The 61,755-nt window shown below is 42.4% G+C and overlaps 2 protein-coding genes, 1 long non-coding RNA gene and 1 pseudogene across 7 annotated transcripts; 2 read left to right on the top strand and 2 right to left on the bottom strand.

Moving 5' to 3' along the window:
• Nucleotides 1-1,271: 1,271 nt before the first annotated feature.
• Nucleotides 1,272-22,999, top strand: ik (IK cytokine). Its single transcript, XM_023281004.3, has 20 exons — nucleotides 1,272-1,470; nucleotides 2,530-2,596; nucleotides 2,725-2,817; nucleotides 2,889-2,948; nucleotides 3,161-3,328; nucleotides 7,974-8,088; nucleotides 8,336-8,406; nucleotides 8,964-9,010; nucleotides 9,308-9,471; nucleotides 14,842-14,950; nucleotides 15,621-15,660; nucleotides 15,746-15,905; nucleotides 16,230-16,248; nucleotides 16,737-16,821; nucleotides 17,079-17,165; nucleotides 19,822-19,879; nucleotides 20,023-20,111; nucleotides 21,493-21,601; nucleotides 22,161-22,195; nucleotides 22,425-22,999. The coding sequence occupies exons 1-20, from the start codon at nucleotides 1,461-1,463 to the stop codon at nucleotides 22,450-22,452; spliced, it is 1,614 nt and encodes a 537-aa protein (XP_023136772.1). The 5' UTR covers nucleotides 1,272-1,460; the 3' UTR covers nucleotides 22,453-22,999.
• Nucleotides 12,459-13,401, top strand: LOC129350515 (uncharacterized). Its single transcript, XR_008603953.1, has 3 exons — nucleotides 12,459-12,477; nucleotides 12,725-12,795; nucleotides 13,353-13,401. It is a non-coding gene; the product is annotated as an uncharacterized LOC129350515 (long non-coding RNA).
• Nucleotides 23,000-25,859: 2,860 nt separating the features above from the next.
• On the bottom strand, nucleotides 25,860-43,015 carry LOC111575715 (dachshund homolog 2-like). Of its 5 annotated transcripts, none has more exons than XM_035953180.2 (12): nucleotides 42,403-43,015; nucleotides 39,008-39,117; nucleotides 31,273-31,395; nucleotides 30,471-30,605; nucleotides 30,252-30,388; nucleotides 29,520-29,664; nucleotides 28,882-28,935; nucleotides 28,243-28,397; nucleotides 28,012-28,168; nucleotides 27,771-27,881; nucleotides 27,058-27,114; nucleotides 25,860-26,797 (listed from the first exon to the last, which is right to left on the bottom strand). In XM_035953180.2, exons 1-12 carry the CDS (start codon nucleotides 42,855-42,857, stop codon nucleotides 26,760-26,762), a joined length of 1,677 nt encoding a protein of 558 aa, XP_035809073.2. In that variant the 5' UTR covers nucleotides 42,858-43,015; the 3' UTR covers nucleotides 25,860-26,759. The 5 variants fall into 5 exon arrangements, with proteins under 5 accessions (XP_035809073.2, XP_035809075.2, XP_035809074.2 ...); XM_035953182.2 differs by having other exon boundaries at nucleotides 28,021-28,168; XM_035953181.2 differs by having other exon boundaries at nucleotides 28,882-28,932.
• Nucleotides 43,016-48,729: 5,714 nt separating this feature from the next.
• Nucleotides 48,730-54,185, bottom strand: LOC111575724 (GTPase IMAP family member 9-like; annotated as a pseudogene).
• Nucleotides 54,186-61,755: the final 7,570 nt, after the last annotated feature.

Here is a 61,755-nt window from a genome sequence, read left to right as displayed (position 1 = left end):
GAACAAAGCAGCAGAACCTCCGGCTGGTCCTGGAGAACCTTCAGCAGGGACTCTGTGGACCTGCAGGGGGCAGCAGAGGAACAAACACCAGATTATCGACCCATCAGGTGTTTTATTTCACCTGTTTTCCACTAAAACTCTACTATGAAGAAGTTCTTCAGGACAGGCTGGTTTCTGTGACTTTTATTAGCTTCACACAGAATATTTACTCACTTTGGTTTTTCTGCCACGTGACAGGAAACACATTTTATCTGACAGTAAACATAGATTGTTCAGAAGAAACACTAAGATCTGGTTCAGTATGGTGGAATTAAACTATCAGCTGTCCAGAAGAAGGAAAGAATAACAGAAACAGGACCATTCATGAGTTATTTATACATGATTTTATCAGAATTATATATTAAAGCTGCTGTACCCAAATAGAACCCAGAGATCTGCATGTAAATAGTACAAAATGAGACACAAAATGACAAAAACAACACAAAATATTACAATCAGTCAAAATGTTACAGAAATGAGACAAAATATTACAAAAATGATGCACAAAATGTCAAAAATGAGACAAACGACAAGTCACAAAAAAAGACAAACAGACAAAGTATTACAAAAATGAGACAGAAAATGACAAAAGTGAGAAAACGGCAAAAACATACGACAAACGACAAAAGTTAGACAACAAAAACAAAAGACAAAATATTACAAAAACGAGACACAAAATGACAAATCTGACAAAATATTACAAAAATAAGACAAAATATTATAAAAATCAGGCAAAATATTACAAAAATTAGACACAGAATGACAAAAGCCAGAAACAAAATGACAAAATATTGACAAACAACACGAAACAAAACAAAAACTGACAAAAAAGTTACAAAGCAACAAAAAAATGGACAAACGACACAAGAAATTACACAAACGAGACAAAAAAATGACAAGAATGTGAAACAAAACGACAAAAACAACACACAAAACACCATTTGTAACATCCACCAGATACTAAATAATGGTTTTAAACGGTTTTAAATGGTTTTAAATGGTTTTAAACGGTTGGTCTGTCAGAAAACACAACATTCTGGATGAAACTACAGAGATTTAATCCTTAAAGTAGAGATGAGGTCTGATTAAAGGATGTAAATGTCCAGAAAACAGTGAACTAATATAAGAAAGGAGTGAATCTGATGAGGTGTTGAGGTGAGTAGGAAGAAGAAACAGAAACAAGAGAGGAGGAGATGCTGCGCTGCTCCTCCTGCAGGAGGCGGTGTGGGAGTCCTGAGCTACAGCTGCAGAAGAACAAGAAGCAGCTCAACCGAACAGAAATACAAGGGGAAGCTAACCAGCAGCTAACTATCGGTTAACTAGCGACTAACCAGATATAAATATAAAGTCCAGCTCTGAGCTTCTCCTCCCGACGGAGCAGAGCAGCTTCAGGCCGAGCAGAGAGCCGAACTCCCACAGAGATGCCTGAAAGTAAGTCCGTTAGCTTCATTAGCATGCTAACAGTCCGTTAGCTTCATTAGCATGCTAACAGTCCGTGTAGCTAACAGATCGCGTTGATCCTGACGGTAATAAACACATTATTATACGAGGAAAGATTAATAGTTACCAGTAAATAAGCCCCAGTAGTGTTTTATCAACCCGTGTAAAGGTTGAAGGGCTTCTCATGGCGAGACCAGTTAGCTTAGTCTAGCTTAGCTCAGCTCTCCTCCACCAGACTCCGTTCTGTTGTCGCCAGTTTAAAACTCGTTTTTCTCATCGACGGAGACACGAAGCTGATAGAAAATAATTTATACAAGATTAATATCAGATCAGAGTTTCTGTTCGCATCGGCTGGACTCAATTATCGGAGAAAACGAGATTTAGACTAATTTTACTGTAAACAGCAGGATGAGTTGAATTACAGTAGAGCTGCAGACATTAACCGATATTATTATTATTATTATTATTTATCAACTCTTCTGAGTCATGTTTAAATTCATTCAGTCTAAATTTCAACTTCTTTTCCGGTTTCTCTCCTCTGTGACTGAAGATCACCACTTTCCTACATTTAGAGAGCAAACAGCTGATCGATCCATCCAGAAATAACAATAGTAATAATAATAATGATCCACAGTGGAAATAACTGAGCAGCTGGAAGTCAGTGAACATTAAATAAACAGCTGGTTGTTTGAGTGAGAAGCTGTGAAATAAGCTGTTTCTGTTTCTATCTGCGATCAGTAAAGTTTGATCTGATGTCCTCCAGCCTGCAGCTCCTCAGGAATAAACCTGCTGTCAGTAAATATTATAAATAAAACCTGCTGTCAGTAAATATCAGAATAAAACCTGCTGTCAGTAAATGTTATCATTAACTATGAATCCAGCTGTTTTTCTGGTTCCATCCAGATGTTTCATGTCAAACGTTCCCATCAGAGGAGCTGAAAACAGAATTTCCTCATAAAGAAACTTATAACACGATGAACCTGATGAAGAACTTCAGGTTGTCGTAGCAGCGCCCCCTGCTGGCCGTCTGACCTCCTGTTTGTCTTCCAGCTGAGAGCTACTCCAACCCTTTGGCCCCTGAGGGCCACGAGGTGGACGACCACAGAGCTGCTGCCCAGTGAGTCCTGATCACATTTAACTTGATCAATAACTGTTTTCTGCTCATCAATACCTGATTCCTGCTGATCAATACCTGATTTCTGCTGATCAATAACTGATATTTATCACTCTGCTGTTGTATCTCAGGTCCAAACTGACCAATGATGACTTCAGGAAGCTGCTGATGACGCCGCGGGCAGCGCCGTCTTCGGCTCCGCCCTCCAAGTCCCGACATCATGAGTGAGTAACAGGAAGTGAAACCATCTGTCTGCTATCTGAGCCAATCATAACCCAGATCTCTGATCTCCCAGAATGCCGAGGGACTACAATGAGGATGAGGACCCTGCAGCTAGGAGGAGGAAGAAGAAGAGGTGAGTCTAAAATGTTTTTTAAATGTGTTATAGCACTTTTTATATGTAAAGTGCATTATAAATTAAAGGTATTATTATTATTTTTTATTAGCTATTGTTCACCTGGTGTCACATCAACGCTGTCGCTATGACAACACAGATGCCATGAGGAGCATCAGCTGGTTACCATGGTTACCCTCACCTCTCCGTTGTTTACTGTGGTTGTGTTCCAGCTACTATGCTAAGCTACGTCAGCAGGAGATGGAGAGAGAGCGAGAGCTGGCCGAGAAATACCGAGACCGAGCCAGAGAGCGTCGGGACGGAGTCAACAAGGACTACGAGGAGACGGAGCTGATCAGCACCACGGCCAACTACCGGGCAGTAGGCCCCACCGCCGAGGCGTGAGTCTGCTAACTAGCTGCTAACTAGCTGCTAATACTGAGCATTAGGCCCCACCGCCGAGGCGTGAGTCTGCTAACTAGCTGCTAACTAGCTGCTAATACTGAGCAGTAGGCCCTACCACCGAGGCGTGAGTCTGCTAACCAGCTGCTAACTAGCTGCTAATACCGGGCAGTAGGCCCTACCGCCAAGGTGTGAGTCTGCTAACTAGCTGCTAATACCGGGCAGTAGGCCCCACCGCCGAGACATGAGTTTGCTAACTAGCTGCTAATACCGGGCAGTAGGCCCTACTGCCGAGGTGTGAATCTGCTAACTAGCTGCTAATACCGGGCAGTAGGCCCTACCGCCGAGGCGAGTCTGCTAACTAGGTGCTAATACTGGGCAGTAGGCCCCACCGCCGAGGTGTGAGTCTGCTAACTAGCTGCTAATACCGGGCAGTAGGCCCTACCGCCAAGGTGTGAGTCTGCTAACTAGCTGCTAATACCGGGCAGTAGGCCCCACCGCCGAGACATGAGTTTGCTAACTAGCTGCTAATACCGGGCAGTAGGCCCTACTGCCGAGGTGTGAATCTGCTAACTAGCTGCTAATACCGGGCAGTAGGCCCTACTGCCGAGGTGTGAATCTGCTAACTAGCTGCTAATACCGGGCAGTAGGCCCTACCGCCGAGGCGTGAGTCTGCTAACTAGCTGCTAATACCGGGCAGTAGACCCTACCACCGAGGTGTGAGTCTGCTAACTAGCTGCTAATACCGGGCAGTAGGCCCTACCGCCGAGGCGAGTCTGCTAACTAGGTGCTAATACTGGGCAGTAGGCCCCACCGCCGAGGTGTGAGTCTGCTAACTAGCTGCTAATAGCGGGCAGTAGGCCCCACCGCCGAGGCGTGAGTGCTGCTAATGCTAACTGCTAATATTTATTCTTTATTTTACCAGGTAGATCAGTTGAGAACAGTTACTCATTTCCAGTGATGACCTGGCCAGAGGCCCCAGTAGGAAGAAAGATGACAAATAAACAACACATATACAAAAAATGACGCATAAGTGTTTAAACAGAGATTAAAAACAGCCTAAATTAATGCTAGCAGTTTGATGAAACATTCAGCTTGTCAGCAGTCAGCTAGGGTCTGCTGCAGCTTCTGATTAAACATGGAAGGAGATGGAAGAGACAACAGTTTCAGAGGTTTTTAGGGGGAATTCCATTCGATTCCTGCAGCAAAGTGAAAGGAATTCTGGCCAAAGACAGTGAGAACCTTGGAGATAGAGAGTGTTATGATCTCTGGAGCTCAGGTGGTGGTTATGGAGGGTGTAGGAGGTTGGATAGGTACTGAGGTCTTCACTGATAAGGTCTGGTAGATGAGGAGAAGCCAGTGCTGGAGTCGCCTGGAGTAAAGGGAGGACCAACCCACCAGTTAGTAAAGGGAGGACCAACCCACCAGTTAGTAAAGGGAGGACCAACCCACCAGTTAGTAAAGGTCACAATGAAGGGTGGAGAAAGGCTGAGTGATGGAGGACATCAAGCCTGTTGAGGGCCAATTAGGGCCCATTTTATAGATGACATCACCGTAGTCGAACAGGGGAAGGATGGTCGTGTAAAGGAGGCTTTATTACAGTAAAGGATCCCCAGTCTGGTTTAGATTTTAGCCTGTAGATTGTTGATGTGAGGAATGGATGAGAGTGAAGAGTCCAGCCAGAGGCCAGGATACTTGTAGGAATTAACAAGCTCCACATCTGAGCCATCTGCTCAGGAGATCTTTGAGGAGCTGGAGACCCTGTTTGTCCGGATGAATAGCAGACATTTTGTTTTCCTGGAATTGAGGCGAAGCACCTGAAAAGATTCCTGGATTCAAGCAAGGCTGAGTTGAAGGGTAGATGCAGCAGAGTGAAGTGATGGAGCAGTGGAGTAAATAATGGTGTCATCAGCGTAGAGGTGGATCTGGAGGCACCAATAGCTTTGGCCACATCATTTATGTAGATGGAAAACAAAGTTTGGCCCAAGATGGAGCCTTGAGGTACACCCTTAGCGATGATCAAAGGTCCTGGTATAAAGTTCTCTGACTATACTCACTGTGTATGAGATAGCTGGCAAACCAGTTAATACAGCTTGAGGACAGGCTGATGCTAGAGAGCCCTTGCAGAAGGATTGTGTGGTCTACTGAAGCAAAGGCCTTGGCCAGGTCTATGAAGGTGGCTATGCAGGCCTGCTTGTTGTCCATAGCGGTAAAGATGTCATCAAGGACCTTTAGGATGACAGTGATGCACCCATGGCCAGTTCTGGAACCTGAATGCAAATCTGACAGGATATATTTTGAGTAAATGAAATGGTTTAACTGTTTGTGAACTAGCCTCTTCATGACTTTGTCCAGACAAGGCAAGATGGAGACTGGCCTGTAAGAGTTGGGGTCAGAGCCAGAGCCGCCTTTGAAGAGAGGAATGATTATGGCTGATTTCCAGTCAGAAGGAAGAACTGACAAACAAATGGACAAGTTAAACAAGTGTGTAATAGGAGCAGCAATAGTGTGAACAGCTACTTTTAAAAATAAGGGGTGTATCCCGTCAGCACCGGCAAATTTGTTAGAATCCAGCTTGGAAAATTCCTCCAGTACTTGAGATCCAGATTGGTTGCAGAGATGCTGGAAGGAGGAGGCTTGTATGAATGAGCAGTGTCGAAGGCCGGAGCAGTGAAGATCTGCGATGAGTTCACGAAATGTTGGTTGAAGAGTGAAGCCATAAGGGACTTATCAGTGACAATTGTGTCACCAAAAGACAGGAAGTAGGGGATAAGTATGTTTGTTTTCCATGGACTTGACTGTTTTCCAAAACTTCTTCTGGCCGGAGCTACAACTTTAGAATTTTGACCTGAAGTGGTTGATTTTGGCTGTCCTGATCGCCGGCGTGGTTTTATTCCTGCATTGTCTAAAGGCAAGCCAATCGACAGGAGTCTGGGAGGACCTGGCTCTCCACTATAAGGCATTTTTCTGATGGATCAATGAGCCAGGTCAGGGGGAACCAAGGGCTGTGAAGATTCTTGGTCCTGAATCTTCTCATGGGGGTGTGTTTATCAATGATAATTTTGAAGGAATCTTTAAAATAAGACCAGGCATCATCAATAGACAGGAATTAAGTTAGTTCTGTCCCAGTTCACAGCTGCCACATCATGTAGAAACATCAAGCTTCTTCAGTGAGTGTGCTTTCATGATCAAAGGTGGGCGTTGGACTGAGAGGCTATGGAGAATGCATGCTATAACCTAGTGATCACTCAGGTCTGGACAGAAGACTCCAGATTGGTATTTGGATGGCGTGTTGGTCAGGATAAGGTCAATCAATATGGCAGCTGAGGGAGATTTTAAATTAAATCTGGTAGGCCCAGTTATAATTTAATTTAGGTTTAGTGCATCAAATTGCTGTGAAACTAAATCTGGTGGGTTGGACATATCCCAGTTTAAATCACCCATAAGGACAAATTCAGAGGAGATGTGAGAAGCCAGAGATTCACTGAGAGATGTTAGTGCACAAGCTGGGCCAGAGGGTGGTCTACAGCAAGCTGCACCCGAGAGAAATTTTTTTTGATAGCTTTAAAACTAACAATTCAAACTGGTTGGGAACTGACTTAGACAGGGATACAGAGCATTGCAGGTAGTCTTTAACAAAGACAGCCACACCCCCACCCTTAGTGCTTCTAACCTGGCCAGAAACATTATAGCCAGGTATTAAGATTTCAGAGTTAGTAACACTTTTCTTGAGCCACGATTCTGAGACAGCAAAGACATCTGGGTTAGCAGTAGGTACCCAGGATTTTACCAGATCAAGTTTAGGTAGCAAGCTACTGATATTGACATGTGAAAAGCCCAATGATTTGCGTTCACAGGAATCAGTAAATGTCAAATTAGAGGCAATAGGAAGAGCATTACCGTTAGCAGGCCCTGGGTTTGGATGAACATTGCCAAGTATAAACAACATGAGGATTATAAACATTCATCAGAAAACAGTCAAAATATTGTAGTTGTTTGTCATTCACAGAGGGCTTTATCAAAATTAAAGAGAAAGAATCAGTGATCTGCTGCAGTAGCATGTAAGAGAACAACGGAATAAGACACAATACACAACAGTCAGTGTAATCCAGAAAGATCAGATGTCCCTGGGTGGTTAACCTGAAGGTTAATGTACTGCCATAGCAAATACAAGGCATGAGTATTGTGTCATGAAAGGGGGAAGGTCTTGAGATAGTAACATACCCAGGATTCAAGACAGACAAAATGAAAAGCAAGGTAACAAGAAGAAGCACCATCTTTACCAGAGGTCCAGACTGTAGCAGGTGGAGGATCAGGCCAGGATAGAGCTAGCAGAGGTTCAGACTGTAGCAGGTAGAGGATCAGGCCAGGATAGAGCTAGCAGAGGTCCAGACTGTAGCAGGTAGAGGATCAAGTCAGACTAAAGCTAGCAGAGGTCCAGACTGTAGCAGGTAGAGTATCAGGCCATGATAGAGCTAGCAGGGGTTTGAGGTGTCAAGAGTTTGGGTTTTTTTTGTAGTGTTTTCCTCCGTTGTTATTCAGTTGTATCTGGTGGAATTTCACCCAGATGTTGTGAACTTGTTCTGAGGTTCTCCAGATGTTGTGAAGCTGTTCTGAGGTTCTCCTGTGCTCCTGGTTCTTCAGGGATAAATCTGCAGCAGAGAAGCGTCGGCAGCTCATCCAGGAGTCCAAGTTCTTGGGAGGTGACATGGAGCACACCCACTTGGTGAAAGGTCTGGACTTCGCTCTGCTCCAGAAGGTCAGAGGCTGAGAATAGGTTGGAGATCTACTGCTGCTTCCTGTAGACTCACCTGTTCTCCTGTTTATCTGTTCACCTGTCTTTCTGTCTACCTGTTCACCTGTCTACCTGTTCACCTGTCTACCTGTTCACCTGTTCACCTGTCTACCTGTTCACCTGTCTACCTGTTCACCTGTCTACCTGTGCACCTGTTCATCTGTCTACCTGTTCACCTGTTCTCCTGTCTACCTGTTTACCTGTCTGACAGGTGAGAGCTGAAATCACGAGTAAGGAGAAAGAAGAAGAAGACATGATGGAGAAAGTTCAGAAGGAGGCCAAGTATGAGCAGCTTCTATTAATCAGCTGGTTGTGATGTGAAATCAGTAACCTGTCTGTCTGTCTCTGTTACCTGTCTGTCTGTTACTTGTCTGTCTGTCTGTAACCTGCCTGTCTGTCTGTAACCTGTCTGTATGTCTGTAACCTGTCTTTAACCTGTCTGTCTGTCTGTAACCTGTCTGTCTGTTACCTGTCTGTAACGTGTCTGTAACCTGCCTGTCTGTCTGTCTGTAACCTGTCTCTGTCTGTCTGTCTGTCTGTAACCTGTCTGTCTGTCTCTAACCTGTCTGTCTGTCTCTAACCTGTGTGTCTGTAACCTGTCTGTCTCTCTGTAACCTGACTGTCTGTAACCTGCCTGTCTGTCTGTGACCTGTCTGTCTGTAACCTGCCTGTCTGTAATCTGTCTGTCTGTCTGTAACCTGTCTGTCTGTTACCTGTCTGTCTGTAACCTGCCTGTCTGTTTGTCTGTCTGTCTGTAACCTGTCTGTCTGTCTGTAGCCTGTCTGTCTGTCTGTAACCTGTCTGTCTGTCTATAACCTGTCTGTCTGTCCATCTGTCAGGAAGGACGTAGAGCCGGAGGAGAAGATAGAGTTTAAGAGTCGTCTTGGTGAGTCCAGATCAGTCCTGATTACACCGGAGAGTTCTGTTGTTGTTATTATTGTTATAATTATTGTTATTATTATTGTTGGTATTAATATTATTATCCTCTCTAACATGGTTCTATATGTTTTGTCACAGAGTTCTAAATACATTTCAAGGTGAATTATGTTGAGGAAAAAATGGGAATCTTTGAAATAAAAGTTTGGAATAGAACGGGAATAATTCCAGACTAAAGGTCATAGTTTGAGGAAAACACGTAGAAACGAAATCTCTGCTTTAGAACCCAGCTCTGTTCTCCCATCAGGTCGGAACATCTACAGAACAGTGTTCAGGTCTGGGCTGCCAGAGAGGAACGAACTGTTCCTGCCTGGTAGGATGGCCTACGTGGTGGACCTGGACGATGAGTTCACCGACACCGACATCCCCACGACCCTGATCCGCAGCAAAGCAGACTGTCCCAGTATGGAGGTGAGCTGTTTCCCAGTATACCACACTGTCCCAGTATGCCACACTGTCCCAGTATACCCCACTGTCCCAGTATGCCACACTGTCCCAGTATGGAGGTGAGCTGTTTCCCAGTATAACACACTGATTTAACCTCCCTTCCTGCCTCAGCAGTCTCCTAGAGCTCCTGGAATGTTTAGAACTCTGTGCAGTGATGCTCTGCTCCCAGAGCTCCTGGAACATTTAGAACTCTGTGCAGTGATGCTCTGGAGGTACACCCTTAGCGATGATCAAAGGTCCTGGTATAAAGTTCTCTGACTATACTCACTGTGTATGAGATAGCTGGCAAACCAGTTAATACAGCTTGAGGACAGGCTGATGCTAGAGAGCCCTTGCAGAAGGATTGTGTGGTCTACTGAAGCAAAGGCCTTGGCCAGGTCTATGAAGGTGGCTATGCAGGCCTGCTTGTTGTCCATAGCGGTAAAGATGTCATCAAGGACCTTTAGGATGACAGTGATGCACCCATGGCCAGTTCTGGAACCTGAATGCAAATCTGACAGGATATATTTTGAGTAAATGAAATGGTTTAACTGTTTGTGAACTAGCCTCTTCATGACTTTGTCCAGACAAGGCAAGATGGAGACTGGCCTGTAAGAGTTGGGGTCAGAGCCAGAGCCGCCTTTGAAGAGAGGAATGATTATGGCTGATTTCCAGTCAGAAGGAAGAACTGACAAACAAATGGACAAGTTAAACAAGTGTGTAATAGGAGCAGCAATAGTGTGAACAGCTACTTTTAAAAATAAGGGGTGTATCCCGTCAGCACCGGCAAATTTGTTAGAATCCAGCTTGGAAAATTCCTCCAGTACTTGAGATCCAGATTGGTTGCAGAGATGCTGGAAGGAGGAGGCTTGTATGAATGAGCAGTGTCGAAGGCCGGAGCAGTGAAGATCTGCGATGAGTTCACGAAATGTTGGTTGAAGAGTGAAGCCATAAGGGACTTATCAGTGACAATTGTGTCACCAAAAGACAGGAAGTAGGGGATAAGTATGTTTGTTTTCCATGGACTTGACTGTTTTCCAAAACTTCTTCTGGCCGGAGCTACAACTTTAGAATTTTGACCTGAAGTGGTTGATTTTGGCTGTCCTGATCGCCGGCGTGGTTTTATTCCTGCATTGTCTAAAGGCAAGCCAATCGACAGGAGTCTGGGAGGACCTGGCTCTCCACTATAAGGCATTTTTCTGATGGATCAATGAGCCAGGTCAGGGGGAACCAAGGGCTGTGAAGATTCTTGGTCCTGAATCTTCTCATGGGGGTGTGTTTATCAATGATAATTTTGAAGGAATCTTTAAAATAAGACCAGGCATCATCAATAGACAGGAATTAAGTTAGTTCTGTCCCAGTTCACAGCTGCCACATCATGTAGAAACATCAAGCTTCTTCAGTGAGTGTGCTTTCATGATCAAAGGTGGGCGTTGGACTGAGAGGCTATGGAGAATGCATGCTATAACCTAGTGATCACTCAGGTCTGGACAGAAGACTCCAGATTGGTATTTGGATGGCGTGTTGGTCAGGATAAGGTCAATCAATATGGCAGCTGAGGGAGATTTTAAATTAAATCTGGTAGGCCCAGTTATAATTTAATTTAGGTTTAGTGCATCAAATTGCTGTGAAACTAAATCTGGTGGGTTGGACATATCCCAGTTTAAATCACCCATAAGGACAAATTCAGAGGAGATGTGAGAAGCCAGAGATTCACTGAGAGATGTTAGTGCACAAGCTGGGCCAGAGGGTGGTCTACAGCAAGCTGCACCCGAGAGAAATTTTTTTTGATAGCTTTAAAACTAACAATTCAAACTGGTTGGGAACTGACTTAGACAGGGATACAGAGCATTGCAGGTAGTCTTTAACAAAGACAGCCACACCCCCACCCTTAGTGCTTCTAACCTGGCCAGAAACATTATAGCCAGGTATTAAGATTTCAGAGTTAGTAACACTTTTCTTGAGCCACGATTCTGAGACAGCAAAGACATCTGGGTTAGCAGTAGGTACCCAGGATTTTACCAGATCAAGTTTAGGTAGCAAGCTACTGATATTGACATGTGAAAAGCCCAATGATTTGCGTTCACAGGAATCAGTAAATGTCAAATTAGAGGCAATAGGAAGAGCATTACCGTTAGCAGGCCCTGGGTTTGGATGAACATTGCCAGGTATAAACAACATGAGGATTATAAACATTCATCAGAAAACAGTCAAAATATTGTAGTTGTTTGTCATTCACAGAGGGCTTTATCAAAATTAAAGAGAAAGAATCAGTGATCTGCTGCAGTAGCATGTAAGAGAACAACGGAATAAGACACAATACACAACAGTCAGTGTAATCCAGAAAGATCAGATGTCCCTGGGTGGTTAACCTGAAGGTTAATGTACTGCCATAGCAAATACAAGGCATGAGTATTGTGTCATGAAAGGGGGAAGGTCTTGAGATAGTAACATACCCAGGATTCAAGACAGACAAAATGAAAAGCAAGGTAACAAGAAGAAGCACCATCTTTACCAGAGGTCCAGACTGTAGCAGGTGGAGGATCAGGCCAGGATAGAGCTAGCAGAGGTTCAGACTGTAGCAGGTAGAGGATCAGGCCAGGATAGAGCTAGCAGAGGTCCAGACTGTAGCAGGTAGAGGATCAAGTCAGACTAAAGCTAGCAGAGGTCCAGACTGTAGCAGGTAGAGTATCAGGCCATGATAGAGCTAGCAGGGGTTTGAGGTGTCAAGAGTTTGGGTTTTTTTTGTAGTGTTTTCCTCCGTTGTTATTCAGTTGTATCTGGTGGAATTTCACCCAGATGTTGTGAACTTGTTCTGAGGTTCTCCAGATGTTGTGAAGCTGTTCTGAGGTTCTCCTGTGCTCCTGGTTCTTCAGGGATAAATCTGCAGCAGAGAAGCGTCGGCAGCTCATCCAGGAGTCCAAGTTCTTGGGAGGTGACATGGAGCACACCCACTTGGTGAAAGGTCTGGACTTCGCTCTGCTCCAGAAGGTCAGAGGCTGAGAATAGGTTGGAGATCTACTGCTGCTTCCTGTAGACTCACCTGTTCTCCTGTTTATCTGTTCACCTGTCTTTCTGTCTACCTGTTCACCTGTCTACCTGTTCACCTGTCTACCTGTTCACCTGTTCACCTGTCTACCTGTTCACCTGTCTACCTGTTCACCTGTCTACCTGTGCACCTGTTCATCTGTCTACCTGTTCACCTGTTCTCCTGTCTACCTGTTTACCTGTCTGACAGGTGAGAGCTGAAATCACGAGTAAGGAGAAAGAAGAAGAAGACATGATGGAGAAAGTTCAGAAGGAGGCCAAGTATGAGCAGCTTCTATTAATCAGCTGGTTGTGATGTGAAATCAGTAACCTGTCTGTCTGTCTCTGTTACCTGTCTGTCTGTTACTTGTCTGTCTGTCTGTAACCTGCCTGTCTGTCTGTAACCTGTCTGTATGTCTGTAACCTGTCTTTAACCTGTCTGTCTGTCTGTAACCTGTCTGTCTGTTACCTGTCTGTAACGTGTCTGTAACCTGCCTGTCTGTCTGTCTGTAACCTGTCTCTGTCTGTCTGTCTGTCTGTAACCTGTCTGTCTGTCTCTAACCTGTCTGTCTGTCTCTAACCTGTGTGTCTGTAACCTGTCTGTCTCTCTGTAACCTGACTGTCTGTAACCTGCCTGTCTGTCTGTGACCTGTCTGTCTGTAACCTGCCTGTCTGTAATCTGTCTGTCTGTCTGTAACCTGTCTGTCTGTTACCTGTCTGTCTGTAACCTGCCTGTCTGTTTGTCTGTCTGTCTGTAACCTGTCTGTCTGTCTGTAGCCTGTCTGTCTGTCTGTAACCTGTCTGTCTGTCTATAACCTGTCTGTCTGTCCATCTGTCAGGAAGGACGTAGAGCCGGAGGAGAAGATAGAGTTTAAGAGTCGTCTTGGTGAGTCCAGATCAGTCCTGATTACACCGGAGAGTTCTGTTGTTGTTATTATTGTTATAATTATTGTTATTATTATTGTTGGTATTAATATTATTATCCTCTCTAACATGGTTCTATATGTTTTGTCACAGAGTTCTAAATACATTTCAAGGTGAATTATGTTGAGGAAAAAATGGGAATCTTTGAAATAAAAGTTTGGAATAGAACGGGAATAATTCCAGACTAAAGGTCATAGTTTGAGGAAAACACGTAGAAACGAAATCTCTGCTTTAGAACCCAGCTCTGTTCTCCCATCAGGTCGGAACATCTACAGAACAGTGTTCAGGTCTGGGCTGCCAGAGAGGAACGAACTGTTCCTGCCTGGTAGGATGGCCTACGTGGTGGACCTGGACGATGAGTTCACCGACACCGACATCCCCACGACCCTGATCCGCAGCAAAGCAGACTGTCCCAGTATGGAGGTGAGCTGTTTCCCAGTATACCACACTGTCCCAGTATGCCACACTGTCCCAGTATACCCCACTGTCCCAGTATGCCACACTGTCCCAGTATGGAGGTGAGCTGTTTCCCAGTATAACACACTGATTTAACCTCCCTTCCTGCCTCAGCAGTCTCCTAGAGCTCCTGGAATGTTTAGAACTCTGTGCAGTGATGCTCTGCTCCCAGAGCTCCTGGAACATTTAGAACTCTGTGCAGTGATGCTCTGCTCCCAGAGCTCCTGGAACATTTAGAACTCTGTGCAGTCATGCTCTGCTCCCAGAGCTCCTGGAACATTTAGAACTCTGTGCAGTGATGCTCTGCTCCCAGAGCTCCTGGAATGTTTAGAACCCTGTGCAGTGATGCTCTGCTCCCAGAGCTCCTGGAACATTTAGAACTCTGTCAACATGTCACCTCCATCTGTGAGGAGCTGAATCTCCTAAATTGAGTCCAGACTTTGAGCGATGTTGACGCTCAGCATCCAGACACGGTGACACAGTTCAGGTGTTGATGTTTCCTGTCAGACTGTCCAGGGTGAAACAACACCAGCCACATGTTTCTTTGTGGTTCTTTTTTTGTCAGGTGCAGCTTCCAGTAGATTTACTGTAGTTCACTGAAAACAAAACAGAAAACATCGACTGATATACTGATGGAATACCTGTCTGTCTCTCTACTTGTCTGTCTGTCTGTCTGCCTGCCTGCCTGTCTGTCTGTCTACCTACCTATCTGTCTACTTGTCTGTCTGTCTACTTGTCTGTCTGTCTGTCTACCTGCCTGTCTGTCTACTTGTCTGTCTACCTGTCTGTCTACTTGTATGTCGCTCCTCCTACCTGCCTGTCTCTGTACCTGTCTGCCTGTCTGTCTCTCTACCTGTCTGTCTCTCCTCCTACCTGTCTGTCTGTCTACCTGTCTGCCTGTCTGTCTCTCTACCTGTCTGTCTCTCCTCCTACCTGTCTGTCTGCCAGGCCCAGACCACTCTGACCACCAACGACATCGTGATCTCTAAGCTGACTCAGATCTTGTCCTACCTGAGACAGGGGACGCGTCACAAGAAGATCAAGAAGAAGGACAAAGGTGTGTTTCACCTGGCAGCTGTTACGTTCTGATCTCTCCGTAGAACCACAAGTCTGTCTGGTGTTTCACTGAAGAAGCTGGAATCAGAACTTAGACTGATTTCATAAAGAATGACTTCATGAGTGGAGAAACCAGACAGTCAGTCAGACAAACAGGTGTGGAACCAGTCAGACAGGCAGACAGGTGTGGAACCAGTCAGACAGACAGGTGTGGAACCAGACAGTCAGGCAGACAGGTGTGGAACCAGTCAGACAGACAGGTGGGGAACCAGACAGTCAGACAGACAGGTGTGGAACCAGTCAGACAGACAGGTGGGGAACCAGACAGACAGACAGACAGGTGTGAAACCAGTCAGACAGACAGGTGGGGAACCAGACAGTCAAGCAGACAGGCGTGGAACCAGTCAGACAGACAGGTGTGAAACCAGTCAGACAGACGGACAGGTGTGTCACCACACTTCTCCTTTACTGCTGTACAGTTATCAGCTACGGTTACCTGTGCAGTGGTCACCTGTGCAGTGGTAACATGCAGTGGTTACCTGTGCAGGTAGGAGGGGCATCAGAACAGTTAGAAGCCTGAATAATTGAACAATAATCTTCATCCAGGTAGAATTCTGTTGGATTCATCTCAATTTTTTCTGCTGCTGTCTGTGTGTTGTTGTGTGTTTCAGGTAAGCTGGATGATAAACGGGCTCCTGAAGCTGATCTGAGGTCAGTAAACAACAACAACAACAATAACAACAAACAGCTTCACCTCAGACAGAAACCGCGCACAGTTTCTCTGTTTGTATTTCAGCATCTTTGACGACATCGGAGACTACATCCCGTCCAACGCCTCCAGACCGGCACGAGACAAACACCGGGACCGAGGGGGAGACCGAGGAGGAGACCGAGAGGACGAGGCCAAGAGCCGCAGACACAGCTACTTCGAGAAACCCCGAGGAGATGAACATCAGGTGAGACAGGTAGACAGAGGGGGAGACGGGTAGACAGAGGGAGAGACAGGTAGACAGAGGAGGAGAGGGGGAGACGGGTAGACAGAGGGAGAGACGGGTAGACAGAGGAAGAGACGGGTAGACAGAGGGAGAGACGGGTAGACAGAGGGGGAGACAGGGGGAGATGGGTAGACAGAGGGAGAAACGGGGAGACAGAGGGGGAGACAGGGAGACAAACGGGGAGACGGGTAGAAAGGGAGACAGGTATTTTGAGGGGAAGGCAGGTAGACAGAGAGGGAGACAGGTGTGTCATCTTGCTGACTGTTCCTCTCTGTGTGTTTCCAGGTGTTGGAGGTGGATTCAGGTAAATGTCTTCATCTGTTTAGCAGAATGAATCTGATCAATAATAATTGATCAATAATATTCTGATCAATAATCATCTGATCAATAATCAACTGAACAAAAGTAACTGATCAATAATTATTGATCAGTAATTACTGATCAAGAATCATCTGATCAGTAACTGATCAAAAATAACTGATCAATAATCAACTGATCAATGATAACTGATCAATAATCATCTGATCAATAATAACTGAAATAATTACTGATCAGTAATTACTGATCAATAATCATCTGATCAATAATAACTGATCAATAACTGATAATCATCTGATCAATAATTACTGATCAGTAATAATCAATATCTGATCAATAATAACTGATCAATAATTACTGATCAGTAATTACTGATCAATAATATCTGATCAATAATAACCAATCAATAATAACCAATCAATATTAACTGATCAATAATTACTGATCAATAATAACTGCTCAATAATCTATCAGGTCCTGGGTCGGTCAGAGAGCAGATCAAGATGATCAATGAGAAGTTTGCAGGAGCAGCAGGCAGCCAATGGCAGAGCCAGGAGCCATATCCTTCATTCCTATTCGTCCCTGCCAGCAGGGGGTGGAGCATCATGTATGACGCAATGTGTACTTTTACTGCAGCACAGTGTAGTACTGCTGTGTATTCCTGTAGTGCTACTGTGTATTTTTGCAGCACAGTGTAGTGCTGCTTTGTATTATTGTAGTACTACTGTGTATTTCCTCAGCAGAATGTAGTACTAATGTGTATTATTGCAGTACTACTGTGTATTCCTGCAGTACTGGACCTTAACCAGTATAAACTGGGTCTCAGAGGAGAGATTCCAGTAAAGAGCAGCTGGGAGATTTCTTCGGAGGATCCAACTCCTACGCAGAGTGTTACCCTGCTACGTAAGATACACAACAACAGCTACACACTACACACACACACACAGTGTTACCCTGCTACGTAAGATACACAACTACAGCTACACACTGCACACACACACAGTGTTACTCTGCTACGTAAGATACACAACTACAGCTACACACTACACACACACACAGTGTTACTCTGCTACGTAAGATACACAACTACAGCTACACACTACACACACACACAGTGTTACCCTGCTACGTAAGATACACAACTACAGCTACACACTGCACACACACACAGTGTTACTCTGCTACGTAAGATACACAACTACAGCTACACACTACACACACACAGTGTTACCCTGCTACGTAAGATACACAACTACAGCTACACACTGCACACACACACAGTGTTACTCTGCTACGTAAGATACACAACTACAGCTACACACTACACAAACACACAGTGTTACCCTGCTACGTAAGATACACAATTACAGCTACACACTACACACACACACAGTGTTACCCTGCTACGTAAGAAACACAACTACAGCTACACACTACACACGCACACACACTGTTACCCTGCTACGTAAGATACACAACTACAACTACACACACACACAGTGTTACCCTGCTACATAAGAAACACAACTACGGACACACACTACACACACACACACACACACACACACACACAGTGTTACCCTGCTACGTAAGAAACACAACTACAGACACGCTACCAATAGAGTTGTCATATTCAGTGTTTTTAATCCTTGTGTGTGTGTATATGAATGTGTATTGGTTAGGGCTGTCAAAATAAACATGTTAACACATTAATCCAGCACCACAATTAATCAGATTAAAAATTTTAACACATCTTCAGCGCAGAATGACTCAAAATCCCTGAAATGTCTCTGGTGACATATTTCGGATATTTTAAATTTGATGGGTCTATTTCAGCGGCGCAGCTTTTCCAGTGTTTACACCATTAGTTTATCAGCTCAGGAAACACACAGACCAATTAGGGACGAGTTCAGCCATCCCATGTAACGCTACTCAGCCAATGAACTGGTCTCCAGCTGCTAAACATGCAGCTGAGTTCAGAAAACAGGTGAGGGACAGACGAGAGGAGGACAGACAACAAGATAAACCAGAAAAGCTCTCAGAGAGTGCAGCGCTCTGCCAAGACTGTTCATTCCTCAGTTTGTGTATTCAGAAATCATGGCAACATAGAATCATTCAATATAGATCAACCCACAGACTAACTAAACAAATATAGAATTACTCTGGGTGAGCACAAGCATGTATTGTGTATGCGTACATTATGTAGTACAGATACTGAATTGCGTGACCAAAATATGTAACGGGTCGAGTGAACTGATGCAGGTAACTGACACAGCGTTCACTTGTTGTCATGATTACGGCGACGCCGTGCCGGCCGCTATATCTCACAATGGAAAATCCTGAACCAATCCGTGGATCCAGACTATAATCCACATCACTACCATAATCTAATGAGGAGGTCCTTGTGTCATTTATGATCTTCCCTGAAAATTTCATCCAAATCCGTTAGTCTGTTTCTGAGTAATATTGCAGACGGACAGTCAGATTCACAGACAAACGTACGCCGATCGTCACATAACTCCTCCGTTCCTTGGTGGAGTAATAAACAAATCGACACAGAGGAAAGTCGTCCTGCACATGTTGACTATGGCTGGATCAACATCCAACTGTAAGCAGCTTCTCAACTATGAATATAATCCAAACTAAATATGGTTCCAGATTCACCAATAAGCTCCTCTAAATATGTTTGAGAAAAACCCTGACACCATTCAGACCACGATTCAGATACTGGCAGCTCAGTTCTCCCATTAAGCAGCAGGGATATAAAGGGACTGATAGAAGACAGGAAAACATGTAAAAGGGTTCAACTGTTTGAATGTTTTCAGATTTAGGTTTTGTTAAAGCTCTATATAAGTTGGTTCAGGTTGTTCAGTCATTATTTTTCACTTTATTTTCAGATGTGCAGTTATATTAAGTTATTTATTAATGAATGTTGTCAAAATTTTTCTGAACCATACTGAATTTATTTGATTTGACAGTCAGTTATTGATTACATGCAGACTCTAATAAAACTACCAGGTTACATCAACATATTTCACACTAATTCAAGTTAGACGTTAAGATTTTCTGGACCTTTGCTTTAATACGTTTTCTCTGACTGGACCTCTTTGAATTTTAGTTGAATACCCGTGCGCTAAAGAGCATGTTGGCCCTCTTTTTGAATACAAAAAAAACGTCAAAGACAGAGAAGTCCACCAACTTACAGTAATATGAACACTCTGCAGGAAGGAGTTTTCTTTTCACCAAAGCACAGGTGTTTAATAAACATGCTATGTGCGTATATATTCTCTTCTTTCTTGAATCTGTTTGCTCACACAAAATGAATGCAATTAATATAGATTAAAAATGAATATGTAATCGTGATTAATCGAAATTAATCCACAGCAACCATGTGATTAATCTGATAGAACTATTTAATCATTTGACAGCACTAATATTAATGTGTGTTAATGTGTATTGTGTTAATGTGCATTATTGTGTATTAATGTGTATTATTGTGTTTTAATGTGTATTAATGTGTATTATTGTGTATTAATGTGTATTACTGTGTGTGTTCCAGGATGGATGACCTGGCCGTGGACAGTGATGAGGAAGTGGACTACAGTAAGATGGATCAGGTGACTACAACTCCCAGCATGCAGCACTGATAACGTCTGAACCCTGACCTGATTAACACATTCTACCTGTCTGTCTCTCCCCGTCTGTCTGTCCTCCTGTCTGTCTCTCCCCCCGTCTGTCTGTCCTCCTGTCTGTCTCGCAGGGTAACAAGAAGGGTCCTCTGGGTCGGTGGGACTTTGATACTCAGGAGGAGTACTCTGATTACATGAACAACAAGGAGGCCCTGCCCAAGTAGGTTCACCTCATGCTACTGTGTGTTATTGTGTGTTACTGTCTTACTGTGTGTTACTGTGTGTTATTGTGTGTTACTGTCTTACTGTGTGTTACTGTGTGTTATTGTGTGTGTTGTTATTGTGTGTTACTGTGTGTATTGTTGTGTTACAGTTACCGTGTTACTGTGTTACCGTGTTATTGTGTTGTTCTGTGTGTTATTGTGTTACTGTGTGTATTGTTGTTGTGTGTTAAGGTGTGTGTCTACTAGATGTGATTTTCTCGCACCGCATCTGAAAATCACGCGGATGGTGGGCAGTCACTAGTGGACCACAACATGGTCACGTGACATCTGGACCAACAGCGGGCCGCTACATGGTCACGTGACCAAGCTTTCAGCTGGATGCTCCGGCAGATGAGTCAGATAAACACAGCGGCTCGGCTACAAACTTTCCCTTTTATTTAGAAAACACTTCAGAGAAAAGTATTTCTGAAAGCATTTGAGGCAGAAATAATCTGCAGCTGAATCTGTCCTGGTTTTAGTTCACTGATGGCTAGTTTAGAAGTTTGAGGACATTTTTACGATGCATGGAATCTCCACACGCTGCATCCAATTTGCATAAAGTAGAAGTCCAGTCTACTTTATGCAAATGAGCTACAGGTAAACACACCACAACTGGACCAGCATGCAGCATGCGGCGCATTTCCAGCTGCGATCAGGTGTGTTTACCTGGAGCGGGCCACAGCTCATTTACATAAAGTAGACTGGACTCCGGCGTGTGGAGATTCCACACATCGTGAAACTGTCCTCAAACATCTAAACTAGCCATCAGTGAAATAAAACCAGGACAGATTCAGCTGCTGCACAGACTATTTCTAGCCTCAAATGCTTTCAGAAATACTTTTCGCTGCAGTGTTTTTGTAATCATAGACAAAGTTTGCGGCCGAGCCGCCATGTTGGTCCGGCTTGAAATCCAGGACCAGACCAGCCCCCGAGTCGATGCGTTTGTCCAATCAGGGGCAGGCAAGGTGTTTAAAGAAGGTCGGCTGGTGCAGAACACAGTTCACCATGGAGGAGAAGCTTAGAACAGCTGGATCTGCACACGCATCGTAACCATTAGTGTTAAATAAAAGGGAAAGTTTGCAGCCGAGCTGCTGTGTTTATCCGACTCATCTGCTGGACTGTCAAGCTGAAAGCTCGGTCACGTGACCATGTAGCAGCCCGCTGTTGGTCCACATGTCACGTGATCACGTAGCGGCACACTGTTGGTCCAGATGTCACGTGACCACATTGTGGTCCACTAGTGACTGCCCACCATCCGTGTGATTTTCAGATGCGGTGCGTTGCCGTGCAGGAAATTCACATCTAGTGGACACACGGCTTGTGTTTTTGTGTCCTCAGAGCTGCCTTCCAGTACGGCATCAAGATGTCTGAGGGCAGAAAGACTCGACGCTTCAAAGAGACCAATGAGAAGGCAGAGCTGGACCGCCAGTGGAAAAAGATCAGCGCCGTGAGACAAACACAAACACGACTTAAACAACAGAAACATAAACACAACAGAAACACTACAGAAACAAACAACAGCAACATAAACACAACATAAACAGAAACATGACACAAACATAAATGAAACACGAACAAAAACACAACAGAAACAGAAACACAACATAAACAAAACAAACACAACAGAAACATAAACAACAAACAAACACAACAGAAACACAACAGAAACATAAACAACAGAAACAAACAAACAAAAACAACAGAAACATAAACAACATAAACATGACACAAACATAAACAACACGAACATAAACACAACAGAAACACAACATAAACATAAACACAACACGAACATAAAACAAACAGAAACATGAACACATGAACATAAACAACACAAACAGAAACACAAACACAACATAAACACAACATAAGCATAACAAACAGAAACACAACATGAACATAAACACAACATAAACACAACATAAACATAACATAAACACAACACAAATATAAACAACGTAAACAACAGAAACACAACATAAACAGAACTGTGTCGTCTGTTTCAGATCATCGAGAAGAGGAAGAAGATGGAGGCTGACGGGTGACTGTTCCTGTTATTACATCATTAGACTGACACTGAGTAAACAGTAAACAATAAGCAGTAAACAACAGGTTGAACTGTAATCTATATACAAACAAACTGTAAATTGTAAATGTTAAACTGTAAATGGAGTAAACAATAATCAACAAACAATAAATGGTAAATGCACAACACTGTCAACAACCTGTCAAACTGTAAACAAACTATAAACAGTGTTTTTATTTTTCAGGGTCGACGTGAAGAGACCGAAATACTGAAGACTTTCTGTTGTTCGTCCTTCCTTCCTTCCTTCCTCCTTCCTTCCTTCATTCCTCCCTTCCTTCCTCCTTCCTTCATTCCTCCCTTCCTTCCCTCCTTCCTTCTTCCTTCCTTCATTCCTCCCTTCCTTCATTCCTCCCTTCCTTCCCTCCTTCCTTCCTCCCTCCTTCATTCCTCCCTTCCTTCCTCCTTCCTTCCTTCCTCCTTTCCTTCCCTCCTTCCCTCCTTCCGCCCTTCCTTCCTTCCTTCCTTCCTTCCTTCCTTCCTTCCCTCCTCCCTTCCTTCCTCCCTTCCTCCCTTCCTTCCTTCCTTCCTTCCTTCCTTCCTTCCCTCCTGATCAATAATCAGTATTGATCGGTGATCAGCTTCATGTGTGAAATCAGTTAGTTTGGAAACTTTAAACTCAGAAGTAACAAGTAAAGCAGGATATTATTGATTAGCTCATTTTATTGATTATCTGTTACTGATTATCTGTTACTCATTAGCTGATGTTCTCCCGTGTTACTAATCAGTCTGAAAACTCACCAATAAAACTGTCACATCCCAGTTTGTCTCACTGGTTTTAATGATTTCACTGGATTATAAAATGAATAGAATAGAATAGAATAGAATAGAATAGAATAGAATAGAATAGAATAGAATAGAATAGAATAGAATAGAATAGAATAGAATCGATCTTTATTGTCACTGTTACAGAAAACAATGAGAATCAGTTTGGTACTCTCCACATAGCAGCATTAAAAATAAACTAAAACACACCCTAAAATCTATACAACATCAGAGCAGAGATCCAGAATGGAACGGTTTATGGTCAGAGACCTGCTCTACAGGATTATTACACCTGACAGGAGGTCACTGGTTAGGGTTAAGGGTTAGGGTCTGAAGGCAGGTGGGGACTGTAGCAGCGAGAGGTGAAAGATGGTGGTGAAAACCTCTGCCAGCTGTTTTGGGCATGACTTGAGCACTCTTCATGTGACACCGTCTGGACCAGATGCTTTCCTGGTGTTGACTCTGTTCTGGGTGGATCTGACCTGACCAGAGCAGAAGTTCAGGGAATATTTAGTAGTTTTAATGGTTTCACTGGTTCTGATGGTTCTGGTTCAGAGAATCCTCTATGTGGATTCTGTCCTGGCTGTGGAACTCTGTATCAGCTCGTTACCCTGCAGAGCTCCTGAGGATGTCGGAGAACTTCCACAAACTAGTCCTCATGTTTTCTGGACTTGGAAAAGGATTTTGTCCCTTGAGAGGTTCTAATGGTGATGGGTTCTGTTGATGGGTTCTAATGGTGATGGGTTCTATTGATGGGTTCTATCGATGGGTTCTAATGGTGATGGATTCTATTGATGGGTTCTAATAGCGATGAGTTCTGTTGATGGGTTCTAATGGTGATGGGTTCTATTGATGGGTTCTAAGGGTGATGGGTTCTGCAGGACTTTGGGATACCGAGGTCCGTGTTGTGAGCCATTTGGTCCTTGTACAACCAAAGTGTTTCCTTTCTTTCTGGTGGTTGTTGGTCTCTAGTTTCTGGTCTCTGGTCTCCGGTCTCTAGTCTCTGGTCCTGTTTGTGGACGGGGACTCAGTGTAGTGTTGGCAGTAATGAAGGTCTAGTACCGGACCATCGTAGTGAAGAGGACGCTGAGTCTGAAGGTGACACTCTCGATTTACCAGCCAGTCTTTGTCCCAACCCTCGTCTGTGGTCTTGAGTTCTGGGTGGAGACCAAAACAACCAGACAACCAGAACACCAGCAGGTTCCTCCATAGGGCAGCTGGACTCAGCCTCAGACAGGATGAGAAGCTCAGAGAGTCGCTGCTCCTTCACAGCATAGGGAGTTACTTCAGGAGGTTCAGACTTCTGGTTCTCCCTGGAGACGTCCTTTGGTGGTTTTCTAGCGTGTCTGCCAAGATTATGTATCTCATCTGGCCTGGGAACGCCTCGGGATCCTCCAGGAGCAACTCGTAGCTGAGGAGAGGAACGTCTGGAACCACCTGCTTCTTCTGCTGGTGTCTGCTGCTTGTCGTATGTTTTCACTGGTTTTACTGGTTTCCAGTTTCAGAGGAAGTTTTGATCTTGCAGCAGTGAAATGTCATCTGATCTCATTTTCTGACTTTAATTTTACAAACTGGATCAAAGTTCAGATTTTAGACACAAAATAAATCAGTCTTGTTTATTTCCAGAATTCAGCTGAATTAACCTGCAGGCGGTTGGTGTGTTTCTTTGTGTTTCTTTGTGTTTGTGTGTTTTTTGTGTTTGTGTTTGTGTTTTCTTTGTGTTTGTGTTTGTGTGTTTCTTTGTGTTTGTGTGTTTGTGTTTCTTTGTGTTTGTGTGTTACAGTAGGTTTGTACTGAGTGTTTGTTGATCTCGTTAAGGCTCCAGAAGTCGTTAAGCTCGTTAACATGCAGCAGCTTGTTAAGAGATCAAGCTCTTTGTTGGTTGTTGTTGTTGTTTACATTGTGTTTGGACAACTGGACGTCTTAATCCATAAATTACTATCTATGAGTGTCTGTTAATTACCGTGTGTGTGTGTGTGTGTGTATGTGTGTGTGTGTGTGTATGTGTGTGTGTTGACGGACAGCTGCACTAACGAGATGTTAACGAGGTCTCAGAGCTCCACCCACCAGCAGCTTCAGCTGGACGAACATCAAAGACCAGGTTCCACTGTTTCTGTATTTAGAATCTCACATTTTGGTCAAGTTTAAACTCAGTTTGTCCTTGTTAACTTTCAGGAGCAGCGTGAAGCTGAAAAATAAAAACTGAACATCCTCAGAACTGCTTCCAGCAATCCGGATCAATCCTCCAGATATCCATGTTTCACATCTGCTGGTTGTTCTTCATCGTTTATCGTTAATTTTTACCGTTACATATCACAGAAATCTTTCTAAGAAACTTGACATAATTAGCAAATGTGCAACATATGTGTGTTTTAAAAATGGTGGAAATCATTCATTTACTTAACTGGGTCGCCATGGGAACGAGGTGTGTGTGTGTGTTAACAATGTGTGTTAACAGTGTGTGTTAACAGTGTGTAAAATGGGCTAAGGCACAGCAGGTTAATGTCATGACACAATTCACAACTTCATCCATCTCACACACACACACACGCACACGTACATACATACACACAGATTCTGGCCTCCTGTCCATGTGGGGACCCTATTTATCGCTGCTCTGCTAGGACTCCACTGAAATGTCCTCACAAATCAGAAACGTTGCTTCCAGTCGCTGTGTTCCATTGGCTAGTGAGATTGAGGCAGCAGCTGATTGGCAGATGAAGTCTCAGATGATGTCATCATCAGGTAGTTGAAGGTGAGTTAACGTTTTAGGTTACCATGACGACAAAGTACTGTGTTGATGGTAGCATTTACCTGTGCTGCTGCACACACTCAGTGTGAAGGAAGGAGATGTGAATATTGATTATATGTTTTATTGATCAGTTTATTGTGTTTAAAAGTCTTACAAATCAATAACTTCTCAGAGCTGATCAAAGTCATCTGTCACAGGAGCCAATCAGAGGATGGAACTCACATGACTCAACTTTAACTCGACCTATCAGAGATCCGACTCATCCATCAATCGGCCAGTCAGGCTGCAGGAGGCAGACATGTGATCCATCGATCTGATCAGAAACTTTTCTAGAGAAAATCAATGATCAGCTCACAGACTTCTAAAGTTCTGGTTCTGAGGAGAACCGGGTTCCTGATACAGACTAACGGATCAATCATAATGATCAGGTTGTAGCTCAGTGTTTACATTTACACACAAAGTCAACAACAACAAAAATAACAACAACGTCACAGTTTGAGTAAATAAAAACAACAAATCAGAAAACTGTCATCAGAAACAGTACTGCATGTAGTAGCAAGAGCATCCTGTGTGGTATCAGTAGTAATGTTTGTAGTAACAGTACTGCTGTATGCAGTAACAGTAATAATGTTTGTAGTAATAGTAGTATTGTATGTAGTACCAGGAGTATTCTGTGTAGTATCAGTAGTACTGTATGTAGTAACAGTAGTACTGTACGTAGTAACAGTAGTAATGTTTGTAGTAACAGTAGTACTGTATGTAGTAACAGTACAACTTCAGATCAAGCTAACAAATGCTAAAGTTTTCCTGTGAAGAAACACTGAATCAATGTGTATGAAAAGAGCTCAGATGTAGCTCCGCCTTTAATTTTACAGCCCCACCCCTTCAGCAGAGCTCCACCCCTTACAGGTGTTTTGTTTTTTTGTTTATAACTTTTTGAGTCCTTTAGTGTCTCCATTAGTTTCATCTGTCCCGCAGGTGTGTCCAGGTGTGTTCTTCTGTGTCTCAGAAGAGCAGAGGAGTTTTGTTGAACACTCGGTTCTCTGCAGACAAACAGAAACTAGAAGTTTGTCTAGTTTAAGGTGGAAAACAAACAAAAAGCAGCAACATTTCCTGTTTTTCACATTTTTGTAAATAAATAAATGATGAGATAATAAAAGTGGGATGAATGTAAAATAGTTTCACACAATTTGAGCTGAATTCTGGAAAAGAACCAGCGCTGAAAGCTAAACTCTGAACCTGCAGAACGTTAGAAATGACCCACAACTAAACTGTGGAACACGGGTGTTTGTCGTTCTGTTACCGTTCTGCTGTTTGTTCTCCTGTTTGTTCTCCAGTTCACTTTCAGGAGTTGCTGCATCTAAAGGCCCACACAAGAAAACATATTAGCTGCATTAGCGTTGCCACATTAGCGTCACCGCGTTAGCCTCACTGCATTAGCATCGCTGTGTTAGCCTCACAGTGTTAATGTAAATGAGAGGAATACTTTATAAATGACAGGATTACTTTATAAATGAGGATTACTTTATAGATGAGTATTACTATATGAATTACAAGATTATTTTATAAATGTCAGAATTACTTTATAAATTAGGATTACTTTATAGATGAGGATTACTTTGTAGATGAAGATTACTTTAAAATGAAGATTACTTTATACATGAGGATTACTTTATAAATGAAGATTACATTATAAATGAGGATTACTTTATAAATGAGGATTACATTATGAATTGGGATTATTTTATAAATGAGGATTACTTTATAAATGAGGATCACTTTAGAAATGAGGAGTACTTTCTAGATGAGGATTACTTTATAAATGAGGATTGCTTTCCAAATGAGGATTACTTTATAGATGAGAATTATTTTATAAATGAGGATTACTTTATAAATGAGGATTACATTATAAATGAGGATTACTTTCTAGATGAGGATTACTTTATAAATGAGGATTGCTTTCCAAATGAGGATTACTTTATAAATGAGGATTACATTATAAATGAGGATTACTACCTGAGTCCTTCAGTCGCTCCACCTGCTGCCTCCTTCTGGACTCAAAGTCCAACATCTCCTGCAGCTTCCTCTTCGCTTTCTTCTCCTTCTTCAGCCTCCTCTGGATGGACGCTGTGACACAAAGAAGACAGACAGACACCTGTCTCACCTCCAGCCAGAACACAGACACCTGTCTACCCTTTGCAGCTCACCTGTCTCACCTCTACTCTGTAGTTTAGCTAAGGTGTCTCACCTGTCTCACCTGTCTCACCTCTGCTGTGCAGCTCGGAGCTCAGGTGTCTCTGCAGCGCCTGTCTTGCATCTCGTTCTTGGTCCAGCTCCAGCTTCAGCTCCTTCCTCTCCAGCTGGTTCTGCTGGTCCTGACAGCGAACGCTCTCCAGCGCCACCTTCAGGAGCCCCTGAGGACACACAGTTAGACCGCCATCACCTGTGGAGCCGTAATTAACGTCTCGTTATCGTCACCATCTCTCACCTGGATGTTGGTCAGCAGCGTCTCCATGGACGACAGGCCCTCAGCCAATAGGAACGGAGCAAAGGTGTTTGTGTGGCTGATTGACAGTGGCTGAGAGGTGAGAGCCAGCTTCTCATAGGTCGGTTTGAGGAGGGGGAGGGGCAACAGGCTGTCATCTGCAGGTAACAGAGTGACGACCAATCAGACGTAGACCTAGCTTCTGTTTTTCCTGAACATTTAGAAAACCTTCTGGTTGTTTTATTGATCACTTCTGTTTCCTGATTGGTTCATCTGTTCCTAAAATGTATCAAACTGAAATATAACAATGATAAAACCACAAAACTATAAAACTATAAGACTATAAAACTATGCAATCATAAAAACAGAAAACTATGATGATAAAACTACAAAACCATAAAACTATAAAACCATAGAACTATAAGACTATAAAATCCTAAAATGAAAAAAACATAAAAACATAAAACCATAAAAATATAAAACCAGAGTCACGTGTTTGAGTGTTTATAATAAAATAAAATAGAGTACAGATGCTTGAGGACACGGTGCAGTTCATGTACCATCTGCTGTGTCCTCACACACACTCTCACACACACACACACACACACACACACACACACACACACACACACACACACAAACCTTTTTCTTTTGGTGCTTCTTTACTGTTTTCTGGCGCCACTCTTTCTGCATCTGCTGACGGAGATGAAAACATCACCAGTGTGATTCACCATGTTTGTTCCTGCATAACTGACATTGTGGAGACATCGGTGTGGTTAAATGTCACACTGTGGGGACATCGGTGTGTCTAAACGTCACACTGTGGGGACATCAGTGAGTCTAAATGTGACACTGTGGGGACATCAGTGTGTCTAAACATCACACTGTAGGGACATTAGTGTGTCTAAATATGACACTGTGGGGATATCAGTGTGTTTCAGTGTGACAGTGTGGGGACATAAGTGTCTAAATGTCACACTGTGGGGACATCAGTGTGTCTACACATCACACTGTGGGGACATCAGTGTGTCCAAACATGACACTGTGGGGACATCAGTGTGTCCAAACATGACACTGTGGGGACATCAGTGTGCCTAAACGTGACACTGTGGGGACATCAGTGTGTCAAAATGTGACAGTGTGGGGACATCAGTATGTCTAAACGTGACAGTGTGGGGACTCAGCTGCCTTTGGGGGACATTCAGTCAATATAAGGTAAATAATTTCACAGGTATGACTGATACAAACTAAGCATTTGCTGTTGCGTTGCGTGATCTCACCCAGCTCTGGTGTGTGTGCTGGAGGAGGAGGTGATGATGAGAAGGATGTAGATGCTCGGGAAGGTGATTGGCTGGTTGGTTCCTGGCGGTGGAGTTCATCATCACTGGGGGAGGGGCAGGGGGAGGGGCTTCCCATCAGTGACTCCTGAGCACAAAGGAGAGAGTTAGCATAAGCTGTTAGCAGTAGCCTGTCTAGGATTATCTATAACAACATTCTCAATGCTAGCATTAGCAGGCTTAGCAATAAAACTGTCATCATTAGCACATTTACCAGTAGGCTTTCTTGCATTAGCTCCAAGAAATGCGTTAGCATTAGCTTGTTTAGCCTTAGTTCTATCAGGATTCTCAGTCTGAATATCAAAATTATTAATTTCAGAACTGTCATCATTAGCACTATTAGCAGTAGCCTGCCTGATTATCTATATTAACGTTCTCAATACCCACATTAGCATGCCTAGCATTAAAATTGTCATCATTAACACTGCTACCATTAGCACACTTAGCATTAAAACTATCATCATTAGCACATTTACCAGTAGGCTTTCTTGCATTAGCTCTGTTAGCATTCTCAGTTTATGTATCAACATTATTAGTTGCAGAATTGTTATTATTACTGCTGTTAGCATTAGCATGTTTAGCCTTACCTCTATTAACATTCTCAAGGTTGTTATCAACACAGTTATCATTAAAGCTGTGGTAATTAGGAATGCTACCATCAGTACTAACGCTAACCTTGCTCTCGTCTGTCTGGACCTGTGACACGGCAGCCATATTTGTCAGATGGTTCATTGCCATGGCAACGCTGGCTGGAGGCAGGCCCATGGGGAGGAGGGGGTGTGGCATCACCATAAAAGGAAGGTCTGACAGACCTGAGGGGGTGGAGACAGAAGGGGAGGAGTATACAATACTGAGCTGACAGAGATGTCCAATCAGAGGGGAGCTGTGACTCACGGTTGGCCAATAGCGAGCTATGCTGCTGCAGAGCATTGAGATGCAGTGACGCCGAGCGAGAAGGAGGCGGAGCTACAACCGATGAACGAGGAGAGAGGAGGACGTGCTCCTTCTCCCATGATCCTTCACTTCCTCCTGCCAAGGAGACCAGGAGAGGAAATGAGGAGACAAGGAGACAAGAAGACAGAGAGAGTAGACAAGGAGAGGAGACAAGGAGAGGAGACAAGGGGATAAGAAGAGGAGATGAGGAGACCAGGAGAGGAGACAAGAAGAGGAAATAAGGAGAGGACACAAGGAGAGGAGACAAGGAGACAGGAGAGGACACAAGGAGAGAACACAAGGAGATAAGGAGACAAGGAGATAAGAAGAGGAGATGAGGAGACAAGGAGGCTAGGAGAGGAGACAAGGAGAGAAGACAAGGAAATAAGAAGAGGAGATGAGGAGACAAGGAGACCAGGAGAGGAGACAAGGACAGGAAACAAGGTGAGGAAAAGAGGAGACAGGAGAGGAAACAAGGAGAGGACACAAGGAGAGGAGACAAGGAGACAGGAGAGGACACAAGGAGAGGACACAAGGAGAGGAGATGAGGAGACAAGGAGGCAAGGAGAGGAGACAAGGAGAGGAGATGAGGAGACAAGGAGAGGAGATAAGAAGACGAGGAGAGGACACAAGGAGACAGGAGAGAAGACAAAGAGAGAAGACAAGGAGACAAGGAGAGGAGACAAGGAGAGGAGACAAGGAGACAAGGAGAGGAGACAAGGAAAGGAAACAAGGAGACACATTTGAGCATTTGGAATCAAACCCGTGTCGTCGTTCTCTGAGTCAGCGCTGCTGTGATGACGCTGTTGATCGCTATTGCCATGGAAACCCATCATCATCCTCATCTTCTGGAGCTTCAGAGCCTCGGCCATCGCTGCCGTCAGACCTGCAGACAGACGGAGGTGAAGAAGGAGTTAAAGAGGAGGAGGAAGACCAGGAGGAGGAACAGCAGCAGGAGGACCAGGAGGAGGTGAAGAAGGAGTTAAAGAGGAGCAGCAGCAGGAGGACCAGGAGGAGGTGAAGAAGGAGTTAAAGAGGAATGGCAGGAGGAGGAAGAGGAGGTGAAGAAGGAGTTAAAGAAGAATGGCAGGAGGAGGAGGTGAAGGAGTTAAAGAGGAATGGCAGGAGGAGGAGAGGAGGTGAAGAAGGAGTTAAAGAGGAATGGCAGGAGGAGGTGAAGAAGGAGTTAAAGAGGAATGGCAGGAGGAGGAGGTGAAGGAGTTAAAGAGGAATGGCAGGAGAAGGAGGAGGAGGTGAAGAAGGAGTTGAGGAGGAGGAGGACCAGACGGAGGTGAAGGAATCTGCTCCACGTCTTGAAGGCCTTCATTGATCGATCAATACTTAATAACCCCAGCAGCCTGACGGTCTCCAGTGTCTCTTGGCCGCCTCTCTCCCCCTGCAGCCACTCGTCTGTTAATTGGCTCATCTAATTAATTAACCAGTTAACGAGGGATTGCTGCTAACGAGCAGACCCTCCCCCATGGCTCCACAAGCTGACAACACAAAGAAAGGTTCTTTTCTCCCGCAGCTCCTCCTGGAAACTGAAGCATTTCATATCAGATCAATCAATCGGTGATCAATAACCTGAAGGAACAGCAGTAGCTGCAGATGATCTTTAAGTTCTCTATAAATCTGTGATGGTTCCACATCTAGTTAATTTAAATAAAATGAGACACTGTTGGTTTTCCAACATTAATAAATACAAGATTAAATGACTCAGAAATATTAAAACCACCAACAATCTGAGAAAAATATATATAACATAATGCATAAAACACAATATAATGTAATATAATATACAATATAAGAACTTTCAATATGATATATATAATATAGTACAATATATATAACATAACATACTATAATATATATTATTTAATATATATAGTATACAAAATAATATACATAGTATATATATATCTCTATAGATTTAATGTAGTATTATACAACATAATGTAATACAATATAATATGCACAACATAATATAGTACAATATAATACACATAATATAGTATAATATAAAATAATATTTATAAACATGACAGTGTAAGGTGATGTATGTTTGATGCTTGTTTTTGTTTTTTTTCCATCGGAGGACAAACAGCGTCACTCGTTCTTTGTTCACTGTTTTATTTTTAGAATCTCTAATCTGTCAAATCTCAGAGTCTATTACCGAAAGCTTTCAGAAAACATGATGCTGAGATGCACCCCAGCGATTTACAATAAACAGAAAGAAAAAGATGCAGGCTGAAATAAAGGCATGTCACTTTGATAAATTCATCTTGTTACTGTTTGAAGCTGCAGCGTGGTCGACCATCGCAGGAAAAACCTGCAGGACGTCCAGTGCTCAGACTCCTCAGTATTTTATTATTTTAATATTTTTGTTTTATTGTACAGGACGGAGGAGGGAGGCAGGAAACTAGGGGAATAGAATGGGGGAGACCTGCAGTAAAGGGCCTTAGCTGGACTGTAGCTCCTGTTTCTGGGTCGCTACCGTTTAATTAAATGTGTGCAGAGTTCTTCCTCGTCTGAGTCGTCTGATCTTTGCCTCTGACCTCGGTCACGTCCCAGGATTTTAATAAAGCTGGAGTGTGTTTTCATTAAGCTGTCAGGTCTGTCAGCTAGGTGATGGAGTGGAAGGTTCAGTATGTGACTCTAAAAAACATTAAAGGCTTCACTGTTCACCTTTGTTTTCCAGCTCTGAGAGACCTGGTTCTGCTGGAGAACCGTTCTCTAAATGTTCTCCTGTCAGATCTCTGCAGAACCTGCCGCTCTTCTGTCTTCACCAGGTTCCTGAAAACAGGCTCCTGTCTGTTTAAGAGAACCCCACCCCCTGTAGCCCACTGAGCTCTGATTGGTTGGCTTCGCACAAACAGGTGTCACATTTCACTTCCTTTTGTGGTTCTTTATTCTAAATGTCAACATCTCAAAAACCCAAACATGAACCAGCAACAACAACGGCAACATTAACAACAACAGCAACAACAACTACAGCAACAACAGCAATGACAATAACAACTACAGCAACGACAGCAACATGCTGACCAATAACTACAGCAACAACAACTACAGTGACAACTACAACTACAGCAACAATTGCAACAACTACAACAACTACGAAGACAACAGCTACAGCAACAACAATAACAACTATGGCAACTACAGCAACAACAACATCCTGAGCAACAACTACAGCAACAACTACAACTACAATGACAACAGCAACATCAACAACTACAGCAACAGCTACAGCAAAAACAGCAACATCAACAACTACAGCAACATCATCCTGAGCAACAACTACAGCAACAACTACAGCAACATCAACAACTACAGCAACAATAGCAACATCCTGAGCAACAACTACAACAACAACATCCTCAGTAACAACTACAGAAGCAACAGCAACATCAACAACTACAGCAACAACATCCTGAGCAACAACTACAGCAACATCCTGAGCAACAACTACAGCAACAACATCCTGAGCAACAACAATAACAACTATGGGGCAACTACAGCAACAACAACATCCTGAGCAACAACTACAGCAACAACTACAACTACAGCAACAACTACAACAACTACAATGACAACAGCAACATCAACAACTACAGCAACAGCTACAGCAAAAACAGCAACATATACAAATACAGCAACATCATCCTGAGCAACAACTACAGCAACAACAGCAACATCCTGAGCAACAACTACAGCAACAACTACAGCAACATCAACAACTACAGCAACAATAGCAACATCCTGAGCAACAACTACAGCAACAACAACAACATCCTCAGCAACAACTACAGAAGCAACAGCAACATCAACAACTACAGCAACAACTACAGAAACAACAGCAACATCCTGAGCAACAACTGCAGCAACAACTAGAACCACAACAACCACAGCGACAACTACAACAACAACTACAGCGACAACAACGACAGCTAGTTTAGAGTTAGTTTGAGAACAGTTTTACGATGCGTGGGATCTCTGCACGCCGCATGCTGGTCCGGTTGCGGTGTGTTTCCAGCTGATCCGGTGTGTTTACCTGCAGGTCATTTGCATAAAGTAGGCTGGACTCCTACTTTATGCAAATTGGATGCAGCATACGGAGATTCCACGCATCGTGAAACTGTCCTCAAACATCTAAACTACCCGTCGGTGAAATAAAACCAGGACAGATTCAGCTGCTGCACAGATTATTTCTGACCTCAAATGCTCTCAGAAATACTTTTCCCTGAAGTGTTTTCTAAATAAAAGGGAAAATTTACAGCCGAGCCGCTGTGTTTATCCAACTCATCTACCGGAGTGTCAAGCTGAAAGCTCGGTCATGTGAACTCGTAGCGGCCCGCTGTTGGTCCACCGCTGTGATGTGACAATGTTGGGTCCGCTAGTGACCGCCCACCATCCGTGAGATTTTCAGATGCAGCGTGTTGACGTGCAGGAAAATCACATCTAGTGGACACGCGGCTTGAAGCTACAGTCTGAGATTCTGTTTAGCAACAATCACAGGAAGAGCCACAGCAACAATGTTTACAACAATTTTTAGCAACAACCTGAACAACCTGATCAAAAACCTGAACAACAACCTGATCAACAACCTCAAAAACAACCTGATTAACAGCCGGATCAACAACCTGAACAACAACCTGATCAACAGCCTGATCAACAACCTGATCAACAACCTGAACAACAACCTGATCAACAGCCTGATCAACAGCTGGATCAACAACAACCTGAACAACAACCTGAACAACAGCCAGATCAACAACAACCTGAACAACAACCTGAACAAAAGCCTGATCCAGCACACTGCATTTGACCCTCAATCTGTTTCCTGCAGTTTTCTGTCAGAATCATTTTGATTAGAACTAAAATTAGCAGCTTAATTAGCTGACGTCAAAATGACTGACAGATTGGAGTCTGACCCCAAGCACTGAGTGTGTGTGTGTGTGTGTGTGTGTGTGAGAGAGAGAGAGAGAGAGAGCATTAAAGAAAAGCTGCTTCAGAAGATCAGAAGTGTTTGTGACTTCTTTTTGCGGTTCTTTTGTTCCTTTTTGTGGAGTTGTTGCTGTAGTTTCTGTAGTTGTTGTAGTTGCTTTAGTTGTTGTAGTTGCTGTAGGTGCTGTTGTTGTTGCTGTAGTTGTTGCTGCAATTGTTGTTGCTGTAGTTGTTGCTTTAGTTGCTGTAGTTGTTGTTGTAGTTGTTGTTCTTGTAGTTGTTGCTGTAGTTGTTAATGTAGCTGTTGCTGTAGTTGTAGCTGTTGTTGTAGTTGTTTCTGTTTTTGCTGTAGTTGTTGCAGTAGTTGTTGCTGTAGTTTCTGTAGTTGTTGTTGCTGTGTTGTAGTTGTTGTAGTTGCTGTAGTTGTAGTTGCTTTAGTTGTTGTAGTTGTTGTAGTTGCTGTTGTTGTTGCTGTAGTTGTTGCTGTAGTTGTTGTTGTTGCTGTAGTTGTTGCTTTAGTTGTTGTTGTAGTTGTTTCCGTCATTGCTGTAGCTGCTGTTGTTGCTGTAGTTGTTGTTGTTGCTGTAGTTTTTGCTTTAGTTGTTGTTGTAGTTGTTTCCGTCATTGCTGTAGCTGCTGTTGTTGCTGTAGTTGTTGCTGTAATTGTTATTGTTGCTGTAGTTGTTGCTTTAGTTGCTGTAGTTGTTGTTGTAGTTCTTGTAGTTGTTAATGTAGTTGTTGCTGTAGTTAATATAGTTGTTGCTGTAGTTGTAGTTTCTGTTTTTGCTGTAGTTGTTGCAGTAGTTGTTGCTGTAGTTTCTGTAGTTGTTGTTGCTGTATTTGTTGTAGTTGCTGTAGTTGTTGTAGTTGCTTTAGTTGTTGTAGTTGCTGTTGTTGTTGCTGTAATTGTTGTTGCTGTAGTTGTTGCTTTAGTTGTTGGAGTTGTTGCTGTCATTGCTGTAGGTGCTGTTGTTGTTGTTGTAGTTGCTGCAATTGTTGTTGCTGTAGTTGTTGCTTTAGTTGCTGTAGTTGTTAATGTAGTTGTTGCTGTAGCTGTAGTTGTTGTAGTTGTTTGTTTTTGCTGTAGTTGTTGCAGTAGTTGTTGCTGTAGTTTCTGTAGTTATTGTTGCTGTATTTGTTGTAGTTGCTGTAGTTGTTGCTTTAGTTGCTGTAGGATTTGTTGTAGTTCTTGTAGTTGTTAATGTAGTTGTTGCTGTAGTTAATATAGTTGTTGCTGTAGTTGTAGTTTCTGTTTTTGCTGTAGTTGTTGCAGTAGTTGTTGCTGTAGTTTCTGTAGTTGTTGTTGCTGTATTTGTTGTAGTTGCTGTAGTTGTTGTAGTTGCTTTAGTTGTTGTAGTTGCTGTTGTTGTTGCTGTAATTGTTGTTGCTGTAGTTGTTGCTTTAGTTGTTGGAGTTGTTGCTGTCATTGCTGTAGGTGCTGTTGTTGTTGTTGTAGTTGCTGCAATTGTTGTTGCTGTAGTTGTTGCTTTAGTTGCTGTAGTTGTTAATGTAGTTGTTGCTGTAGCTGTAGTTGTTGTAGTTGTTTGTTTTTGCTGTAGTTGTTGCAGTAGTTGTTGCTGTAGTTTCTGTAGTTATTGTTGCTGTATTTGTTGTAGTTGCTGTAGTTGTTGCTTTAGTTGCTGTAGGATTTGTTGTAGTTCTTGTAGTTGTTAATGTAGTTGTTGCTGTAGTTAATATAGTTGTTGCTGTAGTTTCTGTAGTTGTCGTAGTTGCTTTAGTTGTTGTAGTTGTTTTAGTTGTAGTTGCTGTAGGTGCTGTTGTTGTTGCTGTAGTTGTTGCTGCAATTGTTTTTGCTGTAGTTGTTGCTTTAGTTGCTGTAGTTGTTGTTGTAGTTGTAGTTGTTCTTGTAGTTGTTAATGTAGTTGTTGCTGTAGTTGTTAATGTAGTTGTTGCTGTAGTTGTAGTTGTTGTAGCTGTTTCTGTTTTTGCTGTAGTTGTTGCAGTAGTTGTTGCTGTAGTTTCTGTAGTTGTTGTTGCTGTATTTGTTGTAGTTGTTGTTGTAGTTGCTGTAGTTGTAGTTGCTTTAGTTGTTGTAGTTGTTGTAGTTGCTTTAGTTGTTGTAGTTGTTGTAGTTGCTGTTGTTGTTGCTGTAATTGTTGTTGCTGTAGTTGTTGCTTTAGTTGTGTAGTTGTTGCTGTCATTGCTGTAGGTGCTGTTGTTGTTGCTGTAGTCATTGCTGCAATTGTTGTTGCTGTAGTTGTTGCTTTAGTTGCTGTAGTTGTTTCTGTTTTTGCTGTAGTTGTTGCAGTAGTTGTTGCTGTAGTTTCTGTAGTTGTTGTTGCTGTATTTGTTGTAGTTGTTGTAGTTGCTGTAGTTGTAGTTGCTTTAGTTGTTGTAGTTGTTAATGTAGTTGTTGCTGTAGTTGTTGTAGTTGTTTCTGTTTTTGCTGTAGTTGTTGCAGTAGTTGTTGCTGTAGTTTCTGTAGTTGTTGTTGCTGTATTAGTTGTAGTTGTTGTTGTAGTTGCTGTAGTTGTAGTTGCTTTAGTTGTTGTAGTTGTTGTAGTTGCTGTTGTTGTTGCTGTAATTGTTGTTGTTGTTGCTGTAGTTGTTGCTTTAGTTGTTGTAGTTGTTGCTGTCATTGCTTTAGCTGCTGTTGTTGCTGTAGTCGTTGCTGTAATTGTTGTTGTTGCTGTAGTTATTGCTTTAGTTGCTGTAGTTGTTGTAGTTGTTCTTGTAGTTGTTAATGTAGTTGTAGTTGCTGTAGCTGTTAATATAGTTGTTGCTGTAGTTGTTGTTGTTGTAGTTGTTTCTGTTTTTGCTGTAGTTGTTGCAGTAGTTGTTGCTGTAGTTTCTGTAGTTGTTGTTGCTGTATTTGTTGTAGTTGTTGTAGTTGTTGTAGTTGTTGTAGTTTCTTTAGTTGTAGTTGTTGTAGTTGCTGTTGTTGTTGCTGTAGTTGTTGCTGTAATTGTTGTTGTTGCTGTAGTTGTTGCTTTAGTTGCTGTAGTTGTTGTAGTTGTACTTGTTCTTGTAGTTGTTAATGTAGTTGTTGCTGTAGTTGTTAATATAGTTGTTGCTGTAGTTGTAGTTGTTGTTGTAGTTTCTGTTTTTGCTGTAGTTGTTGCAGTAGTTGTTGCTGTAGTTTCTGTAGTTGTTGTTGCTGTATTTGTTGTAGTTGTTGTTGTAGTTGCTGTAGTTGTTGTAGTTGCTTTAGTTGTTGTAGTTGTTGTAGTTGCTGTTGTTGTTGCCGTAGTTGTTGCTGTAGTTGTTGTCGCTGTAGTTGTTGCTTTAGTTGTTGTAGTTGTTGCTGTCATTGCTGTAGCTGTTGCTGTTGTTGCTGTAGTTGTTGCTGTAATTGTTGTTGTTGCTGTAGTTGTTGCTTTAGTTGTTGTAGTTTTTGCTCAGCTTCAGAGGGTTGTTGACATGTTGAGACATTGACATTTTTAGTTTTAACCAGAAAAGGAAGTGAAATATGACACCTGTTTTTCTGCGGACCAATCAGAGCAGAGTGTGCTGCAGCAGAGGAGGGGCTCTGAAAGAGACAGGATGTAGATATTTTATTGTGTTTCTGGTCACCTGACTGTTTGACTCACCTGTCTGAGATAGCAGGGCGGGGCTTAGCAGGCTATGTGGGAGGAGCCTGGAGCCATCCTTCATGGTGGCCACGCCCAGAGTCCTCTTGGGAGGCCGACCTGGTCGAGAGCTGAGAGGGACACAGTGGGACCGCCTTAACAGAGCTGAAAGGGATTCCACCTTATAAACAGCTGAATAATTAATGACTGTTGGCCTTTTCATATTCCAGGTGAATCTTATGTTCATGAATTAATCTGTTTCATCTCTCTCTCCTGTGGATGTCGATCATCCCAGGGGACAACTTGAGGAGACACACACACAGAGACACAAAGGATGAAACTGAAGACAGGAAAATAAACTGAAAGGACAGGACACATGAAATATTAAGACCTGGAACATAAAATATTACAGTTACAGACTTTAATGTTTAACAAGTAAAACAATTATAACTAATAAAACTATTTTACTACACATGTATGTTAATATGATATAGACAATAATGAAATGATAGAAAGTATTAAAAAACAAGTTGAACATTTTATCTGTGCAGCCATTCTTCACAGTTTGAAATAACAAAGATGTGAGCTAAACTCAAAATAGTTTGATCTATGAAATAAAATAAAATCTGAGTCGATTTTTGGATTCTGATTAAAATGTGTCCTGGACCTTCAAGAGGTCCTCTGAAGCTGAACACTGTGTCCCTAGAGAGACACCTGGACAGGAACACACACACACACAGGTCAGTACTTGATTGACATTCCGAGACCCCGCCCACACACGAAATTAAATTCCTCAAGACAGTGTGTGTGTGTGTGTGTGTGTGTGTGTGTGTGTGTGTGTGTGTGTGTGTGTGTGTGTGTGTTAGGGGTTTCCACACTTCATTAAACTGGGACAAGATGTCTTTTATGTAGCACTCACACACACACGCACGCGCGCGCGCGCACGCAGACACACACACACACACACACACACACACACACACACACCCACACACACACACACACACACACACACACACACACACACTGGCTCCAGTCTAACCTAGTGGGACCAATTTGATGTGAAAATGCTGAGCGAACCAGAAACTGAGAAACAGTATTTTTGGTGTCAGATTGTTAGTAGCAGCTCGAGGTAATACTACATTAGTATAGTACGAGTAGAACTGTACATTACTAATATTACTAGTATCTATAGTAATGGGTCTGTTAGGAGAGAAGCTAGCCTGAAGACATTATCAGAACACACACACAACTAACACACACACACACCATCATCATCACCATTTTCATAACAACAAAGAGAATAAAGCTGATTAACAAACAGCCGGTTCACATTAAACCTCGCTGTCAGTCCTCGTTTTACACTTGTCACACACACCACTAACACACACACTGCTAACACACACACTGCTAACACACACACCACTAACACACACACACCACTAACACACACACACCGCCAACACACACACCACTAACACACACACACCGCTAACAAACACACACACCACTAACACACACACAACTAACACACACACACACACACACACACACACACACACACAACTAACACACACACAACTAACACACACACACCGCTAACACACACACACAAATTATTTAATTAGTTGAGGCTCATTTGCATAATTTGATGATCAGAAAAAACATTTTGATCCTCATTTAGCAGTAATCTACCAACATGTGATCAAACATACATCTGGAGGCAACACACACACATTTCAACTGACATTAAAATGAGGATTGATTTGGTTTTCTGATGTGACAGATCCTGGACAATTTCTACACTGTGGGGACAATTTCTACACTGAGTGGACAATTCTACACTGTGTGGATTTTTCTATACTGTAGGGACATTTTTACACTGTGAAGACGTTTCTATACTGTGGGGACAATTTCTACACTGTGGATACATTTCTACACTGTGGGGACATTTCTACACTGTAGAGACATTTCTACACTGTAGGAACAATTTCAACACTGTGGGGACAACCTTTACACTGTGGGGACATTTCCACACTAAGGACATTTCAGAAACTTGTTTTTTGATTGATTGATTGATTGATTGATTGATAGAAACTCTGTTTCATTAATTAGTTTACAGTCTTTGGCTCTTTTCAGGACAGAAAACACAACATTTCCTGCTTTTCTCTTCGTGGACATCACAGTTTTAGATGATAAATACGAGGTTCTGGCTGCAGGACGTTTTTCATGAAATGGAGAAAATAGTCAGCTGATACTTATCAATAATCAGTATCTGCAGCCTCATCAGTAAAAACATCAAACCTTTTGGTTTCTGCCGTTTTCTCGTTGTGGTTCCAAAAACTGGAAACAGAAAATCCTCCCAACATGAAAACTGACGTCTAATCATTAATAATGTGATCAACTTATTATTTACCGATGAACCAGAAAAAAATCAACAAATCCTGAAGAATATTTATATGTCAGCTTATTGATTAATCCAGAGATCACTGCCATGGGTTTTTACCACCAAACCAGAGACTTTTCAATGTTTTAGTTTTAGTTTTATTGAGGCAGAGATTAACCAATCAGCAAGTTAATCGATCAGCAGGTTGATCAATTGATGAGTGTCAGATCAATAATTCAATGAAAGAAAATCTGTTTTCATTGATAAAAAAAGATTAATAATGATCAATATAAAATAATGTTTGTTTGATCAATGATCTGATTATTGCCATTAATTAAAAGTGTTCCAGTATTGATCAGTTTAACGTATTCATCAGTTTATTCTGATCCATCGGCAGTGAAGGACTGAATCAGTGAGGTGAAAAAGATCCGACTCCTGTGAATAAAAGGTTTGTGGGATTATTTTCCAACATCAAAATGAAATAATCATCAATTAATCGATGAATCAACTAATCAATCAGTGACATGATAGATTCTGATATTTGAAATTTTTATTGATCGACGTTAAAATGGAAATAAAATGTTGAGATTCATGTTGGGAATAAAATAATAAAGAATTATTGATGTTTTAGTGGAAAACTGATTAACAGAAATAAACTGAATTAACTGAGATGATTCTGAGTTTAAAACTTTCAGGTTTTATTCATTTTCTCTTTTTTGCATCATTTTTCATTGTGTTTAGTAATTATTTCTGATTAAATTAATGTAGTTTTACTGAATGTTTAAAGGTTTGGAATCAATCAGGTAATCAATAAATGATTTTCTGATTTTCTGAGACTGTTAGTTAAATGGTTTTAATATTTATTTATCATTTATATTCATTTATAATATTTATTTATTTAATCTGAGAAAAAATCTGTGTCCGGGTTTATAGTTTTGTTCTTTTGATTCTCTTTCTGCAGAATGAAAACATGCTCAGTCTTTAATTTAATTTCATTTCATTTCATTTCATTTCATTTAGTCCGGCTCACCTGGCGTTCGTGCAGTCCCGGTACAGCGTCTCGAAGTCCGTCCTGGAGATGAGCTTGCAGCGGTTCACTCCGGGCTGGATGGCTCCGAGCCCCCGCAGGACGCGGACCTGCTCCACGGTGCAGACCACCGGGCGGATGTCCAGCCGCTTCAGCTTGGTGTAGACGGTGTGCAGCCCTCCGACCAGGTGTTTCAGGAAGAGGTCGAACACCTGCGGCAGGCAGATCAGCTCGGCTCCGTTCACCGTGAACGAGGCCACCTTCAGCCCGTGGACCTCCACCATCCGGCACTCCGTCTGCGGCGACGCGCCGCCGCCGCTCACCGGGATTCCGCCGCTCAGGAAAGCTCCGGAGAGTCGAGCTGCGGGGAGCCGCGAGGAGCCGGACGGCTTTGGAGCGCTGTACGGCGGGTCCGAGTGGAGGAGAGGGTCGGTGGGCGGAGTGGAGGAGCCTGCCATGAGGAGGAGAAGAAAGAGGAGAAGAGCTGGTGGATGATCTCTCTGTTCTCTGAGTTGTCTATGTTCTCTCTGTTCTCTGTTTTCTCTCTGTTCTCTGAGTTCTCTATGTTCTCTGAGGTCTCTGTTCTCTCAGAACACCCGGAGAACCTCCTCTCTGATTCCCGCCGTCTCTCTCTCTCCTCCGCACCTCCACCGCTCTCTGCCCAAATAGCCAATCAGACGCAGGCACCGAACACGGACCGACATCCTATTGGATGACGGGACCTGGCGATGGGCGCAGCTTCTGTCATCCAACAGGTGAGTGATTGACAGCTGTCCATCAAAATTCTATCAGTCATCTGTTCTCTCATTTAGAGCCGTTCCACAGGAAGAACCTTATACCTGATTCTGGAGGGAAGAAGGTAAAGATCCAGAACACAAAACACAGAACCATAGGACCACAGAACCACCAAACACAGAACCACAGAACATAGAACCATACAACCACAGAACATAAAACCACAGAACACAGAACCACAGCAACAACCAGAGAACACAGAACCACAGAACATAAAACCACAGAACACAGAACCATAGAACCACAGAACACAACCACAGAACACAGAACACAGAAACACAGAACACAAAACCACAGAACCACATAACATAAAACCACACAACACGGAAAAACAGAACATAGAACCATAAAACCACAGAACCACAGAACATAAAACCAGAGAACACAGAACCATAGAACACAGAACCAAAGAGACACAGACCACAGAATCACAGACCATATAACCACAGACCATACAACCACAGAACATAGAACCACAGAACACAGAACCACATGTCATAAAACCACAGAACATAGAACCATAGAAGACAGAACCACATGTCATAAAACCACAGAACATAGAACCATAGAAGACAGAACACAGACCCAAGAACCACAGACCATAGAACCACAGAACATAGAATGCAGAACACAGAACCATAGAACCACAGAACATAGAACCACAGAGCACAGTACAATACAACCACAGAACATCAATCCACAGAACATTGAACCATAGAACACGGAACCACAGAACATAGAACCACATAACACAGAACAATACAACCACAGAACATAAAACCACACAACATAGAACCATAGAACACAGAACCACAGAACACAGAACCATAGGACCACTGAACCACAGAACACAGAACCATAGCAACACAACCAGAGAACACAGAACCATAGAACCACAGAACATAATATCACAGAACACAGAACCACAGAACACAGAACCATAGAACGACAGAACACAGAACCACAGAACACAACACCATAGAACCACAGAACATAAAACCACACAACACGGAAAAACAGAACACTGAACCATAGAACCATAAAACCACAGAACACAGAACCATAGAACCACAGAACACAGAACCATAGGACCACAAAACCACAGAACACAGAACCATAGAACACAGAACCAAAGAGACACAGACCATAGAATCACAGACCACAGAACCACAGAACACAGAACCATAGAACACAGAGCCATAGAAGCACAGACCAAAGAACCACAGAACACAGAACCGCAGAACACAGAACTACATACCATAAAACCACAGAATGTAGAACCATAGAAGACAGAACACAGACCCAAGAACTACAGAACACAGAAACAACAAGACACAGACCACAGAACCACAGAACACAGAACACAGAACACAGAACCATAGAACCATAGAACATAGAACCATGGAAGACAGAACACAGACCCAAGAACCACAGAACACAGAAACAACAAGGCACAGACCATAGAACCACAGAACATAGAACACAGAACCATAGAACCACAGAACATAGAACCACAGAACACAGAACCACATACCATAAAACCACAGAACATACAAACATAGAAGACAGAACCAAAGAACCATACAATCACTGAATATAGAACCATCGAGCATAGAACCACAGAACATAGAACCATAGAACACAGAACACAGAACCACAGAACCGCAGAACACAAAACCATAGAACCACAGAACATAGAATCACAGAACACAGAACCAAAGAACACAGAACACAGAACCACAGAACATAGAACCATAAAACACAGAACCAAAGAAACACAGACCATAGAACCAAAGGGCACAGAACCATAGAGCACAGAACACAGGACCATAGAACACAGAACAAAAGAACAGAGAACCACAGAACACAGAACCATAGAACCACAGAACACAGAACCACAGACCATAGAACCACAGAACACAGAACATAGAACCACAGACCATAGAACCACAGAAACACAGACCCAAGAACCACAGAACACAGACACAACAAGACACAGACCATAGAACCACAGAAAATAGAACACAGAACACAGAATCACAGAACACAGAACCAAAGAACACAGAACACAGAACCAAAGAACCATAGAATCACTGAACATAGAACCATACAGCATACAACTACAGAACATAGAACACAGAACACAGAACCATAGAACCACAGAACACAGAATCACAGAACATAGAACCATAGAAGACAGAACACAGAATCAAAGAACCATAGAGCATAGAACCACATAACATAGAACCATAGAACACAGAACCACAGAACATAGAACGTAGAACACAGAACCATAGAACCAAAGAACACAGAACAACAGAACACAGAACACAGAACAACAGACCATAGAACCACAGAACACAGAACCACAGAACAACATGTAACACAACAGAACAAGAAACCAAAAATAAAATCAAGTTCAGGAGCAGTAACTACTCTCTTCAGGTTTAGTCCGACATTCTATGAAACATTCTGTCAGATGTTCTACCTGATGTTCTATCAGTCATCTACCAATCATTCTAACAGATGTTCTATCAGATGTTCTACCAGTGGTTCTATTGTTGTGTCAGTAGTTCTATTGTTCCATCAGTGGTTCTATTGTTGTGTCAGTGGTTCTATTGTTCTATCAGTGGTTCTATTGTTCTGTCATTGGTTCTATTGTTCTATCAGTGGTTCTACTGGTCTGTCAGTGGTTCTATTGTTTATCAGTGGTTCTATCGTTCTATCATTGGTTCCATTGTTCCATCAGCGGTTCTATTGTTCCATCAGTGGTTCTATTGTTCCATCAGTGGTTCTATCATTCTATCATTTTTCCATTGTTCCATCAGCGGTTCTATTGTTCCATCAGTGGTTCTATTGTTCTATCAGTGCTTCTAATTTTTTGTCAGTGGTTCTATTGTTCTGTCAGTGATTCTATTGTTCTATCATTGTTCTATTGTCCCATCAGCGGTTCTATTGTTCTATCAGCGGTTCTATTGTTCTATCAGTGCTCTATTGTTCTATCAGTGGTTGTATTGTTCTGTTCCTGTAGAACTGATCTGGTTCTAACCCTCGTACTGATCGAGTTTCTCACCCTGATTTGTTCTGAACCAATCAGAACTAGGTTCTCCAGATGTGTTTAGATTGTTCTGCTGCACCAAACTCTGTCCAGGGTTCCTCTGTTTCAAGCCGGTTCTCCATCTCTGCGGGTCTTTGGCAGACGATCACAGCCGTCCAATCAGCACACAGCCCTTGTTAACACCTGGAGCTAACGAGCTGCCAGCAAAAATCTAACAGCAGAACACTTTGTTCTCCTGCCAGTGCTCTTCAGACGTTCTCCCAGTGAGTGGCTGCAGACGCTGGAGATCAGGGACCAGATGTAATCAGATTACTGAGGAACTAAAGGATTACCTCCATACTCGTGTCTCTGGTCAGTGTGATCAGGAGGACGGTTCTCCGGTCAGAAGAACATCACCAGGCTGCTTCACCTACCAGATGTTCAGGAGAAGATCCAGGAGGAGGAGCACCTGGTCAGTGATGTCATCAGAGGGCGGCTCTGATTGGTCGTTCCAGCATTAAACCAGTTCAACAGGTAGATGCATTAAGTCCTCCAGATTGGTTCCTGATCAGAACGATTGATCACTTGATTATTGGTTCTTTACAACCCTGACCTGTGACGTCATCGGAAAGCTTTTCACACGGATGTCTTCTATGTTCTTTGATCTATGTTCTGTGTGTGTTTTATGTTCTATGCTCTTTGTTCTGTGTGTTGTACGTTCTGTGTTCTGTGTTCTATGTTCTGTGTTTGTTTTATGTTCTATGTTCTTTGTTCTATGTGTGTTCTATGTTCTGTGTTCTGTGTTCTATGTTCTGTGTTTGTTCTATGTTCTGTGTTTGTTCTGAATAAAAACATACCCAATGAATATTTCTGTGAACATCGTTGTTCTACGAAATATTTTCTGGACAGAGAGAAAAGTTCTATCACTGTGAGGTCATTACAACAGCATTGTGGTGTCACCAGGTGAAAACTGTATTGTCTCAGTAATCTGATTACCTCTCAGTAGAGTACTTCTCTGAGGTCAGATTACAAACTACCAGCATGGAGGAACCCAGAGGAACTAAGGGGAGGTTCTTCGGTTCTTCTGTTCCTTTGGTTCTTTATTTCTGATGATCTCAGCATGGAGGAGTTGCTCCACCTTCACCTGGAAAACACCACAAAGGTTCTGCTGGGTTCCGATCAGGACTCACTCTGTCCAGGTCCTGGTTCGGGTCGTTCCTCGTTCTGGACTAATGATCTAAGTGGTTCTAAGTAGTTTGACTGGTTCTGAACATTTTAAGTTTCTTCTGGGTTCCCTTTGAAGGCAAACATCTGCTGGACTAGTCGTGGTGAAGAGATGAGAAGTGCAGGTCCATGAGCCTCCAGGTTCACGCTAACATCCAGATTTCTGATCTGAAAAGAACTAGAGACCTTAAACAAAAGTCTAAAACTAAAGACCTTAAACCAGAGTCTAAAATTAAACAGACCTTAAATCAGAGTCTAAACTAAAAAGACCTTAAACCAGAGTCTAAACTAAAGAGACCTTAAATCAAAGTCTAAAACTAAAGACCTTAAACCAGAGTCTAAACTAAAAAGACCTTAAACCAGAGTCAAAAACTGAAAAAAGACCTTAAATCAGAAACTAAAACTAAAGAGACCTTAAACCAGAGTCTAAACTAAAGACCTGAAACCAGAATCTAAAACTGAAGAGACCTTAAACCAAAGTCTAGAACTAAAGACTTTAAACCAGAGTCTAAAACTAAAGACTTTAAACCAGAGTCTAAAACTAAAGACCTTAAACCGGAGTCTAAAACTGATGAGACCTTAAACCAGTCAAAAACTAAAGACCTGAAACCAGAGTCTAAAACTAAAGACCAGAGTCTAAACATAAAAAGACCTTAAACCAGAGTCTAAAACTGAAGACCTTAAACCAGAGTCTAAAACTAAAGACCTTAATCCAGAGTCTAAAACTAAAGACCTTAAACCAGAGTCTAAAACTAAAGACCAGAGTCTAAACGTAAAAAGACCTTAAACCAGAGTCTAAAACTAAAGACCAGAGTATAAACGTAAAAAGACCTTAAACCAAAGTCTAAAACTGAAGAGACCTTAAACCAAAGTCTAGAACTAAAGACTTTAAACCAGAGTCTAAAACTAAACACCTTAAACCAGAGTCTAAAACTGACGAGACCTTAATCCAGAGTCTAAAACTGATGTGACCTTAATCCAGAGTCTAAAACTGACGAGACCTTAATCCAGAGTCTAAAACCAAAGACCTTAAACCAGAGTCTAAAACCAAAGACCTTAAACCAGAGTCTAAAACTAAAGACCATATCTTCCTTCAGTTTGTTTCTTTGTTATTGTTTTAGAAAAAGCGCTGGTCAGACTCGATCTTCAGAAAACAAACTTTATTTCACCAGTTTGTTGATCAGCTGCAGAGTTTGGACTCAACAGATCAATAATCACTCGATCATTGATGATTATGAAAAGAGAAACAAAAGACATTCAATAAACAGACAGAATTCAATTCAGTTCAATTTTATTCATATAGCGCCAGTTACAGGTCAAAATGTGTCAAGACGCTTTCCAGAACCCAGAGCAGCCCTAAGGAGACAGTGGCAAGAAAAACACCCTTTAACAGGAAGAAACCTGGAGCAGAACCCAGATCTTTATATGGGGGGACACATCTGCTACTGGAAGGAGGGTAGAGAGGGACAGAAGAGGTAGAGAGGTGAAGGTAGAGGGGTAGAGGTAGAGGGATAGAGGTAGAGGTAGAGGTAGAGGGGTAGAGAGGAACAAGGAACATATAACACACAGTTGGATCCATGTATGCTCAGATAGATGATACGTACAAAGTAGAAGCTAACATGTAAACTGATTCATAGTTTCCTGTTCTGATGTACGGCTCTGGCATTAAATATACTACATACACTATATTGCCAAAAGTATTCACTCACCTGCCTTGACTCACATATGAACGTAAGTGACATCCCATTCCTAATCCATAGGGTTCAATATGACGTCGGCCCACCCTTTGCAGCTAGAACAGCTTCAACTCTTCTGGGAAGGCTGTCCACAAGGTTTAGGAGTGTGTTTATCAGAATTTTTGACCATTCTTCCAGAAGGCCATTTGTGAGGTCACACACTGATGTTGGACCAGAAGGCCTAGCTCTCAGTCTCCACTCTAATTCATCCCAAAGGTGTTCTATGGGGTTGAGGTCAGGACTCTGTGCAGGCCAGTCAAGTTCATCCACACCAGACTCTGTCATCCATGTCTTTATGGACCTTGCTTTGTGCACTGGTGCACAGTCATGTTGGAAGAGGAAGGGACCAGCTCCAAACTGTTCCCACAAAGTTGGGAGCAAGGAATTGTCCAAAATGTCTTGGTATGCTGAAGCATTCAGAGTTCCTTTCACTGGAACTAAGGGTCCAAGCCCAGCTCCTGATAAACAAGCCCACACCATAATCCCCCCTCCACCAAACTTTACACTTGGCACAATGCAGTCCTACAAGTATGGTTCTCCTGGCAACCGCCAAACCGAGACTCGTCCATCAGATTGCCAGATGGAGAAGCGTGATTGGTCACTCCAGAGAAGGTGTCTCCACTGCTCTAGAGTCCAGTGGTGGCTGCTTTACACCACTGCATCCCACGCTTTGCATTGCACTTGGTGATGTATGGCTTGGATGCAGCTGCTGGGCCATGGAAACCCATTCCATGAAGCTCTCTGCTGAAGCACTGTTCTGGAGCTAATCTGAAGGCCACATGAAGTTTGAAGGTCTGTAGCGATTGACTCTGCAGAAAGTTGGCCACCTCTTGGCACTATGCTCCTCAGCATCCACTGACCCCGCTCCGTCAGTTTACGTGTCCTACCACTTGGTGGCAGAGTTGCTGTCGTTCCCACACACTTCCACTTTCTCATAATACGGCTGACAGTTGACTGTGGAATATTTAGGAGCAAGGAAATGTCACGACTGGATTTGTTGCACAGGTGGCATCCTATCACAGTTCCACGCTGGAATTCACTGAGCTCCTGAGAGCGAGCCATTCTTTCACAAATGTTTGTCAAAGCAGTCTGCATGCCGAGGTGCTTGATTTTATACACCTGTGGCCATGGAAGTGATTGGAACACCTGATTCTGATTATTTGGATGGGTGAGCGAATACTTTTGGCAATATAGTGTATATAGTAAAATTCAAACAGTAACTAGATGAACATATCAAGTATAGTATAGTACAGAAGTTTTACTAAACCTGATCCATATCAGTTGCTTTTTCAGTGCTTTCATTCAGATTTTAGATCATTTAGTGCATTAATAATAGAAACATTTCCTAAAGGCTGCTGTCCTGATAACCAGGTTTAGAAGAATCTCATGTCTCCATATCTACATTTTTGACACGTTGTAGTCCTGATATGGAGATTTTCAATGATCGTGAAGCTTTAATGTCCAGTTTGGTATCTTTGGTGTCTTAATATCCAGATTTTGACTCATTAATTCACTAATATCTGTGTTTTTGAAACATCAGTGTCCTAATATGGAGATTTTGAAGAATTTGATGTTATGATATCCATTTTTTTTTACATTAATATCCAAGTTTTGGACTCTTTGGTGCATTTAAAGACAGATTTTGGACTCTTTGGTGTCCAGATTGGTTTGACACTTAGGGGCTTTTGACCAAAGAGCACCAGATGCTAGGTTGGTTCAAAGTTGAGAGCCAGTGCTTTTTTGGTTCAAATCTCGTGCCGCCCCAGAACGGGTTTGTGTTTCCATTCGGAAGGAGCAAAGTTGGAGCTGCGTCATTGCACCACCACAAAACGTGTGTACGTACTGCGTACGTAGCCGTTCAACAGCGTTCGCGCCATACGGAAACCCACACAACAACAATGGAGGACTTCATTGGAGTGGTGTACATGGCTTTGCTAGTGTGTCTCGCCATCGTTGAGCAGCAAAACCTTCTGTTAGGGGTTACCCATCGGCGTCGCCGTTCCAATGCCCGGCGATCACGTTTGAGAAGAAAGGTAATTATCAAAGACGTTTGGATACTTAACAGTAAACGTGCTAGCATTAGCTTAGCTACTTAGCTTCGACTACGCTTGCATTGATTACTTAGCAGTTAAACACGCGCAATAAGTTGATGATCATATCTATGTTTATCTTTTTAGATGTTTTTAGATGTCACCCCGCCCCCTGCCCGTGACATGCTCGGCTCTCAACTTTGGCCAAGTCTGGCCCAGCAACGAGTTGGTGCCCGAAAAAGCCCCAGTTTTTGGAGCCCGGAGCCACAGCTCCGGTGGTGGAAAGACAAAAAACCGGCGCCAAGTCGGGCACCGGCTCCGACTCCGAACGGGCTCCACCCCGGTCGAAAGCCCCTATTTGAGATTTCCTCAGCAGACCAGGTGCAGCGTGAAGGGATTGGTCCAGATAATATGCAGGTGTTTAGATAAGTCAGGGATGATTGAGGATGTACAGTCTTTCTAGCTAACAGCAGCCTGTCAGGAAAGATGATGATTATAGTGAAAGAAGAACAAAATGCAGTGAGATCAGATAAAAGTTGATCATCACTGTATGATACAATCATTATTCTCTACTAATGAGACTATTCCTCCCATCATTGCTCCCACTGGACCCCCAAGAGCTCTGATCGCTGCCCCTGCAGTACCGAATCCAGCCACCCAAGCAAAACCTTTTTCAACTTCCTTAGTGATCTCGTCTTCAGCCTGTCTTCTTGCTTCTTCAGGCATCATACCTGGATTTCCTCTTAAGAGTCGCTCCATCGATTCTTGAATCACTCTCTCAGCCTCCTCTAACATCTCGTTGGTGTAGAAGCTTCCCCCATTTCTCTGAACCATCATGTTGATCTTCTTCAGCAGTTCTCTGACCTGAGAACGATTCTTCGTCTCATTGTTGAAGACATGATATCCTCCACCACATTGACTGATGAAGCCGCTGAGATCTTTGTTTCCGCTGATCATTTTTTCTATGGAGACTTTGTTCCGCTTCAGTTGGTTTCCGTGGGTGAACAGGACCATCATGTACTCTCTTGACTTTTCTCCGAACACTTTCTGGATGATTTTGACAGTTTCTCGTTCTTCTTTGGTGAATCTGCTGGGTTGGATCACCACCAGGAACACATGAGGACCAGGAGCAGAGAGGGAGATGCACCGAGCGATTTCTCTCTTCACCTCCTCTTCAGGTCTCCTGGTGTCAAACAGACCTGAGTATCGACCACAGGCAGAGTCTGACCGTTGAATTTTGCCATTTCCTTCTGACACTTTGTCGTCATTGAGGATGAACCCAGTGAGTCTTCAAAGGCTCTTCTTCCTAAGATGGTGTTTCCTGCTGTGCTCTTCCCAGTTCCAGTTTTCCCAACCAGCACCATCCTGAAGACCGGTTCTGCTGGTTCTGTTGGAGAACATTACAAAGACATCATTGATGCTGTCAGGGACAGTAGGAATTTACAGCAGAACCAGAGCAGTGTGTTCAGTTCAGTTTTATTATTTCTGTTATATTTAGTAGTGATTTACACATGGCTGTTATGTGCTAAATAAGAGAGTTGTGTTGATCTGGGAGTTAATAAAAGTTACTCAAGCTTCATTTCTATGGTGTGAAGGAATGAATACACTCAAACACACCAATAGTCATTGCTGACACACACACACACACACACACACACACACACACACACACACACACACACACACACACACACCACACACACACACACACACACACACACACACACACACACACTTAGTACTGAAGGCCACTCCATGTCATGAAGACTTCCTGTTAGAACAAAAGCTTTAAAAAAAAGTTTAAGAACTGATAGAATCCTGATGACTGGAGTCGCTGCTCAGGTAGAAGCTGTGATAATAAATGACAGACAGAAGTCAGCAGGAAATGATGAAGAGAATAATACCGATAGAGAAGTGAATCATAACAGGGAGGGACTCTGAGGGACGCTGTAGGAGGAAGACCTGCCAGGACTCTGCTCTGGTCCAGGTAAGATATCGTCTATTCTGATAAAGCAGACCAGTTGTCTCCATGGTAGTCTGTAATCTTAATCTGAACTTCTCCCAACTACAACATAAACCCAAAGATCAGAGAGAATCCTCAGAACTGCTGCTGCTGTTGCTTTCATGAACTGCTGCTCTGTCTGTGTCTCTCCTCCTAGTATCAGTAAACCTTCCTCTCAGCCTAAATCATCTGATCACCAGTGAGTCTCTGAGTCGACCTGAACATCGCTGAACTTCCACAACATGTTTCTGTCCATGTTTCTGTCCACTCTGATGTTCCACCAACATAAAACCTCACTGTTCACCCTGAGATGAGGATTTTTTCCATGACTGGACCCAACAGGAGCTTTAATAATGTCGAGTTGTGACTTTAAGAGAAAACAACACTGAAAATCTGTTTTATGTATTTATGTCCAACATGGAAACTCCTCCAACAGGGTTCTATAAAACTGGGACTGGACTCAATGAAACATCAGGGTTTTAAAACTCCGACAGCTTCAGATGATTTCATAAAAAGTGGTTCCATAAACAGTCAGATGTAATTAATGTCCTACACAGCTGTAATAAATGTGTGATAAAAGTTGATCCGAAGAGTTTAAAGAAATGAAAAACCAGTGATTATTCCATTTTATTTACTCAGCACTTCATCTTCCTCTGCTTTGTACCTTTAAACTCCACATATTTTTATGACTTTGCTGTTGGATCATGAAGCTCAACGGATCGTTTTCTGTCAGATAGAAACTCCTGAACAGACTGCAGCTGTGTTTTACTCAAATCTTTTCACAGTAACAGATGAAGAACAGACCAAAGATACAAACAGGAAGACAAATAAAGTGGAATAATAAGCAGCTTCAGGACTCTTTAACTCTGCTGATGTACTTACTGTCGGCCATGTTGCTGAAGTCTCTGCTGATGACCTGAAGGTCAACTCTGGTTTTTAGTCCAAGACGAGCTCAGGGTCTCTAAGAAAGACACAAACGTTTCACACAAAGAGTTAAAATGGTTCAAAACTAACAGAAAACTGTCAGGAGTGACTCACATGTTTGAAAATTGATTAAAATTGGACCAAAGTTTCAGCAGAGAAGTTCATTAACTAGTCTGGCTGAGTAAACGTCCAATCAGAGCTCACAGTTCAGTCACATGACAGATTTAATATCAGCTTTTAAACACGCTGGTGTTCTAAAACACACATGTAGTGGTAATATTCAGAGTTAAACAGTCTTTGTATTAATATCCAACTTCTTGACACTTTATTGCCGTAATATCTACGTTTTAGGAACAGTGGTGTCTGAAGGTCCACATGTTTGTGACGTCTGTCTTTCATGTGTTTTATCAGATCGGGAGTCTTTCTGGACATTGATATCTACGTTTTCAACACGGATGCATCAATATTCAGATTTCCTTGATTAATGGATCCATGACATTCCATGAAACCACATTTGGATGGTTCCACAGCATCGCATCAATCAGCTGATCAGTTGTGATTACTGGCAGTGAAACAACAGCTGGTGAAGAACATCCAGAAGAAACTCAGACATTAGAACAAACTGAACAGAACCAGAACCACTGGAGGTCGGATCACGTGCACATGCCCAGTTTCACGTGCACACGTTGAATTAACATCATTGATCAGCTGTAGAAACTGTCCATAAATAAAAAGTCAGAATCACCAGAATGAAAGTGATTATTGTGTTACTCAGTCCCTCTATGAATTCACGATGTTGCACCAATTCACGTGAATTCAACCAATCTCTGTGAATTCTGCACCACCTTGCAATTTTGTCGAATTACCGCAACTTTTCTGCAATCTTGTCACCACCTCCCGTGAGTTCCACCAATCATAGCAGTCCTAAACATAATGCACATATGTCACCGAATTCACTTCCTGTTTGTGGTCTGAAGATGCAGACATGTCATTCTAATGTCTCTCATTTACCAATAAAAATTACTGCTGAAGATGGTGAAAAACAATTCCCTGATGTTCTTCACCAAAGCAGAGCTAAACTGTTTTACACCCGTAAAATATTGTGGTGGAAAACAAACGGAAACCATCGACTCACAAACACTTTTCTACCACCAAACATATCAGGAGAACGTCTGAAAGAAGCGGAAACAGACCAGACAAACCACCGTGATGGAAACTGTTGCATCCAGATCTGTTGGAGCTCTGAAAGAATGAAGGGAAGTTAGATTCATTATTCCACCAAGGAACACGGAGGAGTTATATGACGATCGGTGTGAATCCTTCCTCTGTCAGCAACATTACTCAAAAATGGACTAACGGATTTGGATGAAATTTCCAGGGAATGACACAAGGACCAAGTGATTAGATTTTGGCAGTGATGCCAGATATAGTCTGGATCCACGGATTGGTTAAAGATTTCTATATCATTGCCAGATAGCAGCACGGCGTCACTGTAACCATGACAAGTGAACACTAAATCAGCTGATTGTGATCCTGCTACAAATCCACTGCTGAGGACTTATCAGGACTTATCCATCAGAAATGACCCAAGGAACAACTGAGTAAATCGTGGGGGTGTTTGTGGGTGGAATTGGAGTCCCATCAATTCCCGCCGCCCGCTACATGTTTAGGTCACATGATCCGGTATCCGTACATAACACACACCTGTGCTCAGAGCAAGGTCAGAGAATGAACAGTCTTGGTGGAGTACTGTTTTCTGAGTGCTTTTCTTGTTAATGGACGTGACAAGCTGTGAGCACGTGTGTTGCAATTTCATTGCAACTAATAGGCTTAAAACATCGCAACTTACATCGCAATTTTTTAGAAAAGCTGCCATTAAATTTAGGCATTTTAGGGACACAATGATCTGGAAAAACACCCCTGAAATCCTGGAGGGACTGATAGTGTAACGGACAGGTAGGTGTGCGGACATGGCCTCAAAGAAGACAATCTGATGGAATTTTCTCCAGCCTTTATTCTCTGCAGAGGAGATTATTTTACTTGAATCAGTCTCTGGTGACTTTTCTCCCTGTACTCTGCTCCTAAACATACAAACGAGAACAGAGTTCACCAGAGCTGTGCTGCATGAGAACACACAGGGTTTTTACTGACAACTGGTCGCAAAAAAGAAAGTGAAACCAAACTCATAAAAACAGTCAAAACAACACAAAACAGGTTGACAACAAAATAACACACAACAGTAAACAACATGCACCAGAAGCTACAGCATGAAATACTACATCTACAAAGAATACAATACGACATCACAGCAGCATGTTCTCCCACAACTTACCCTAAGCAAGGCAAACGACTACTGTGAGGAGCTACGGAAGACGAGGAGGAGCTATAGAAGACGAGGAGGAGCTGGAGAAGACCAGGAGGAGCTGGAGAAGACCAGGAGGAGCAAAAGAAGACCAGAAGGAGCTGGAGAAGACCATGAGGAGCTACAGGAACCTGGGAGGTACAGATAAGGCTGAGTGCAGTAAAGCAGCTCACAATAATGGCAAATAAAAAAACTCATAAAATAACTCATTGAGATAAAATTCCAAAATGCTCAATATGACAAACATCAACTGAAAATAACAAATAATAAAATTTATTTTAAACTCTATTACATTAAACAAGACAAACAGTCATAAAGTGATTAAAAAAAAGTAGTACTCTGAGATAAAAAGTCCAAATTATAAGATAAGATAAGATAAAGTTCTTTATTTCTCCCCACTCCAGGGGAAATTTACATTGTTACAGCAGCTTATGTAACAGTAGACGTAGTGATAAGAATAAAAATAATAATAGAACAATAGTAATAATATTTACAATATATACAAGGGTGAGAGATGAGGATAAAGTGGCTTAACAGAAAAAATAAAAATAAAAATAAAGTTTAAAAGTCCAAAGATGACACCTGAAAGGAAGAAACCTGAGTTTCAACCAGAATCTGCAGAATAAAGAAGAAAATGAACTAATGAGAGGTTTTAGGGCTGAAAAACGTCTGCATTCCACCAAGAGAACATTCCACCATGAGAACGTTCCACCACGAGAACGTTCCACCAAGAGAACGTTCCACCATGAGAACACTACACCAAGAGAACGTTCCACAATGAGACCGTTCCACCACAAGAACGCTACACCAACGTTCCACAACAAGAACGCTCCACCACGAGAACGCTACACCATGAGAACGTTCCACAATGAGAGCCTTCCACCCTGAGAACGCTACACCACGAGAATGTTCCAACACGAGAACTTTTCACTAAGAGAACGTTACACCAAGAGAACATTCCACAATGAGAACGCTACACCTAGAGAATGCTACACCTAGAGAACACTACACCAACATCTAGAACCTCCAGACTCAGTGATCAGATGACAAAGAACATGAAGATGAAGAGTCTTAAACTAGAACTCTGTTCTTGGGAGGTCACCAAAGTTAGTGTGGCATCGGTGTGTAACTTTGCCAAAACCATGTCGGACTCCGTAGTTTTCTCTGGACCCCTGCCTGATCTGACAAGCGATGATATGTTTAGCCGTATGGCATCGTTTCGCCGCTGGTCGTCTACGTGGTGCACTGCAAACGACGTTGGCTTTATAGACAATTGGAGCTCTTTCTGGGGAAAACCTGGTCTGATTAGGAGAGACGGCATCCATCCCACTTTGGCTGGTGCAGCTCTCATTTCTAGAAATATGGCTGATTTTATTAGAACTCCTAAAGCATGACAACCCAGAGTTCAGACCAGGATGCAGAGTTGTAGTCTTCCACACCTCTCTGCAGTTTCCTCTCAGCTGTCACCCTCCAGTAATTCAGTTAGCTTTATTGAGACTGTGTCTGTCCCCCGACCACCAAAATTCAATAAATTAAGCAAATCAAAAATAAACAAAAGACATAGTAACCATAAAAATCTAATTAAAATTAATACCACTATTTCAACTGAGCGAAGAAACAGGACAATTAAATGTGGTCTGTTAAATATTAGATCTCTCTCGTCTAAATCTCTGTTAGTAAATGATTTGATAACTGATCACCAGATTGATTTGTTCTGTTTGACTGAAACCTGGTTGCAGCAGGAAGAATATGTTAGTCTAAATGAATCAACTCTTACTAGTCATACTAACTGTCATGTTCCTCCAATCACAGGCAGAGGAGGAGGAGTGGCAGCAATTTACCTCTCTAGCTTAAAAATGAACCAGAGACCTAAACCTAGTTACAGTTCATTTGAAAATCTTACTCTGTGTCTCTCATCCAGATTTAAAAGCTCAGAAACCAGTTTTATTTATTGTTGTATATCGTCCTCCTGCTCCTTACTCTGAGTTTTTATCTCAATTCTCAGACTTTTTATCTGATTTAGTGCTCAGCTCAGATAAAGTCATTATTGTGGGTGACTTCAACATTCATGTTGACGTGGACAGTGACAGCCTTACGACTGCTTTTAATTCAATATTAGACTCAATTGGGTTTTCTCAACATGGAAATAAACCAACTCATAGTTTTAATCATACCCTTGACCTCGTTCTGACTTATGGCATAGAAATCAAACAGTTAACAGTATTTCCCCGGAATCCTCTTCTTTCTGACCATTTTATGATAACATTTCAATTTACAACAATAGATTGTATAGGAGTTAAGAATAAATATCATTACAGTAGATGTCTGTCTCACAATTCGGTGACTAAATTTAAGGAAATAATACCCTCTCTATTTAGTCCAGCACCACTTACTGATATAATGGAAGGAAAATATTATAATTTTACCCCCACAGAAGTGGATTATATTGTTAATAATGCTGCAGCCTCACTGCGTACAACACTTGATAGTGTTGCACCTGTAAAAAAGAAAGTACTATCTCAGAGAGGACCTGCTCCTTGGTATAATTCCCAGCTGCGGACTTTAAAGCAGGCATCCCGAAAGCTGGAAAGGAAGTGGGACTCCACTAATTTAGAGGAAGTTTATGTAGCTTGGAAAAATAGTCTAGTAATTTATAAAAAAGCTCTTGGTAATGCCAGGACAACATATTATTCATCTTTAATAGAGGAAAACAAGAACAACCCCAGGTTTCTCTTCAGCACAGTAGCCAGGCTGACAAAGAGTCAGAGCTCTGTTGAACCTTGTATTCCTTTAGCTTTGAGCAGTAACAACTTCATGAGCTTCTTTACAAATAAAATTATTACGATTAGAGAAAAAATTAATCTGGCCCTTCCTGCAAATGTCACAGATGTATCATCGAGTACAGATGCTTTAGAATTGGCTGTAAGACCAGATGGATATTTAGAATTTTTCACCCCCATACATCTCTCTGAACTCATTTCAATAGTTTCTACATCCAAACCATCAACATGTCTTTTAGATCCTATCCCAACTAGACTGTTCAAGGAGGCTTTACCTTTAATTAATTCCTCAATGTTAGATCTGATTAATCTCTCTCTAGTAACAGGCTATGTACCACAGGCTTTTAAGGTTGCTTTAATCAAACCTTTACTTAAAAAGCCTACTCTAGATCCAGATGTTTTAGCCAACTATAGACCAATTTCCAACCTCCCATTTCTCTCCAAAATTCTGGAAAGAACAGTTGCAAATCAATTATGTGAACATTTAAGGAATAGCTTGTTTGAAGAGTTTCAGTCAGGCTTCAGAGTGCATCATAGCACAGAAACAGCTCTGGTGAAAGTTACTAATGACCTTCTCATAGCGTCAGATAATGGACTGGTCTCTATACTTATTTTATTGGACCTTAGTGCAGCATTCGATACAATCGACCACAAACTTTTATTACAACGACTAGAACATTCTATTGGCATTAAAGGGACAACACTGGACTGGTTTAAATCCTACTTATCAGACAGGTTCCAGTTTGTGCATGTCAACAATGACTCTTCTGAGCATACTAGGGTTAATCATGGAGTTCCTCAGGGTTCTGTCTTAGGACCAATACTGTTCACATTATACATGCTTCCCTTAGGCAACATTATTAGGAAGCACTGTATTAATTTCCATTGTTATGCTGACGACACTCAATTGTATTTATCTATGAAGCCAAATGAAACTAATCAGCTAGCTAGACTGCAAGATTGTCTTAAGGACATAAAGACCTGGATGACCTATAATTTCTTACTACTAAATTCAGACAAGACTGAAGTCATTGTATTTGGCCCCAAACATCTTAGAGAATTGCTTTCAAAGCATATAGTTACTCTGGATGGCATTACATTGGCCTCCAGTACTACTGTGAGGAACCTCGGTGTTATCTTTGACCAGGACATGTCCTTTAACTCGCACATAAAACAAATCTGTAGGACTTCCTTTTTCCACCTGAGAAATATTGTGAAAATCAGGAACATCCTGTCTCAGAGTGATGCAGAAAAACTAGTCCATGCATTTGTTACTTCTAGGCTTGACTACTGTAATTCCTTATTATCAGGTTGTCCCAATAGCTCTCTGAAATATCTACAGCTGATCCAAAACGCTGCAGCCAGAGTACTGACGGGAGTTAGCAAGAGAGATCATATTTCTCCTATATTGGTTTCTCTTCATTGGCTTCCTGTTAAATCTAGAATAGAATTCAAAATCCTTCTTCTGACATATAAAGCTCTTAACAACCAATCTCCATCATATCTTAAAGACCTGATAGTACCATATTATCCTAGCAGAACTCTTCGCTCTCAGACTGCAGGCTTACTTGTTGTTCCTAGAATCTCTAAAAGTAGAATGGGAGGCAGAGCCTTCAGTTATCAGGCACCTCTCCTGTGGAACCAGCTCCCAGTTTGGGTTTGGGAGGCAGACACCCTCTCTATTTTTAAGACCAGGCTTAAAACCTTCCTTTTTGACAAAGCTTATAGTTAGGGCTGACTGGGGGACCCTGACGGGGTGAGCTGGTGTTTTCATTTGCAAAACTGACTTCCCCTCTTGACGTCCCTTTAGTTTGCCCCTAGTTATGCTGCTATAGGCCTAGGCTGCTGGGGAACCTCTCTTGATGCACTGAGCCCTTCTCTAACTACCTATGTATTTACTATATATACCATTATTGCATTACATTCACTCTGTTTCTTTCTGTGTCCTTTCTCCGAGTGTCCCTGGTCCCAGAGCTGGATGCTGGATGCTTCAGATGTGTGGCTGTGTTTTATGGTCCATGTGTCCCACCCCCCCACCTCTCTATCTCTACCCCTCTATCTGTATCCCTCTATCTCTACCTCTACCCCTCTATCTCTACCTTTCTACCTCTTCTGTCCCTCTCAACCCGCCCGGCCAGCAGGCAGATGGGTCCCCCCACATTAGAGCCGGGTTCTGCTCCAGGTTTTTTTTCCCTGTTAAAAGGGTGTTTTCCTTGCCACTGTCGCCTTTTGGCTTGCTCTGGGGGTTCAGGCATATGGGTTCTGTAAAGCGTCTCGAGACAATTTGACTGTAATTGGCGCTATATAAATAAAATTGAATTGAATTGAATTGAATTGAATTGAATTGAATTGAATTGTTCTTCAGGATCTTCGTTTTCTCTTCATGGAGAACAGAGAGTAGAACTTGGAAACACTCAGTGAAGTACTGGAGTACTTGTACTGAGTACTGGAGATGAGCTGCAGACG

Source organism: Amphiprion ocellaris, chromosome 14 (genome assembly GCF_022539595.1).
Source record: "Amphiprion ocellaris isolate individual 3 ecotype Okinawa chromosome 14, ASM2253959v1, whole genome shotgun sequence".
NCBI lineage: Eukaryota > Metazoa > Chordata > Actinopteri > Pomacentridae > Amphiprion > Amphiprion ocellaris.
This window is presented reverse-complemented; position numbering and strand designations above follow the sequence as displayed.

Bases quoted from the DNA above. Each gene is read 5' to 3' on its own strand.
- ik (XM_023281004.3), top strand. The intron at 9,011-9,307 runs GTGAGTCCAGAT...TTCTCCCATCAG, and splicing joins AGAGTTTAAGAGTCGTCTTG to GTCGGAACATCTACAGAACA. The intron at 9,472-14,841 runs GTGAGCTGTTTC...TCTGTCTGCCAG, and splicing joins CAGACTGTCCCAGTATGGAG to GCCCAGACCACTCTGACCAC.
- LOC111575715 (XM_035953180.2), bottom strand. From the start codon at position 42,857: ATGGCAGGCTCCTCCACTCCGCCCACCGACCCTCTCCTCCACTCGGAC. The intron at 29,665-30,251 runs GTTAGCGTTAGT...CTTTGTGCTCAG, and splicing joins TCCAGACAGACGAGAGCAAG to GAGTCACTGATGGGAAGCCC. The intron at 28,398-28,881 runs GTTTGTGTGTGT...TGTTACCTGCAG, and splicing joins AGAAGCACCAAAAGAAAAAG to ATGACAGCCTGTTGCCCCTC.